The following is a 72,089-nucleotide window of genomic DNA, read 5'->3' as shown; positions in this document are numbered from 1 at the left end:
GTCTCCGAGACTGGTATATCCTGATAATTAATTAATTAATTAATTTGTTTATTGTAAAAGTTAGACTGTATGTTTATTTTTTTGTAGCTCAAATATTCCACAGAATGAGCAGGTTTTTAATCGTTTTAAACTTTTAAACCTGTGGAATGCCTTCATGCATACTAGCCTTATTTTTTGAGGTAAATAAACCCAACCCAACCCATCAGTCTAAAAAAAAAAAGTACAAGATATAGCATTTACTCACTTATAATGAGAAAGCAGCAGCAGCAACAAAAAAAGCCTCCGTGGTCAGTAAATGATTGACAGTTGTAAGTTTTGGGCTTCGTACCAATTGAAAAGCCTTTAATGATCACTGCCAAAAAAAGTAAAATTATAAAAATCAGCCTTAAAAGAGGTTGGAACCCATTTTGGAGCAAGTTATGTATTAACATGTATGTATTCACACCACACCAGTTGTCTTTATTGTTTTTGTAATGTTGAGGCAGAAACAAGATTTAATAATCCCCACTGTTTTCTCAGGTTTCATATCAGTGAACCTGCCTGATCATCTAATCCATGGATCCATGAATCCATTTATAACATATGATTTTTGGTGTCCTTTCACTAGAGTCAGAAACACAAGCACAGAGATGGGTGAATAAAACAAGCCCCGCCCACAGTTAATGTGGATGTCACAGTCCTTGACTTACGTTTAAGGCCAACCCACATCCTTCTTGGAAATACCCGAGAAATGCAACATTAGTTTTGTTTAAGCTCAGAAATTTATGAATAATGTTGAACATTATGTTTTGGTTACATTTTTTAATGAAATTACTCTTTACATTTATTGTGTCTTCAGGAAAAAAAAAACACTCATAGGCAACATTAAAGTGCAACATTAAAAGTTAATAATAGGGAACTTAAAAGAAACAATGGACTTGCTTTAAACAAGTGTACAGACATAAAATAGTATACTGAATTTAGGTAATTTTTTTTTCAGAATCTTTTTGTTATGAGATTTTTGTAAATGAATATTAGATCATTTCTAAACTTCGGTTGACATATAATTTAGCTTCCTGAAATAAATGTATCTGTCACCAAAGTAATGCAATTTAACAAAAAAAAATGTTGGTTTAAAAATCTTTTATTAGTTTCATCATAATCTCATGACAAAAATAGTATACATTTTCTTATAGTCAGAATATTTTACTAGGTAAAACATTTTCGCAGTTTTTTCAGTGGAATAGTACCATGTGCTATGAATCATTTATCTTACAGTTTTCTTCACATCGGAGTACACACACTCATCTAACAAGCCAGTTTTCCTTTTTTCAGCTTTGGCTTTCCTCTTGGAGAATTGCAAAGCTGCATAATTCAGTGTCTCAGCTTCAGATTCCTGAAAAAAAATGCAAAAACATAAAAAGAAATCAAGCTCAAAATAATAACCACACAATATGGGTAACTGCACTATACACACGAGCTACACAGAATGAGAGCAGCACTGCACATACATGAGTTGGATATTTAGTAGTGAGTCTCATGCATAACTAAAGGAGACATAGTGGTATCTACAGAAAAAAATTTACCCATGCAGCATGTAATAATATAAAATTAATACTATATATATTTTTTGTTGTTGTACATGTACCTGCCTTGTTCCTGAAGAATTTTCCATAGAAGTGTTTTCTATTAATACAGAAATACACTTAGTGATTTTTAATAGAAATAAATCTAACTGGAACTATTATCTGATGACAAAAGCACTTACTTTCTTCACATTTTCTTCTCCTCAGTATGAAATAAGTGAGACAGAAAATCAGAAGTGCACAAAAGCCCAAAGCCGTTCCCAAACCGAGCACTGTCGAATGTAGAGCTCTAGTAATTTCTGATATTGTTATTTCACCATGTTATCAGTACAAATGATTTTATAGGCAAAATATGCTTTATGAATTTAGGATAATTATTCAATGATGAATTATGAGACTCCTTACCTGTTTTCTCCTGTGTGTTCATGTTACTGCTGTTTCCATGCAGTGTTGGTTCACACACCACTGAATTATCACACAGAGCTGTTTTTTTTTTGTTGAAGAAAACACAGTTAGCATTTCACTACTTCACTATTATTTGTCTTCCAGGTTCAACATGCTAATGGTAATAAGGAAAAATATCACTACATTAAACCAGTAGCTTAATCAATTTAACTCAAAATCCTACCTTTAATTTTTAAATAAGTTCCTTCTCCAAACACAATGTTGGGGTATGTCAGTGCACAGTAGTACATGGCTTCATCAGACTGAATGGTGCTTAAAATGGTCATATTGAAGCAGTTTGAGGATCTTACAATTTGAAAACGAGACTCTTGGAATCCAATATAAAATATTTCTCCACCATCTTTAAAGAACTTAACTATATTCTGAGGTTTTTTCTGTTCGGTTGCTTAAATAAATATATCATTCTAAATGCTGTTTTATAAACACACCACTGCAGAGTAGCCGAGTCTCCAATATCCACACTGAGCTCTTTATCAGGCTGATAAACTGGTGACTCTGTGAGGGATTGTGCAGTAACCCAGCATCTACCAGGTTGGACTCTATCTAGAAAAGAAAATGCATTAATTAGGTAATGAATGTACTTCATATATTATCATACACAAAGTGCTATTAAAGATTGACCTTGAACCTTGAAAGAATAATATTCGAGTTAATTTTAAATACAACTGCATACAAAATAAGAGGTTTAAAGAAATAGATTCATATAGATTTTTATTGATCTATATAAATTACTTACAAATGGTGCTGAAAATCAAAATTAAGATCCAGAATCCAGTCATTTTTCATTTCTCAGGCATTTTGCAGTGTTTGTATCTCATTTAGCAACAGAATATGAATGTGGTTGAAGAATGAAGAATTTATATCTATACTATAGGCGGTCTGTACTGAGCACGCCCCAGAATATGACATGATGGGATGTAAGAAAAAAATAGACATGATAAGGAAGCACATGGTATTGTGATCTACCTACATCTACCCCACATATTTCTATATTTGTGTTTTGGTGTTGCACAGAGATATCATGACAAATGCCGAATGGAAAATGTGGTTTACTTTTACACTCATGTGTGCCTACACTAACATCTCATTGTTGTTTATTTTAATCCTCTCCGAATTCAATTTATGCATTCAAAAGCTTGCTTATTTGGTAACAAAAACAAATGGTTCAAAAAATATTGATTCTACGAATTTTCAAGTGTGAATCTCTGGCCTGCTGTATGTAGCCTGGAAGTAATTTAGGCCTCAATCATATCGTCTCATATTCACATTTTGATCTCAAACCCAGATGAATATTCAGTGTATAGCAAAAAAAACAAAAAAACAGGTGACCTTGCCATTCCAATACTTTTTGGCCTGGGCAGTATTTGAGTTTGACACTCTTAGTCAGCTTTGGACTTGAATTGATATGAACAGATTTGCTACAATGACTTAGGACTACAATTGTTCTGAAAACTGTAATGAATTTTTGTGGTTACACACTTATACTTTCTGAATCTATACTACACAGGCGTAGTAGGGATTTATTTATTGCACTATCTGGTGTCACCCACATGAAGATGGGCTCCTGTTTGAGTTTGGTTCCTCTCAAGATTTCTTCCTCATGTCGTCTCAGGGAGTTTTTCCTTGCCACTGTCGCCTCTGGCTTGCTCGTTAGGGATAAATTCATGAATTTAAAATGTATATCCTGAGTTTATATATTTCTGTAAATCTGCATTGTAACAATGCCCATTGCTAAAAGCGCTATACAAATAAAAAAATTGAATAAAATTGAATTTAATTGGTCTAAAGGCTGTGACAATAGCCTGCTTATTCTATCTGCTCTGGATGCTCAAGATGCAGAACATGACGATGGTTTATGCAGATGCTGTGCCTTTTCCTTGGTGGATCTTGAAGAGCTCCTTCTTTAACTTTTTTAATGAGTAACTCCAACAGCCCTTTTTCTATAGACTTTATTTATGTCACAGAAACACCAGGCTCTGTCACCAACAGTCAGTGCCCTCCCTCCCCAGAGTTCTAATCAGCACCACCTGTCTCCAATCACCACACTCATCAGGACTCCATATAAGCACACACCTCACATGCACTCTTTGTCTGGCCTCCACTAGAAATAGACCTCTTCTCTGTGAGTACCTGTGTTCATTTGAAGCTCCTCTATGTCTCCCTATGTTTTCTCCAGCATTCCCCTTCCAAGACATGTGAGGTGTGTGCTCCTTTCCCTCAATCATTTACCTAGTGTCTCTATCTGTGTTAACCACCAGCCTGCAGTACTTATCTTTGTGTTTACCCTGTCTTTGCATACCCATTGTTTTGCAAATCCTTTAATAGATTTGTGTTGGGTTCTCACCTTTGTCTCTGAGTCTGGCCTGACCTAGACAACATCATGAACCCAACCACATTAGATCCAGTTGCAGTGCTGGTGGATAATCTCCGACAAGTTCTCGCCGCTTCCAGATTCACACCAGTCACGCCCCCCAGCTCTTCCTCGTCACCAACTGTCATCACCAGTCCCATGGTCAATCCGGCGCCCTACTCTGGCCTGGCAGAGGACTGCAGCGGCTTTCTACTCCAGTGTTCCCTGGCAATTGAGAGGCAACCACACGGGTTCCTCACTGAACGATCTAAAATAGCATTCGTCCTATCTCTACTCACTGGCAGAGTGCTACAATGAGCTCTGTGGCACCTGATACCTGATACCCTGTGGCATCAAGCGGGACCAGCAACGCAATTTTTCCAGAGCTTCACGGATCACTTCCTGGAGGTGTTTGGACGTCCTGAAGGCGACTCATCTGTAAGTGAACAATTATATCACCTCAAACAAGGAAATAATTCTGTGTCTGACTATGCTTCGCAGTTCCGCACCCTAGCCGCTGCCAGTGGGTGGAATGAACGAGCCATCATAACCACCTACAGACAGGGACTCAACCCCTTCCTTCATCTACACTTATCCGTATTTGATGTCACCATGGGGCTCAAGCACTTCATACAACTATCCATCCGAGTGGCTCACCGCTTAGCCAGCTGCTCCCAGTACAGCAGCACCATGCTGTCTCCCTAGGTCCCTCCTCCGTCCTCAATTCCCTCTCTTCCAGAACGAGGAGTAGAACCCATGCACGTTAACTCCATGCGCCTCACTCCGGCGGAACGACATCATCAGCTGACCCAGAGGCTCTGCTTATACACTGCTTGGCCAAAAAAAGGTCACTGTTTGGCTTTAAATAAGCAAATACTTAAGAGCCTATGATTGGATCCTTACTGCAGTGATTAATATGTTTCAGCTGGCAACAATTTTTTAACTTTAACTGATGCAGTGTGTAGCTTCTCATTTCTTAAACAACCATGGCAGATTACGTATCCCATGGTCGTGAAAAAGATGTTACTGAAGGGGAAAATTGTTGGCCTGCATTAAGCAAAGAAAACAACTAAGGAGATTGCTGAAATCACTGAAACTGGATTATGAAATGTCCAGTGCATTATTATTTATTATTATTTTTATTATTATTATTATTTTCTTCCCTGATGGCACAGGCATATTCCAGGATGAAAATGCTAAGATTCATCAGGCTTAACTTGTGAAAGAGTCATTCAGGGAGCATGAGGAATCATTTTCACACATGAATTGGCGACCACAGAGTCCTGACCTTAACCCCAATAAAAGTCTTTGGGATGTGCTGGAGAAGACTTTACAGAGTGGTTAGACTCTCCTGTCCTCAATGCAAGATCTCAGCCAAAAAGTAATGCAACTCTGGATGGAAATAAATGTTGTGAAGTTGCATAAGGTTGTTGAAACAATGCCAGGAGGAATGTGTGCTGTAATCAAAGCTAAATGCAGTGCAACAAAATATTAGATTGTGCGACTTTTTTGTTGGCCAGGCAGTGAATTGTGCAGCCAGTGGGCACGTAATTACCAAGTGCCAAATTCACCCTCCTCAAGAGTTATATAACTTGTCCGCAAGCTTGTGTGTCACCTCTCACCACGGTTGTAACTCTGAGTACTTCTAATTACTCTGTTTCGGTTAGAGCCCTCATTGACTCTGGGTCAGCCAGCAATTTCATATCTGGAGAACTCTGCCGACAACTCCAGCTCAGGAAAAGCCCAAACCCGGCAAGCTATCAAGCACACTCCATAACGAGAACTCCCCTCAGTCACAGAGCCATCAGACACCGGGTCGGGCCAATACAATGCTGTTTGCACTCCGAATCCATTGAACTCCTGGTTCTGGAAAAAGCCACCTCTGATCTCCTGGTGGGACGGCCTTGATTAGTAAGACACAATCTTATAATTTCGTGGTCGACGGGCGAAGGCCTACGGTGGGGCGATCAATGCTTCCCTGAATGTTCCCCTCTCCCTCCTCAGCCCCTCCCAGTCTGTACCACATCCATAGAAAGCCCTATAGAGCAACAGTTGGTGGATATTCCTGCCTGTTATAACCAGTACAAGGAGCAACAACCCCATAGGCTATGGGACTGTGCCATAGACCTCATACCTGGCGATCCAGTGCCTAAAGGTAAAATTTACCCTTTGTCAATTCCGGAATAGAAGGTCATGGAGGAATACATCCAGGAGGCACTACAACAAGGCTATATCGTCCCATCTACTTCCTCTGCTTCTTCCAGCTTCTTTTTTGTGGCTGAAAAAAGATGGAGGTCTTGGGCCTTGCTTAGATTACCGGGCACTCAACAAGATCACCGTTACCCACTTGTCCCAGCAGCATTGGAACAACTCTGGGGTGCCCGGATATTCACCAAGTTGGACCTTCACAGTGCATACAACCTCATCCGGATACGAGAGGGGGATGAGTGGAAGACTGCATTCATTACCCCCACTGGCCACTACGAGTACCGAGATATGCCCTATGGTCTTGTCAACGCCCCCTCTGTGTTCCAGGGATTCATAAATTAGGTATTCTAGAAGTACATCAACCGCTTTGTCCTTGTGTATATTGACAACATCCTAGTCTACTCCCGGGGTATGGCCAAACATCTCCAGCACGTGTCAAAGGTCGTCCAGAGACTCCGGGACCATCAGTTCTACCTTAAGGCAGAGAAGTGCACATTCCACAACCCACAACTACCTTCCTTGGTTATAAGATTCGTGCCAGAGGCACCCGGATGGATGAGGGGAAGGTCCAAGCCATCAAGACCTGGCCAATACCCACAACTGTTAAAGAGCTACAGAGGTTCTTGGGCTTCTCTAATTTCTACCGTTGGTTTATGAAAAAATTACAGTTCTATCACCTCTCCACTTACCTCCCTCCTCAAGCAAAAGCCCAAATCCCTGTCCTGGACTCAAGTAGCCACCAAGGCCTTTAAAGCCCTGAAAGATGCCTTCATGCAGGTGTGCCACCCAGACCCCAGTAAGCCCTTCGTGGTAGAGGTTGATGCCTCTATTGTCTCAGCAGCAGGGGAATCCCTCACATCTCCACCCATGTGCCTATTTTTCCAAAAAACTCACCCCAGCGGAGCAGAACTATAACATCGGGAACCGTGAATTGCTGGCCATCAAGTTGGCATTGGAAAAGTGAAAGCACTGGTTGGAGAGGGCTCAGCATCCCTTCCTTGTCCTCACTGATCACCAAAACCTTGAGTACCTGCATGAGGCCAAGAGGCTGAATCCTAGACAAGCCAGGTGGGCCCTCTCCTTTACCCGATTAAACTTTGCTATTTCTTATCATCCAGGGACCAAGAACGTGAAAGCAGATGCCCTCTCTTGTCTTCATGCCCCAGAGGAACCTTCCCATGAACGAGAACGCATCTTGCCCCCAGAGGTATTGGTGAGTCCCATACACTGGTCCCTGGATGAGGAAATAGCCGAGGCAGCAGCCACAGAACCAGCTCCACCAGGGTGTCTCGAAAACCGCAGGTATGTCCCCAGTTCCTTACAAAATAAACTAATCAAATCCATGCACTACTCCCTAGGCACTGGCCAGAGATGACCCTCACGCTGCTTCAAGATCGATTCTGGTGGCCCAGGATGGCACAGGACATCAAGCGGTTTGTCCAGGGATGCCAGGAATGCACTATGTCCAAGACCCCACGACATCTGCCGTCAGGTAAACTCCTTCCCCTTCCTGTTCCGCATCGTCCATGGTCACATTTAGGAGTAGACTTTATAACTGACTTTATATCCTTCCAATGGTTATACCTGCATTCTGGTAGCTGTTGACCGATTCTCCAAAGCCTGTCAACTTCTTCCCTTAAAAGGCCTCCCTTCCGCCTTGGAGACAGCGGAGCTTTTGTTTAACCATGTTTTCAGGAACTTCGGCCTCCCTGAAGATATTGTTTCTGACCGAAGCCCCCAGTTTATCTCCAGGGTGTGGAGGGCCTTTTTCAATCTCTTAGGTGTGACCGCGAGCCTATCCTCTGGCTACCATCCACAGTGCAATGGCCAAACCGAGAGAAAGATCCAAGAAATCAGCCGCTTCCTCTGAACATTCTGCCACAGCCACCAGATCTCCTGGAGTCGGTTCCTTGCTTGGGCCGAGTATGCACAGAACTCCCTCCATCAACCTGCCATGGACCTAACCCCATTTCAATGCGTACTCACTTTTCAACCCCCTCTTTTCTCATGGACTGGGGAACCACCAGCAGTTGAACATTGGTTCCAGGAGAGCGAGAGGGTCTGGGAAGCAGCTCATCACCACCTGCAATGGGCAGTGCGCCATCAGAAAGTCCATGCTGATGCTCGGAGGAGTGAAACGCCCAACTTCCAACCCGGGCAGACGGTGTGGCTCTCCATGAGGGACATCCGACTGCACCTGCCCTGCAAAAAGCTAGGTCCCAGATTCATTGGTCCCTTCCCCATAGTGCAATAGATTAACCCTGTCACATAGCGGTTACAACTTCCCCCTCAATACAAAATTCATCCTGCTTTCCATGTCTGTCTTCTCAAACCATATCACCCTCCTGTTTCTGATTCCTCCACAGAGCCTGATCCTGTGAACGATCCTCCTCTCCCGATGATCCTGGATGACGAGCCAGTATATGCCATCAGAGAAATACTGAGCTCCTGACACCGCAGAGGTCACCTCGAATAGATAGATAGATAGCATTTATTGTCATTGTATTTCTACAACGAGATGAATGGAATGATGGGTCACATCTTCCCCCTATAAGGAGAGAAGAGGCCCTTAAAGCAGCCATGCAAGGTGCTAACGTCCTCTCTGATCCGCGATAGAAGAACATTAACAGAACAGTCAAAGCAATAAACAAAGTCACAAACAGATACGACATCATACAATGGAGCAGTTACGTGAGGGGTCTTTTTTGTTGGTTACAGTACGGGAGGGTGGAGGGGGCAAGAGATTAGAAAAAAGAGGAAAATGTGACACTGAGGCAGTCCTTGACTAGGGCAGAGTATTTACGAAAACAGTGTGTACTAGCCGAATTTGATATGGTGTGCTTTGGGGAGCTGTTGTTATCACAGCTGTGTGTCTTTGGACTGTCCGGTGCAGATCAGAGTCAAAACAAATCATATTCTGCGATGAAGGTCCTCTGGGAGAAAGAAAAATTAGCCGGGGAGGAAAATGCACAAATATAATCAAGCAAATCTAAGAACTCAGGAGATCGTACAATTTAGTCGGGCACCTAGTTCTGCATGGCCCCCAACTTTATGTCCCCTTGCAGGGCCGTGAGACCCCTAGTCATCTCCTCCTGGCGCGTGACCATGATTGCGGACTGGGTCGCTTTGGATTTACACAGTTCCGAAAACATATTCGTAATGGTATCCAAGCATCGGGGGATGTCCACAGATTGTAGATGGTACAGTTCCTCAATCCGTGTCACCTTCTGATGTAATGCCCTCACCTGGTCAGCAACGGCTCCACAATGGTGTGTGATGACAGCTGACAGCTTGGGGGATTCTTTATTGGCTGCCTGCTTTCCAATTTGTCGATAGATCAGGAACATCCCCAGGCCAATCATCAGGACACCTGCTATCAAAAATCCAAATATGTAGACATCTTCGACGTCTTTTAGGGACAGAGGTGCAAGACAGACGATGTTCCACTTGTTCCAAGAGTCCATTGTGTATCCAGCCGCAAAAGTCCCGTCCTGACATGTCGACTCTCCCGAACCAGCATTCCTTCGTGAAAGGATCGTATCAATTGCGTTGAGGGACCAGCTTATCAATTCCATAATTTAGGATTGGAGAAGTACCTCATAGACTGGGAAGGTTACAGGCTCGAAGAACAATCTTGGGTATCGAGAGAGGATATCTTAGACCCGGGGGGAAATAATGTCACGGGAACACCAGGCTCTGTCACCAACAGTCAGTGCCCTCTCTCCCCAGAGTTCTAATCAGCACCACCTGTCTCCAATCACCACACTCATCAGGACTCCATATAAGCACACACCTCACATGCACTCTTTGTCTGGCCTCAACTTGAAATAGACCTCTTCTCTGTGAGTACCTGTGTTCATTTGAAGCTCCTCTACGTCTCCCTACGTTTTCTCCAGCGTTCCCCTTCCACATGTGAGGAGTGTCCTCCTTTCCCTCAGTCATTTACCTAGTGTCTCTCTCTGTGTTACCCACCAGCCTGCAGTACTTATCTTTGTGTTTACCCTGTCTTTGCATACCCATCGTTTGGCAAATCCTTTAAAAAATTTGTGTTGGGTTCTCACCTTTGTCTCCAAGTTAGAGACTGTATGTTGTTCATTTTTTATAGCTCAAATATTCCACAGAATGAGCAGGTTTTTAATCCTTTAAAACTTTTAAACCTGCGGACTGCCTTCATGCATACTAGTCTTATTTTTTGAGGTAAATAAACCTGATTATCGACATTGGTAACACATTTATATAAGAACCCAACAGTCTAAAAAAAGGCGAGATATAGCATTTACTCACTTAAAGTGAGAAAGCAGCAGCAAGAACAACAACAAAAGCCTCCATGGTCAGTAAATGACTGAAAGTTGTAAATTTTGGGCAGTATCAATTGAAAAGCCTTTAATCATCACTGCCAAGAAAGTAAAATAATTATAAAAATCAGCCTTAAAAGAGGTTGGAACCCATTTTGGAACAAGTTATGAATTAACATGTATGTATTCACACCACATCAGTTGTCTTTATTGTTTTTGTAACACTGAGGCAGAAACAAGATTTAAAAATCCCCACTGTTTTCTCTGGTTTCATATCAGTGAACCTGCCTGATCATCTAATTCATGGATCCATTTACAACGTATGATTTTTGGTGTCCTTTCACTAGAGTCAGAAACACAAGTACAGAGATGGGTGAATAAAACAAGCCCCGCCCACAGTTAATGCGGATGTCACAGTCCTTGACTTATGTTTAAGGCCAACCCACATCCTTCTTGGAAATACACTAGCAATGGAACATTAGTTTTGTTTAAACTCAGAAATATATGAGTAATGTTGAACATTATGTTTTGGTTACATTTTTAATGAAATTACCTTTAGTCAAAGTTAATAATAGGGAACTTAAAAGAAACAATGGACTTGCTTTAAACAAGTGTACAGACATAAAATAATATATTGAATTTAGGTAATTTTTTTCAGAATATTTATTATAAGATTATTGTAAACAAATATTAGATCATTTTTAAACTTCAGTTGACATATAATTTTGCTTCCCGAAATAAAATCATAATCTCATGACAAAAAAATAGTATACATTTTCTTATAGTCAGAATATTTTACTAGTTAAAACATTTTCACAGTTTTTTCAGTGTAATAGTACCATGTGCTATGAATCATTTATCTTACAGTTTTCTTCACATCAGAGTACACACACTCGTCTAATGAGCCATTTTTCCTTTTTTCAGCTTTGGCTTTCCTCTTGGAGAATTGCAAAGCTGCATAATTCAGTGTCTCAGCTTCAGAATCCTGAAAAAAAATGCAAAAACATGAAAAGAAATCAAGCTCAAAGTAATAACCACACAATATGGGTAACTGCACTATACACACGAACTACACAGAACGAGAGCAGCACTGCACATCCATGAGTCGGATATTTAGTAGTGAGACTCATACATAACTAAAGGAGACATAGTGGTATCTACAGAAAAAAAAATTACCCATACGGTATATAATAATATAAAATTAATACTATATATATTTTTTTGTTGTTGTACACGTACCTGCCTTGTTCCTGAAGAATTTTCCATAGAAGTGTTTACTATTAATACAGAAATACACTTATTAGTGACTTTTAATAGAAATAAAATTAACTGGAATTATTATCTGATGACAAAAGCACTTACTTTCATCACATTTTCTTCTCCTCAGTATGAAATAAGTGAGACAGAAAATCAGAAGTGCACAAAAGCCCAAACCCATTCCCAAACCGAGCACTGTCGAATGTAGAGACATTGTTATTTCACTGTTATTTCACCATGTTATCAGTACAAATGATTTTATAGGCAAAATATGCTTTATGAATTTAGGATAATTATTCAATGATGAATGATGAGACTTCTTACCTGTTTTCTCTTGTGTGTTCATGTTAGTGCTGTTTCCATGCAGTGTTGGTTCACACACCACTGAATTATCACACAGAGCTGGTTTAGATATTTCTGATGCGATAGTAACATGCTCACCTGTAAACATTTATCATGATTCACTAAAAGTCTGTAACTCAGTGTTGTTGAAGAAAAGACAGTTAGCATTTTACTACTTCACTATTATTTGTCTTCCAGGTTGAACATGCTAATGGTAATAAGGAAAAATATCACTACATTAAACCAGGAGCTTAATCAATTTAACTCAAATTCTTACCTTTAATTTTTAAATAAGTTCCATCTCCAAACACAGGGTTGAGTTGCATCAGTGCACAGTAGTACATGGCTTCATCAGACTGAATGATGTTTAAAATGGTCATATTGAAGCAGTTTGAAGATCTTTGTATTTTAAAACGAGACTTTTGGAATCCATTATAAAATATTTCTCCCCCATTTTTAAAGAACCTGACTATAATATGAGGTTTTTTTCTGTTTGGTTGCTTAAGCAAAGATATCATGCTAAATGTTGTGTTATAAATACAACATCACAGAGTAGCCGAGTCTCCGATATCCACACTGAGCTCTTTATCAGGCTGATAAACTGGTGACTCTGTGAGGGATTGTGCAGTAACCCAGCGTCTACCAGGTTGGACTCTATCTAGAAAAGCAAATGCATTAATTAGGCAATGAATGTACTTCATATATTATCATACACGAAGTGCTATTAAAGACTGACCTTGAAACTTGAAGGAATAATATTGGAGTTAATTTTAAATACAAAATAAGTGGTTTAAAGAAATAGATTTATATTGATCTACATATATTACTTACACATTGTGCTGAAGATCAAAATTAAGATCCAGAATCCAGTCATTTTTCATTTCTCAGGAATTTTACTGTGTTTGTATCTCATTTAGCAACAGAATATGAATGTGCTTGAAGCATGGTTTCAATTTATATTTATACTATAGGCGGTCTGTACTGAGCACGCCCCGGAATATGACATGATGATTGGATGTAAGAAAAAAAATAGACATGATAAGGAAGTGCATGGTTTTGTGATCTGCCTACATTTACCCCACATATTTCCATATTTGTGTTTTGGTGTTGCTCAGAGATATCATGACAAAGATGTTATGACTGAATGGAAAATGTGGTTTACTGTTACACTCACATGTGCCTACACTAACATCTCATTGTTGTTTATTTTAATTGCTCTCTGAATTCAGCTTATGCATACAAAAGCTTGCTTATTTGGTAACAAAAACAAATGGTTTAAAAAATATTGATTCTACGAATTTGAAAGTGTCAATCTCTGGCCTGTTGTATGTAGCCTGGAAGTAATTTAGGCCTCAATCCTATCGTCTCATATTCACATTTTGATCTCAAACCCAGATGAATATTCAGTGTATAGCAAAAAAAAACAAAAAAACTGACCTTTCCATTCCAATGCTTTTTGCCCTGGGCAGTATTTGAGTTCGACACTCCTGGTCTAACCACCCGCAGCTGCTGAGCACGGCCCCACACAGACAGCCTGAAGTTACATGAGACTACTGTGGGTACTGCTTAGAAACAATGAAGACAGCTTTGGATTTCAATTGTCCGATCCAGTCTATAGTTTTTCTACAACGGCTTAGGACTACAATTGCTCTGATAGCTTTAGGACTGCAATTTCCATGAACAGTTTTGCACTCAAGTTTCTTTCAGTGAACAGTTGATAACTTCAACAAAATAGACCTCCTGTGAAAACTGTAATGAATTTTCATGGTTACACAATTACACTTTCTGAATCTATATTACACAGGCGTAGAAGGGATTTATTTATAGTTGCACTATCTGGTGTCACCCACATGAAGATGGGCTCCTGTTTGAGTCTGGTTCCTCTCAAGATTTCTTCCTCATGTCGTCTCAGGGAGTTTTTCCTTGCCATCGTCGCCTCTGGCTTGCTCATTAGGGATAAAGTCAGGAATTTAAATTTTTTTATCTTGAATTTATATGTTTCTGTAAAGCTTCTTTGTTACAATGTCCATTGCTAAAAGCGCTATACAAATAAAATTGAATAAAATTGAATTGAATTGGTCTAAAGGCTGTGACAATAGCCTGCTTATTGCTGATCGGCTCTGGATGCTCAAGATGCAGAACATGATGATGGGTTATTCAGATGCTGTGCCTTTTCCTTGGTGGATCTTGAAGAGCTCCTTCTTTAACTTTTTATTTGAACAGTTAATGCCTGTCTGTGCTTGTGTGTGTGTGTGTGTGTGTGTGTAAGTCATCCTTAAGTAGCACTAACCAGATGTAATATATCACTTTCGTTTCCCGCTTTAGGAAAAAAAAAGAAAAAAGTACTTGGATCTTAATATATCTTTTTTAATTTGGGTTCAACATTTTTTCTTTTTCCATTTTCTGTTAATGAGCAACTCCAATGGCCCTTTTTCTATTGTCTTTATTTATTTACTTATTTATTGTAAAAGTTAGAGATTGAGCCATAGAATGAACAGGTTTTTAATCCTTTTAAACTTTTAAACCTGTGGAATGCCTTCATGCATACTAGCCTTATTTTTTGAGGTAAATAAACCTGATTATCGACATTGGTAACACATTTGTATAATAACCCAACAGTCTAAAAAAAATTGCAAGATATAGCATTTACTCACTTATAGTGAGAAAGCAGCAGCAACAATAACAAAAAAAAGCCTCCATGGTCAGTAAATGACTGACAGTTGTAAGTTTTGGCTTCGTACCAATTGAAAAGCCTTTAATCATCACTGCCAAGAAAGTAAAATAATTATAAAAATCAGCCTTAAAAGAGGTTGGAACCCATTCTGGAGCAAGTCATGTATTAACATGTATGTATTCACACCACATCAGTTGTCTTTATTGTTTTTGTAATGTTGAGGCAGAAACAAGATTTAATAATCCCCACTGTTTTCTCTGGTTTCATATCAGTGAACCTGACTGATCATCTAATCCATGGATCCATGAATGTAGAGATCTAGTCATTTCTGATTCTGTTATTTCACCATGTTATCAGTACAAATGATTTTCTAGGCAAAATATGCTTTATGAATTTAGGATAATTATTCAATGATGAATTATGAGACTCCTTACCTGTTTTGTCTTGTGTGTTCATGTTAGTGCTGTTTCCATGCAGTGTTTGTTCACACACCACTGAATTATCACACAGAGCTGGTTTAGATGTTTCTGATGCAATAGTAACATGCTCACATATAAACATTTATCATGATTCACTAAAAGTCTGTAACTCAGTGTTGTTGAAGAAAACACAGTTAGCATTTCAATACTTCAATATTATTTGTCTTCCAGCTTGAACATGCTAATGGTAATAAGGAAAAATATCACTACATTAAAGCAGTAGCTTAATCAAATTAACTCAAAATCCTACCTTTAATTTTTAATTAAATTCCATCTCCAAACACAATGTTGGGGAATGTCAGTGCACAGTAGTACATGGCTTCATCAGACGGAGTGGTGTTTAAAATGGTCATATTGAAGCAGTTTGAAGATCTTGCAATTTGAAAACGAGACTTTTGCAATCCATTAGAAAATGTTTCTCCATCAGTTTTAAAGAACCTGACTATAATCTGAGGTTTTTTTCTGTTTGGTTGCTTAAACAAATATATCGTTCTAAATGTTGTTTTATAAATACAACACTGCAGAGTAGCCGAGTCTCCGATATCCACACTGAGCTCTTTATCAGGCTGATAAACTGGTGACTCTGTGAGGGATTGTGCAGTAACCCAGCGTCTACCAGGTTGGACTGTATCTAGAACAAAAATGCATTAATTAGGTAATGAATGTACTTCATATATTATCCTACACAAACTGCTATTAAAGATTGACCTTGAAACTTGAAGGAATAATATTGGAGTTATTTTAAAATACAATTGCATACAAAATAAGTGGTTTAAAGTAATAGATTTATGTAGATTTATATTGATCTCTATTAATTACTTACACATTGTGCTGAAGATCAAAATTAAGATCCAGAATCCAGTCATTTTTCATTTCTCAGGCATTCTGCAGTGTTTGTATCTCATTTAGCAACAGAATATGAATGCGCTTGGAGCATGGTTTGAATCGTACCTGGTTACTAATGTAACCTCGGTTCCCTGAGTTACGGGAACGAGTACTGCGTCGCTAGACGCTATGGGGAAAAACTCCTTTTCTCCGATGACTGAAGCCTTTACAATCACACAGTGAAACTGCATGGCCATTGGTTCGTGCAGTGCAATATAGCGAACCAATGGCTCGGCAGCGGAACTGCACGCGCCTATGGCAAGGAAGCCCGCCAGGATGGGAGGAGCCATCTGGCTATATAAGCGGGCATTGTGCCATAGGATCTCAGGTCAATTCGACTGAAGCGACGACTCTGAGAGTGCAACGTCATGGCACGGCCTGCAACGCAGTACTCGTTCCCGTATCTCAGGGAACCGAGGTTACGTTAGTAACCGAGTACGTTCCCTTTCGATACTACACTCGTACTACATCGCTAGACACTATGGGGAACCAATCAATCACGTCGTGCCAAGAAAGTAGAACGATTGGCATAAACTGGCCTTGAGCAATAAGACTCAGAGGGACCAGTAAGACGGGTGAAACCCGCAGGAGGCAGGAGGGCTTAGCTCGCTGAGGTCAGCCCAGCATAGGATAATCGTTCCTAAATAGTCCCATGTCGTTTCAGCACCTTTAGAAAGGGCCAAGAATGCACTAGGAATACGCCTGTCATAAACAGGTGTGTGCCCTTAGGCAGAAAGGATCCGAGCCTGTAAGGCCGGAACGTCCAGGCTATAAAACCTGGCGAACGCGGACGGTGAGGCCCAGCCCGCCGCCGCACAAATGTCTGCCATGGACACCCCGCTAGACCATGCCCAAGACGAGGCTACGCCCCGAGTGGAGTGGGCTCTAACTCCTATGGGGCTATGGAGGCCCAGGGAGAAGTATGCTAGCGCAATAGCGTCAACTAGCTATCGAGATATTGTCTGCTTTGTGACCGGAGACCCTTTGGTGCGTCCGCCAAAGCACACAAAAAGTTGTTCCGGCTGCCTGAATGGAGCGGAACGCTCGATGTAAATTTTCAGTGCCCTGACAGGGCAGAGAAGGCTCAACTCCGGGTCTTCCTCTGATGGAGGAAGCGCCGAAAGAGTGATAACCTGTGCTCTAAATGGGGTGTAGAGCACCTTAGGAACGTAACCATGCCTCGGCTTCAGGACGACCTTGGAGTCGTTAGGCCCAAACTCGAGGCAGGCAGGACTCACCGAGAGAGCCTGTAAGTCACCTACTCTGTAGATTTTAGGTCTGCAGACTGTAGCGGCTCGAAAGGGGACCCCTTGAGGGCCGTCAGTACCGTGGGTAGGTCCCACACAGGGACAGTAGGGGGCCGGGGCAGATTAAGCCTCCTGGAACCCCTCAGGAAATGAACAACTAGGTTGTTCCAACCCACAGACTGTCCTGCTATAGGAGCATGAGAAGCTGCTATAGCTGTCACATAGACCTTGAGCGTGGAAGGGGAGCGGCCCTTGTCCAACTGCTCTCGTAGGAAGGACAATATCACTGATATGTCGCAGGAAATAGAATCTTTGCCGCGGGTTGCGCACCAGGCAGAGAAGACCGACCATTTAAGGGCATAGAGGCGTCTCGTGGACGGGGCTCTAGCCTGTGATATAGTATTTTGGACACTTTCAGGGAGATCTACTGATTCCTGTCGAGAGCCCAAAGATGTAATGCCCACAACTCGGGTTGGGGGTGCCAAATTGTCCTGTTTGCCTGAGAGAGAAGATCCTGCCTCAGGGGAATGGGCCACGGGGCCGCCGTAAGCAGCTGAGATAGCTCTGAGAACCAGAGTTTGTTTCTCCAGAGCCGGGCCACTAGGTGGACTCTGTGTTTGTGGTCCCTGATTTGTCTGATTACCTGAGGGATCAGAGCGATCGGGGGGAAAGCATACAGGAGAAGGTTGGGCCGATCGTGGGCCAACGCATCCTCGCTCTTTGAAAAATATATTGGGCAATGAGAGTTGTCTTTTGAGGCGAAGAGGTCGACCTCTGCCCTGCCAAAGACCTCCCAAATTTTCTGAACCGTCTGCGGGTGGAGCATCCACTCCTCCGAGGGGACGTTGCTCTGAGATAGCATATCTGCTCATTGGTTCAGCACGCCAGGGACATGTGCTGCCCTCAACGACCACAGATTGAGATGTGCCCCCTTCCAAAGGCGTTTTACCATGTCGAAAAGGCGTTTCGAGGAGAGCCCGCCTTGGCGATTTATGTAGGCGACCACTGTCATGCTGTCCAAGCGGACTAGCACGTGGTGCCCCTTCACGTCTGGCAAAAAGGTCTGAAGAGCTTGACATACTGCCGTCATCTCGAGGCAGTTGATGTGTAGCCGACCTTCCGGGACCGACCATGAGCCGAAGGCCGGTTTGCCCTCGCACAGAGCTCCCCAACCCGTGTTGGAAGCGTCTGTCAAGACAACCTTCCTCCTGTGAACAATGCTCATGGTTACGCCCTGTTTGAACCACTGGGGGTCCTTCCAGGGAGCCAGAGCCGCAACGCAGGCCTGGGTCACCCTGATACGAAGGCAACCGTGACGCCACGCACTGGGCGGCACTTATGGTTTCAGCCAGTACTGGAGGGGTCTCATACGAAGCAGGCCCAACCGTAGTACTGGTGATGCAGAGGCCATGAGCCCTAGCATCCTTTGAAACGTTTTGAGAGGGCGAATGGCTCCAATTTTGAAGGAAGCCGCGAGCTGCTGAATAGCTAGCGCGCGTTCTGGTGCGACTGCTGCCCTCATGCGGGCTGAGTTGAAAACTGCCCCCAGGAACGAAGTTCGTTGGCTGGGGGACAGCAAGCTCTTGGCAAAGTTGACCCTGAGTCCTAGGCACTCCAAGTGGCTGAGGAGAAGGGCTCTGTGAGACACTAGCTCGGCCTCTGACTGGGCTAAGATGAGCCAGTCGTCGAGATAATTCAGAATGCGGATTCCTTTCTGTCTCAGAGGGGAAAGAGCCGCATCTATGCACTTCGTAAAAGTGCGAGTAGCCCGAAGGGCAGGACCGTGTATTGATAAGCCACTCCCTCAAAGGCGAATCTCAAGAATCGTCTGTGTTGGGGGGCTATCTGGATGTGAAAGTATGCGAAAGTATCTCTCATAACAGAGATTGTTTCGGGGGTGGTCCAGCGACAGCGAGACTTTGCCCCTTCCTCTTCCTGTCCAGTAAATCAGGACGATGCCCGAGGCGCAGGATCCAGTGTCAACTTGGGCTGGGGTCCTTGGTGTCTCAAAAATGAGTGGCGTCTGGCCGAGCGGGAGCGCTACGGAAGCTCAGGCTGTTGAGTAGCCTCGAAGGGCTAGGTCCCTTGCACTGCGCAGCTCCTTGAAGGCCGCAGGATCGGGCCTCGACTCATCCATAACTTGGAGGAGTTTTGCCTGAAAAACCTGGAGCACGGCCATTGAATGCAGAGCTGAGGCTGTCTGCCCAGCGGAAGAGTAAGCTCGTTGAGCAAGGGCAGACGTTGTTCTGCACGGTTTCGAGGGGTGCGCGACCTTCGCTTTCCATCCAATGGCAGTGGGCGGGCAGAGGTGTGTGGCCACTGACTCATCCAGCGGAGGTAGCCTCTCATAGCCCTTTTCGTCCGCGCCGTTGACCGTGGAGAACGCGGATGAAACGGATGTGTGAAGGCAAGCCAAATAAGGAGCGCACCACGACATAGTGAGCTCATCATGGACCTCTGGACAAAAAGGCGCAGCTCACTGATGAGGAGCCTGGCGGCACCCCGGCAGGAACCATTTATTGAGGCGGCTCCGAGTGGGCTCCTCCGGCGTGGACCACTCTAAATCCAGCTCTTCCACCGCTTTAAAGAGAACGCAGAAGAGCTCGGCGTCCGTACTCGTCTTAGTGACACTGGAATCCATAGACAGCAAAGGGGCGGGGTCGAAGGGAGAGCCCGAAGTATCCTCTGCGTCTGACGCCGCTAAAGACATGCTGTCATCTAGCGGGTCATCCTCTATCACGCCAAACGAAACCATGTCGCTCGCGTCAGCCAAGGGACACTGGTCCGGGCGCTCTAAAAAGACGGGAGAATCCTCTCTGCAAGGTGAGAGCGAGGCACGCGGGGTCTGAGCCGGCGTGAGCTCGCTCGCGGCCAGGGCGCTGTGCTTCTCTGCCTCGCCGTTTTTACCTCACAGGTCCCTGTGAGGAAGAAAACGGGGGGGCGCGAGAAGCGGCATCACTTTCTGAAAAGAAAGCGATCCGAGTGCGCAGAGAAGAGAGACTCATGCTCACACAATGCGAGCATTCCATCTCCGTCAGAGCGGCTTCCGTCATCAGCGTGCAGAGCGGAGCTGCACGAGCTGCAACGACGGCGTGGCATTATATCAACGCCGCTTGCTCTTTTAGAGGAAAATGCTCTTTAGAGAAAAAAGGCTCTTTTAGCTCTCTTTGCTCTTTTAGCTCTTTTCGCTCTTTTTTAGCTCGCCGAATGGCGGCAGGGGACGAGCTGGTATCGGCGCTGGACGCTGAACGGTGGCTCGAAGCTCGGCGAGAACAGCGGGACGTTGTCGACGAGTAGCTCTTGTCCGCAGCGAGGCGTGTCAATGGCGAGCGGCTTCAGTCTCGTAGCTCAGCGTAGAGAATGTTCTTCGTCGCTGAAGGAGAATTGATCTGAGATTCTATGGCACAATGCCCGCTTATATAGCCAGATGGCTCCTCCCATCCTGGCGGGCCTCCTTGCCATAGGTGCGTGCAGTTCCGCTGCCGAGCCATTGGTTCGCTTTATTGCAATGGACGTGCAGTTTCACTGCGTGATTGTAAAGGCTTCAGTCATTGGAGAAAAGGAGTTTTTCCCCATAGAGTCTAGCGACGCAGTACGAGTGTAGTATCGAAAGGGAATTATATTTATACTATAGGCGGTCTGTACTGAGCACGCCCCAGAATATGACATGATTGGATGTAATAAAAAAGGCTGGTGTATGTAGCCTGGAAGCAATTTAGGCCTCAATCCTATTGTCTCATATTAATATTTTGGTCTCAAACTCAGATGAACATTCAGTGTATAGCCAAAAAAAAAAAAAAAAAACTATTAAAAAAAAAGCTGATCTTGCCATTCCAATACTTTTTGCCGTGGGGAGTATTTGATTTCGACACTCCTGGTCTAACCACCCGCAGCTGCTGAGGATGGCCCCACACAGACAGCCTGAAGTTACATGAGATTACTGTGGGTACTGCTTAGAAACCATGAAGACGGCTTTGGACTTCAATTGATATCAAGAGTTTTGCTACAATGACTTAGGAGTACAATTGTTCTGATAGCTTTAGGACTACAATTCCCATGAACAGTTTTGCACTCAAGTTTCCATCAGTGAACAGTTGGTAACTTCAACAAAATAGACTTGATATGAAACCTATAATGAATTTTCCTGGTTACACAATTGCACTTTTTGACCATATAGTATACAGTTATAGAAGGGAATTATTTATAATCGGACTATCCTGTGTCACTCAGATAAAGATGGGCTCCTGTTTGAGTCTGGTTCCTCTCAAGATTTCTTCCTCATGTTGTCTCAGGGAGTTTTTCCTTGCCACTGGCGCCTCTGGTTTGCTCGTTAGGGATAAATTCATGAATTTAAAATGTATATCCTGAGTTTATATATTTCTGAAAAGCTGCATTGTAATAATGCCCATTGCTAAAAGCACTATCCAAATAAAATTGAATAAAATTGAATTGAATTGAATTGGTCTAAAGGCTGTGACAATAGCCTGCTTATTGCTGATCTGCTCTGCATGCTCAAGTTGCAGAACATGATGATGGTTGCAGATGCTGTGCCTTTTCTTTGGTGGATCTTGAACAGCTCCTTCTTTAACTTTTGTAACAATTAATGCATTATATTACAATTTACAATACATTTTTTCTTTTTCCATTTTCTGTTAATGAGCAACTCTTTTTTGTGGCTGAAAAAGATGGAGGTCTCCGGCCTTGCATAGATTACCGGGCACTCAACAAGATCACCGTTAAATACCATTACCCACTTCCCCTTGTCCCAGCAGCATTGGAACAACTCTGGGGTGCCCGGATATTCACCATGTTGGACCTTCGCAGTGCATACAACCTCATCCGGATACGAGAGGGGGATGAGTGGAAGACTGCGTTCATTACCCCCACTGGCCACTACAAGTACCGAGTTATGCCCTATGGTCTTGTCATTGCCCCCTCTGTGTTCCAGGGATTCATAAATGAGGTATTCCGAGAGTACATCAACCGCTTTGTCCTTGTGTATATCGACGACATCCTAGTCTACTCCCGGGATATGGCCGAACATCTCCAGCACGTGTCGAAGGTCGTCCAGACACTCCGGGACCATCAGTTCTACCTTAAGGCAGAGAAGTGCACATTACACCAACCCACAACTACCTTCCTTGGTTATAAGATTAGTGCCAGAGGCATCAAGATGGATGAGGGGAAGGTCCAAGCCATGAAGACCTGGCCAATACCCACAACTGTTAAAGAGCTCCAGACGTTCTTGGGCTTCTCTAATTTCTACTGTCGGTTTATCAAAAATTACAGTTCTATCACCTCTCCACTTACCTCCCTCCTCAAGCAAAAGCCCAAATCCCTGTCCTGGACCCAAGAAGCCACCAAGGCCTTTGAAGCCCTGAAAGAGGCCTTCACGATGGCACCCCTCCTTCGCCACCCAGACCCCAGTAAGCCCTTCGTGGTAGAGGTTGATGCCTCAACCTCTGGAGTGGGTGCCGTATTGTCTCAGCAGCAGGGGAATCCCTCACATCTCCACCCATGTGCCTATTTTTCCAAAAAACTCACCCCAGCAGAGCAGGACTACGACATCGGGAACCGTGAATTGCTGGCCATCTAGTTGGCATTGGAAGAGTGGAGGCACTGGTTGGAGGGCTCCCTTCCTTGTCCTCACTGACCACCGAAACCTTGAGTATCTGCATGAGGCCAAGAGGCTGAATCCTAGACAAGCCAGGTGGGCCCTCTTCTTTACCCGATTTAACTTTGGTATTTCTTATCGTCCAGGGACCAAGAACGTGAAAGCAGATGCCCTCTCTCATCTTCATGCCCCAGAGGAACCTTCCTGTGAACCAGAACTCATCTTGCCCCCAGAGGTATTGGTGAGTCCCATACATTGGTCCCTGGATGAGGAAATAGCCAAGGCAGCAGCCATAGAACCAGCTCCTCCAGGGTGTCCCGAAAACCGCAGGTATGTCCCTGGTTCCTTACAAAATAAACTAATCAAATCCGTGCACGACTACCTAGACACTGGCCACCCTCGGACTGAGATGACCCTCATGCTGCTTCAAGATCGATTCTGGTGGCCCGGGATGGCACAGGACGTCAAGCGGTTTGTCCAGGGATGCCAGGAATGCGCTATGTCCAAGACCCCACGACATCTGCCGTCAGATAAACTCCTTCCCCTTCTGGTTCTGCATCGTTCATGGTCACACTTAGGATTTGACTTTATAACTGACTTTATATCCTTCCAATGGTTATACCTGTATCCTGGTAGTTGTTGACCGATTCTCCAAACTCTGTCGACTTCTTCCCTTAAAAGGCCTCTCTTCCGCCTTGGAGACAGTGGAGCTCTTGTTTAACCATGTTTTCAGGAACTTCGGCCTCCCTGAAGGTATTGTTTCTGACCGAGGCCCCCAGTTTATCTCCAGGGTGTGGAGGGCCTTTTTCAATCTCTTAGGTTTGACCGTGAGCCTGTCCTCTGGCTACCATCCCCAGTGCAACGGCAAAACCGAGAGAAAGATCCAAGAAATCAGCCACTTCCTGTGAACATTCTGCCACAGCCACCAGACTTCCTGGAGTCGCGGTTCCTCGCTTGGGCTGAGTATGCACAGAACTCCCTCAATCAACCTGCCACGGACCTAACCCCATTACAATGCGTACTGTGTTAATGTAACAGGAAAACCAGGCTCTGTGACCAACAGTCAGTGCCCTCTCTGCCCAGAGTTCTAATCAGCACCTGTCTCCAAACACCACACTCATCAGGACTCCATATAAGCACACACCTCACATGCACTCTTTGTCTGGCCTCAACTAGGAATAGACCTCTTCTCTGTGAGTACCTGTGTTAATTTGAAGCTCCTCTACGTCTCCTTACATTTTCTCCAGCATTCCCCTTCCAAGACACGTGAGGTGTGTGCTCCTTTCCCTCAGTCATTTACCTAGTGTCTCTATCTGTTACCCACCAGCCTGCACTACTTATCTTTGTGTTTACCCTGTCTATGCATACCCATTGTTTGGCAAATCCTTTAATAAATTTGTGTTGGGTTCTCACCTTTGTCTCAGAGTCTGGTATATCCTCATATTTAATTAATTAATTAATTACTTTATTTGTTTATTGTAGAAGTTAGAGACTGTATGTTGTTCCTTTTTTTGGAGCTCAAATATTCCACAGAATGAGCAGGTTTTTAATTAATTTAAACTTTTAAACCTGTGGAACGCCTTCATGCATACTAGCCTTATTTTTTGAGGTAAATAAACCTGATTATCGACATTGGTAACACATTTATATAATAACCCAACAGTCTAAAAAAAAAAGTGCAAAATATAGCACTTACTCACTTATAATGAGAAAGCAGCAGCAACAACAAAAAAAACCTCCATGGTCAGTAAATGACTGACAGTTGTAAATTTTGGGCAGTATCATTTGAAAAGTCTTTAAACATCACTGCCAATAAAGTAAAATAATTACAACCCCTAGCAAAAATTATGGAATCACCACACTTAGAGGATGTTCACCCAGCTTTTTTACTTTATAGCAAACAAACAAATCACAGATATGACACAAAAAGGTTTTGTTCAATAGCTTGGAAAAAGACATGCCATTAATAAAAAATATGTCAGTAATTTTTTTTATGTATGTTCCACAAAGCCAGAATATTAAGCTATTGAACAAAACCTTTTTTGTGTCATATCAAATCACAGATTTGTATAAAAATCAGCCTTAAAAGAGGTTGGAACCCATTTTGGAACAAGTTATGTATTAACATGTTTTCATGTATTCACACCACATCAGTTGTCTTTATTGTTTTTGTAACGTTGAGGCAGAAACAAGATTTAATAATCCCCACTCTTTTCTCTGGTTTCATATTAGTGAACCTGCCTGATCATCTAATCCATGGATCCATGAATCCATTTATAACATATGATTTTTGGTGTCCTTTCACTAGAGTCAGAAACACAAGTACAGAGATTGGTGAATAAAACAAGCCTCTCCCACAGTTAATGCGGATGTCAGAGTCCTTGACTTATGTTTAAGGCCAACCCACATCCTTCTTGGAAATACACTAGCAATGCAACATTAGTTTTGTTTAAACTCAGAAATTTATGAATAATGTTGAACATTATGTTTTGGTTACATTTTTAATGAAATTGCATTTTACATTTATTGTGTCTTCAGAAAAAAAACAAACAAAAAAAAAAAAAAACAGACACATAGGCTACATTAAAAGTGCAACACTAAAAGTTCACCTTTAGTCAAAGTTAATAAAATGGCACTTAAAAGAAACTACCGACTTGCTTTAAACAAGTGTACAGACATAAAATAGTATACTGAATTCAGGTAATTTTTTTTTGAGAATCTTTTTGTTATGAGATTATTGTAAACGAATATTAGATCATTTCTAATCTTCGGTTCACATATAATTTTGCTTCCTGAAATAAATGTATCTGTCAGCAAAAATTGTTGGTTTAATAATCTTTTAGTAGTTTTATCATAATCTCATGACAAAAATAGTATACATTGTCTTATAGTCATAATATTTTACTAGTTAAAACATTTTCACAGTTTTTTCAGTGTAATAGTACCATATGCTTAGAATCATTTATCTTACAGTTTTCTTCACATCGGAGTACACACACTCATCTAATGAGCCAGTTTTCCTTTTTTCAGCTTTGGCTTTCCTCTTGGAGAATTGCAAAGCTGCATAATTCAGTGTCTCAGCTTCAGATTCCTGAAAAAAAATACAAAAACATGAAAAGAAATCAAGCTCAAAGTAATAACCACACAATATGGGTAACTGCACTATACACACGAACTACACAGAACAAGAGCAGCATTGCACATCCATGAGTCGGATATTTAGTAGTGAGACTCATGCATAATTAAAGAAGACATAATGGTATCTACAGAAAAGAAAAATTACCCATTCATTATATAATAATATAAAATCAATACTATATATATTTTTTGTTGTTGTACACGTACCTGCCTTGTTCTTGAAGAATTTTCTATAGAAGTGTTTACTATTAAAAAATAAATAGACTTATCAGTGATTTTTAATAGAAAAAATAAAATAACTTTAGTAGAAATAATAGAAATTAACTGGATTTATTATCTGATGACAAAAGCACTTACTTTTATCACATTTTCTTCTCCTCAGTATGAAATAAGTGAGGCAGAAAATCAGAAGTGCACACAAACCCAAAGCCGTTCCCAAACCGAGCACTGTCAAATGTAGAGATCTAGTCATTTCTGATTCTGTTATTTCACCATGTTATCAGTACAAATGATTTTATAGGCAAAATATGCTTTATGAATTTAGGATAATTATTCAGTGATGAATTATGAGACTCCCTTACCTGTTTTCTCCTGTGTGTTCATGTTAGTGCTGTTTCCATGCAGTGTTTGTTCACACACCACTGAATTATCACACAGAGCTGTTTTTTTTTTGTTGAAGAAAACACAGTTAGCATTTCACTACTTCACTATTGTTTGTCTTCCAGGTTGAACATGCCAATGGTAATAAAGAAAAATATCCCTACATTAAAGCATTAGCTTAATCAATTTAACTCAAAATCCTACCTTTAATTTTTAAATAAGTTCCATCTCCAAACACAATGTTGGGGGATGTCAGTACACAGTAGTACGTGGCTTCATCAGACTGAATGATGTTTAAAATGGTCATATTGAAGCAGTTTGAAGATCTTTCTATTTGAAAACGAGACTCTTGGAATCCATTAGAAAATGTTTCTCCACCATCTTTAAAGAACCTAACTATAATCTGAGGTTTTTTTCTGTTCGGTTGCTTAAACAAATATATCATTCTAAATGTTGTTTTATAAATACAACATCGCAGAGTAGCCGAGTCTCCGATATCCACACTGAGCTCTTTATCAGGCTGATAAACTGGTGACTCTGTGAGGGATTGTGCAGTAACCCAGCGTCTACCAGGTTGGACTGTATCTAGAAAAAAAATGCATTAATTAGGTAATGAATGTACTTCATATATTATCATACACAAAGTGCTATTAAAGATTGACCTTGAAATTTTAAGGAATAATATTAGAGTTAAATTTAATAGAACTGCATACAAAATAAGCATTTTAAAGAAATAGTTTTATATAGATTTTTATTGATCTATATAAATTACTTACATATGGTGCTGAAGATCAAAATTAAGATCCAGAATCCAGTCATTTTTCATTTCTCAGGCATTCTGCAGTGTTTGTTTCTCATTTAGCAACAGAATATGAATGCGCTTGAAGCATGGTTTGAATTTATATTTATACTATAGGCGGTCTGTACTGAGCACGCCCCAGAATATGACATGATTGGATGTAAGAAAAAAAAGAAAAGACATGATAAGGAAGCACATGGTATTCTGATCTGCCTACATCTACCCCACATATTTCCATATTTGTGTTTTGGTGTTGCACAGAGATATCATGACAAAGATGTTATGACAAAATGGAAAATGTGGTTTACTGTTACACTCACGTGTGCCTACACTAACATCTCATTGTTGTTTATTTTAATTGCTCTCTGAATTCAACTTATGTATACAAAAGCTTGCTAATGTAGTAACAAAAACAAATGGTTGAATAATTTTAATTCTACGAATTTTCAAGTGTGAATCTCTGGGCCGTGCTGTTGTCTGTAGCCTGGAAGTAATTTAGGCCTGAATCCTATCGTCTCATATTCACATTTTCATCTCAATCCCAGATGAACATTCAGTGTATAGCAAAATAAATAAATAAATAAATAAATAAATCAATAAATAAAAAAACAGCTGACCTTGCCATTCCAATACTTTTTGGCCTGGGCAGTATTTGAATTCGACACTCCTGGTCTAACCACCCGCAGCTGCTGAGGACGGCCCCACGCAGACAGCCTGAAGTTACATGAGATTACTGTGGGTATTGCTTATAAACCATGAAGATAGCTTTGAACTTGAATTGATATGAACAGTTTTGCTACAATGGCTTAGGACTACAATTGCTCTGACAGCTTTAGGACTACAATTCCCATTAACAGTTTTGCACTCAAGTCTAAATCAGTGAACAGTTGATAACTTCAACAAAATAGACTTCATGTCAAAAATTTAATGAATTTTCCTGGTTACACAATTGCACTTTGTGATTCTATATTACACAGGTGTAGTAGGGATTTACTTATAGTTGCACTGTCTGGTGTCACCCAGATGAGGATGGGCTCCTGTTTGAGTCTGGTTCCTCTCAAGATTTCTTCCTCATGTCGTCTCAGGGAGTTTCACCCTTTTCCTTGGTGGATCTTGAAGCTCCTTTTTTAACTTTTTTCTTTTTTGAGCATTTAATGCCTGTCTGTGCTTGTGTGTGTGTGTGTATATGTGTGTGTGTGTGAGTGATCCTTAAGTAGCACTAACCAGATGTAATACATCACTTTGATTTCCTGCTTTATGAAAGAAACAACAACAAAAAAGTACTTGGGTCTTAATATATCTTTTTTCATTTGGGTTCAACAACATTTTTTCTTTTTCCATTTTCTGTTAATGAGCAACTCCAACAGCCCTTTTTCTATTGTCTTTATTTATTTATTTATTTATTGTAAAAGTTAGAGATTGAGCCACAGAATGAGCAGGTTTTTAATCCTTTTAAACTTTTAAACCTGTGGAATGCCTTCATGCATACTAGCCTTATTTTTTGAGGTAAATAAACCTGATTATTGACATTGGTAACACATTTATATAATAACCCAACAGTCTAAAATAAAGTGCAAGATATAGCACTTACTCACTTATAGTGAGAAAGCAGCAGCAACAACAACAAAAAAAGCCTCCATGGTCAGTAAATGACTGACAGTTGTAAGTTTTGGGCTTCGTACCAATTGAAAAGCCTTTAATCATCACTGCCAATAAAGTAAAATAATTATAAAAATCAGCCTTAAAAGAGGTTGGAAGCCATTTGGGAGCAAGTTATGTATTAACATGTATGTATTCACACCACATCAGTTGTCTTTATTCTTTTTGTAATGTTGAGGCAGAAACAAGATTTAATAATCCCCACTGTATTCTCTGGTTTCATATCAGTGAACCTGCCTGATCATCTAATCCATGGATCCATGAATCCATTTATAACACTTGATTTTTGGTGACCTTTCACTAGAGTCAGAAACACAAGCACAGAGATGGGTGAATAAAACAAGCCCCGCCCACAGTTAATGCGGATGTCACAGTCCTTGACTTACGTTTAAGGCCAACCCACATCCTTCTTGGAAATACACTAGAAATGCAGCATTATTTTTGTTTAAACACAGAAATTTATGAATAATGTTGAACATTATGTTTTGCTTACATTTTTAATGAAATTACATTTTACATTTACTGTGTCTTCAGGAAAAAAAAACACTCATAGGCAACATTACAGTGCAACATTAAAAGTTCAGCTTTAGTCAAAGTTAATAATATGGAACTTAAAAGAAACAATGAACTTGCTTTAAACAAGTGTACAGTAATAAAATAATATACTGAATTTAGGTAATTTTTTTTCAGAATCTTGTTATGAGATTATTGTAAAAGAATATTAGATCATTTCCTGAAATAAATGTATCTGTCAGCAAAGTAATGCAATTTAAAAAAAAATGTTGGTTTAAAAATCTTTTAGTAGTTTCATCATAATCTCATGACAAAAATAGTATACATTTTCTTATAGTCAGAATATTTTACTAGTTAAAACATTTTCACAGTTTTTTCAGTGGAATAGTACCATGTGCTATGAATGATTTATCTTACAGTTTTCTTCACATCGGAGTACACACACTCATCTAATGAGCCAGTTTTCCTTTTTTCAGCTTTGGCTTTCCTCTTGGAGAATTGCAAAGCTGCATAATTCAGTGTCTCAGCTTCAGATTCCTGAAAAAAAATACAAAAACATGAAAAGAAATCAAGCTCAAGTAATCAAGTAATAACGACACAATATGAGTAACTGCACTATACACACTTTCTACACAGAACAAGAGCAGCACTGCACATCCATGAGTCGGATATTTAGTCGTGAGACTCACGCATAACTAAAGGAGACATATTGGTATCTACAGAAAAAAAAAATTACCCATAAAGTATATAATAATATAAAATCGATACTATATATATTTTTTGTTGTTGTACACGTACCTGCCTTGTTCCTGAAGAATTTTCTATAGAAGTGTTTACTAGTAATACAGAAATAGACTTATTAGTTATTTTTAATAGAAATAAATGTTACTGGACTTATTATTTTTATGACAAAAGCACTTACTTTCATCACATTTTCTTCTCCTCAGTATGAAATAAGTGAGACAGAAAATCAGAAGTGCACAAAAGCCCAAAGCCGTTCCCAAACCGAGCACTGTCGAATGTAGAGATCTAGTCATTTCTGATACTGTTATTTCACCATGTTATAAGTACAAATGATTTCATAGGCAAAATATGCTTTATGAATTTAGAATAATTATTTAATGACGAATTATGAGACAACATACCTGTTTTGTCTTGTTTGTTCACATTAGTGCTGTTTCCATGCAGTGTTGGTTTACACACCACTGAATTATCACACGGAGCTGGTTTAGATTTTTCTGATAAAATAGTAACATTATCACCTATAAACGTTAATCATTATTCACTAAAATTCTGTAACTCAGTGTTGTTGAAGAAAACACAGTTAGCATTTCACTACTTCACTATTATTTGTCTTCCAGGTTGAGCATGCTAATGGTAATAAGGAAAAATATCACTACATTAAACCAGTAGCTTAATCAATTTAACTCAAAATCCTACCTTTAATTTTTAAATAAGTTCCATCTCCAAACACAGGGTTGGGGAATGTCAGTGCACAGTAGTACATGGCTTCATCAGACTGAGTGATGTTTAAAATGGTCATATTGAAGCAGTTTGAAGATTTTTCTATTTGAAAACGAGACTTTTGGAATCCATTATAAAATGCTTCTCCATCAGTTTTAAAGATCTTAACTATAAGCTGAGGTTTTTTTCTGTTTGGTTGCTTCAACAAATATATCATGATAAATGTTGTTTCAGAAATACAACACCGGAGAGTAGCCGAGTCTCCGATATCCACACTGAGCTCTTTATCAGGCTGATAAACTGGTGATTCTGTGAGGGATTGTGCAGTAACCCAGCGTCTACCAGGTTGGACTGTATCTAGAAAAGCAAATGGATTAATTAGGAGTTCCTTCTACATACAACTACATACAAAAGCAATTTAAAGTAAAGTATATATAAAGTAATATATATATATATATATATATATATATATATATATATATATATATATATATATGTGTGTGTGTGTGTGTGTGTATGTATACATATATATATATATAATTTTTTAAACAAGATGGAAATAATTTGCTCATATTACTTACACATGGTGCTGAAGATCAAAATTAAAATCCAGAAACCAGTCATTTTTCATTTCTCAGAAATTCTACAGTGTTTGTATCTCATTTATCAACAGAGTATGAATGCACTTGAAGCATGGTTTGAATTTATATGTATACTACAGGCGGTCTGTACTGAGCACGCCCCAGAATATGACGTATGATTGGTTGTAATAAGTGAAAAAAAAAAAAATAGACATGATAAGCCACACAGTGTTATCCCCAACCCCATCTCACCCAATTCATTCAAAATGGTTTACATATACTCTCACGTGTAATGGAAAGCTTTCTGAAATTTATTTTAAGGCCCAACTCATAACCTGGTTTAAAGAAAATCTTGCTTGAGCACTTGATCAGCATTGTTTAAAATGTGAGAAAATTTTTTTTCATAGGAAGTCATTTACAAAAGAAGCAGATTACAGAGTACAAGTACAGAGCAGTTAAAGAAATAAATAAAAACATGAGAGTTTGAGTAAGAGCTCTTACTCCAGAGAGCTACACACACTACTTTCATAATATAATTGATGCATTTAAAATAATTCTATTACGATGTAATTAAAATAAATCCACTGAGTCTACACTGTTATACTTGTTATACAATTATAGCCTTTCATACTTCTGGTCTCTAAGTGACCTATCACTGAATACAGAGAACTCTTTTAATCAGTGAATATGTAAATGTGTTCATGAAAATATAAATATAGGATCTACTGAAATTATGAAGAGGATCAGTGTTATCTGAGGACTTAGATATAAATGAGTCTTAACTCTGACTGTTACAAAACACCGGCACTGAAGACTCCTTTCAAAAAAGTTAAATAAAATATCCAGATTATACCTTTAATTTTTAAATAAATACATGTTGATTAAAACAGATCAGTTATTAAAGGGACTGAGGACCGACGTTCTATGATGATGTCAATAAGCGAGGTCTGAATATGTAGAAAGATAAAAAAAATAGTATCAAATCCACAGGATTGTAAAACTTTCAGTAAATATAAGCACATGAAATGACAATAAATACATTATATTTTCTTCAACTGTATATCTAAATTTTGTTTAAGCCTAGATTCCACTCTCAGAGCTGAACACTGCCACCTAGTGGTTAAAACTGGTGTATATTTAAATCATCTTTCATTTGTGTAAACAGGTGCTTGGTTGCTTGCTGTAGAAAGTTGTGAGTTTAAATGTAATTTAACTTAATCCAACTTTCAGAACTCTGGTCTGGTGAACTGGATTATGGGATTATGTTGTCTGAGAAGAATACATGCCATGCTGCCTTCAAATCTCACCTTTTCTCAGGAGCATGCAAATGTCACTCAAAAAATGCTGTTTACATAAGACACAATGCTGGATTATTTATTTATTTATTTGTTTGTTTGTTTGTTTGGTTTGTTTGTTCATCTTTTTTAATGTCTTTCTACTATTCATTCAATTATTCAGCAGAAACGTTACTGAGGTGCATTAACACTATTTGTAGTGGACTGATCTTCTGTGGTTAATGTTGCTATGGTAACCAACTACATTTTTACCTCACAAGACTTTCAACACCAGGGACAGCAACAGACTTTCACTTTCACTCCTTACATGTAATAGGAAATCTAGTCTTTGAAAAAAAGATCATTAAATGAAGTGAAGTAATTATGTTAAAGAAAAACTAAAAGAAAATTCAGCAAAATTAATTCTTACTTTTTAGTGATATACATGGTGTTATTTTTATGTGATGCAACCAAGAAAATTAACTCACATTGTTACTTCACTTGAGTTTCAACACCATGGACAGCGACAAAATCCTGACCAGGAGCTAAAATAGAGGTCTGTAATCTAAAGGCTGAGTCCCAGACCACATACCAAATAGTGTACTAAGTAGTGCCTTAAAAAAAAAAAAAAAAAAAACGTACACCTTCTATGGTAGCAGGCATTTTGACATTGTATTTAGTGTGCAGGTATGTGGTCTAGAACTGATCCTAAGAAAGTACATACAATATAAATAAATAAGTAAATATGTAAGTGTGTGTGTGTGTGTGTGTGTGTGTGAGTGGACACCTGACAATCACACCCATATGTGGTTCTTCCCTAAACAGTTGCCACGAAGTTGCAAGCACACAACTGCCCAGAATGTCTTTGCATGCTGTAGCATTACAATTTCCCTTCCTAAGAGGCTCAAATCTGTTCCAGCATGATAATGTTCCTGCCCTCTTCTGACCGAATGAAAACAAATCCCCAAAGTCACACTCCAAAATCTAAATCTGGAAAGGAGCTGTTCAACACCCACACCACATATGGGTGTGATGGTCAGGTGTCCACATACTCTTGGCCATGTTGTTTGTGTGTATCTCTCTCTCTCTCTCTCTCTCTATACACACACACACACACACACACACACACATATATATATATATATATATATATATATATATATATAACAAATACTGTGTCAGTAGCTGGAGCCAGTGCAGTGTGAGACGGCTCACAGAGTAATGCTCTGACATTCAAAGGGTTAAAGAGAACTGAAGTGAGAACAATGTAAGAACTGAAGAGTTAGAGTAAAAGAAGAGAATTAGTGATGAAGAAGAAGAAGGCACTTATAGAAAGCTCTTACAAAAACGTCACCTCATATAAGAAGACGGCAGAAAAAACAGTCAGAGGTGTATTCTACCCACGTAGACCTCATGGTGATGGGGATAAATTAGGGGATTATTTAGCGTTACTCTGGCTTTGGTCTGTGGTTACAGGGCGGTGCTGTGGCCTTAAGTTTCGTCAAGACAAGTCCATTTTTACTGCCATAAGAAACTGTATTTTCAGTATTTCTGTAAGATGAATTGTCAGGCCTTCAGGACTACAGTACATGACAATACATGTGTTCTGTACATATAGATAACATTGTGAAAACAGTGTGACAAGTTTACGATATCAAGAAATATAGCTAAATACAGTACACAGTGATGAAGCAGAGTTACTGTTACCACACTGAAGTTGATTATTTTCCTTTAACAGCACATGCCAAAGTGTTTTATTCCTCTTATACCACAGCAAATTTCCAAGAAGAACAAACTTAATGATAGTCCAGTTCTCCTATTAATAGTTTTTTCAAAACATAAATAAAGAAGAGATGGAGGTCACAAGGTCAAGTGATCTTGAGAAATGGCACCTGAAGATGTTTAATGAGATCAGGACAAATGAAGAATGATCTTTGAGCCCTGCAGCGACTCGGCAGCTGATGAGTGAAAAAGTGAAAAGCTTTTGATCTGGTGGATTATAAGAAGCTCCTCCCACAAGCCTCTAATCAGGAAGTTCAGTGCAGGTTGTGTTGAGCTGCTGCTGGATCTCGGCCCGACATGTGAAGCGCGTGAAGACTTTTAGACTATTTTCAGTTGAACACAAAAGAATATACTTGTTGGGCATCAGCAGTGTAGCTAATATTAACACCGCCTCTCAGTATTACAACTGATTATGGCTGCTGGCTGGTGTTTTTGGCTGGTAATTTTATTTTTAATTTTGGAATTGATTTTTAATTATATTTTGGTATTTATTTTATTTTGAAATGTAATAATATACTGTCTTGTTGCATATTGTTGTTAAAACAGAGGAGTAGCAAACCTTTGCACTTGGTTATATACATAAGTGGGCCGTGAGACTTTTCACAGCTCTTGGTTTCATAAGAAGTTTGTTAACCGTCACTGCTCATTAGCAGATGCAGAATGCATGCACAGGTCTGGTCTGGAAAGTTAAAGCTGAGAGCGATGTGGAACATTCAGTGTGGTTTTTGCTCGCTGTACCTTCCTGTTTACCCGAGCAGAGAGCTTTGTGCTGCAGAGCAAAACAATTAAATTAGCAGGACTAAAGTAAACAAATGTTATTGCCTACAACCACACACACACACACCTTTAGTATATTGACAAAATCTTTAACAGTAAAACCAGTATCATAAAATTAATGTGGACTAAATAAACTTCATGTCTCTAAATATATGCTGAATAAACATCTTACCGAAAAATTCACCACATCAATGATTACACATTTTTAAAAAATCTGTTTATATGGAGCATACAACATAAAAGTCCCTGTATCACTACACTAAAAGTTATCACTACAGAGACAGTAACATATTCGAGCAAGCGCATTATTATAAACTTGTGATTTGCAGCTGCACTACTGTCTGAACTGCTGTTATAGAAAATTAATCAACACTTTCTGACCAATCACAATTAAGAATTAAGAACAGTGCTGTGCCATAAATGTACAGATTCACTGTGCGATTATTTTCACCGTCTAGTCAATTAAATGTGCTCCATATAGCTTCTACAAGGCCTAAACACACACACACACACACACACACACACACACACACACAGCTACATAATGTATAACTAGACAAGAGTGATGTAGAAAACTTCATTTTCTTGAGTATCTTCAGGATGAACTAAAGCTGAGAAACTGACTGTGTAAAAAAGTGAACATGCTGTTGTGTGTTTAGACCAGATTACAGTGCAGGGTGAAATCTGGTGCTTTAGAAGAGAGGAGTTACAATATTACACATCTATATGAAGTCTGGAGATGTTTCTAATTTTACATGGTGTCTGAAAAAGAAAAAAAAAAAACAATGGTGAGGCCTGAGACAAATAAAAATAGCCACACATCCTGTGGAAAGTTTGAGAGGTGAGAAACTGATGGTGTTTCTGATAAAAGCGACTTGGCGGTCAGAGCGGCCTGCAGAGATGAAACACTCAGAGCTGCAGCATGTGAAGGGGCAAAGAGACAAACAGAGCTACAAAACCACTCACACACACACACACACACACACACACACACACCTCACACACACACATTTTAATACACACTATTGAAATAAAGACCATTTTGCTAAGAAATATAAATGTAAAATATTCTGCATTCAGAGGAGTGTGTACATTTAGATTGATTAGCATAAATTTATAATAGCTAAAATATTAGGAAATATTATATTTGTGTATGAAACTCTATCGAATTAACTTAAATTACTATTTTTCCCTTCTCTGATCACGATTCATTAAAGCTCATTTCCAGAAAAAAAAGAAAAAAAAGTTTGACACCAGCATGTGTTGTAACTGATGACAAATCATTTTGATTTATCAGTTTTGAGTCTTTGGTATCACGGTGTTGCTTAGAGAGAGAGAGAGAGGGAGAGAGAGAGAGAGTGAGAGAGAGAGAGAGAGAGAAAGACAGATTGTGATTGGTTAGTGTTACACCCTGGTGAAGGAGGAGCCACATTAAGGCCTGAACAAAACTCCACCCATATCAACACAAAAATCTTGCACATGGTCATGATCATAATTCGGAAAACAAGTATTAGACATAACTAAAGCTTACATTTATTCATATTTAGTAATAATAATAAATTGTGTAAGCAGATTATACGTGTATTAATAGAAATTAATAAAGGTTACAGTGAAGTTATTTCACAAGTTATTTCAAAATATAAAATTTAACTCTGTATATAGATAATAATAACCATTTTAACATATGAACACTATAAAACAAATAATCGTATTGTTGTTGTAGAACAATATATTTTTTTCTATAATCTCTAAACACATACTAGCTTATGAAATATGACTTGACTCAGCTGGTTTGGTCTGAATGCTGTTAGTCACTGACACTGATTGAAGCCTAGTATTCTGTGCAAGTCATTTTTCTTTTAAGGAAAACTGAACTACTCCTAACACATGACTTTATGCTGTTTATTCGGTTTCCCTAATAAATATTATGAGTAATTTTTTAAACCACATACTGTATTTATTAAGAAACAATGTCCAGGGAGAATTATACTGTTGGTGAAGGAGAGAAGTTGGTCATAGTCAGCAATCACTCAAGGAAGAGGGAACTTGTAGGGGCTTGTAGTATAAGGGTTCTTTAAGGGTTCTTAGGAATATTAATGGCCCTTAACTTGCTAAAATGAGTGCTACTAAGAACCCTTTCTGATGAAACATTCAGTTGTACATTTCTGCAAGATATACTATATAGTCAAAAGTACTGTATGTGGACAGGTGTCCATCACACCCATATGTGGTTTTTCCCCAAACTGTTGTCACAAAGTTGGAAGCACACAATTGTCTAGAATGTCTTTGTATGCTGTAGCATGTAGATACATATGTAATTTCCCTCCACTGGAAATAAAAGGCCCAAACCTGTTCCAGCATGACAATGCCCCTGTGCACAAAGCGAGATCTATAAAGGCCAAGGTTAGAGTGGAAGAACTTGAGTCCTAAACACCTTTAGGATGAATTGGAGTGCTGACTGAACTCCAGGTCTTCTCACCTACCACCAATATCCAACCTCACTAATGCTCTTGTGGCTTAAGGGTTCTATATTTTACCTTCTTTCTAAGAGTGTAGGACAGCAGAAGGAGCTTGTGCATAGCAGGATGGCTGGTGTAGGATCTGGATGACTGCAGAAGCTTTTGCGCCTCATGTTGACCTCAAGGTCATACACCATATGAAAATATATGACTACTATAAAGTAATTTTCATATTCAGGGATGTGTTTAATTACCCAGGAAGTCCAATGAATTGTACCTTCAACTGAAAGAGTCAGAAGAGAAACAGAACTCTACACACTCTATATACTTATACATAAATATTATTATTATTATTATTATTATTAATAATAATAATAATAATAATAATAATAATAATAATAATAAATACTCATATATAAATAATAAATACAGTGTACACAAGCATGCTGTATTCATTTGATTTCCCTGTAGACATACTTGTGTCCTGAGGCTTGTTGTCTTGCTGCATGACCCACTTACGGTTAAGCTTCAGTTCATGGACACATACCCTGACATTTTCCTGTAGAATTTGCTGGTACAATCCAGAATTCATGGGTCATAAATAGTGGCAATTCGTCCTGGACCTGAGGCAGCAAAGCAGCCTCAAGCCATGATACTGCCACCCCCATGCTTCATGGTTGGATGGAGTTCTTATGTTGGAATGCAGTGTTTGGTTTTCCAAACATAAGTATTTTCATTTAAACCAAAATTGCTATTTTGGATTCATCTGTCCACAAAACATTCTTCCAATAGGCTTCTGGCTTATCCATGTGGTCTAGAGAAACTTCAGATGGACAGCATTGTTTTTTTTGGAGAGTAGTGGCCTCCTTCTTGCTATCCAACCATTGCAGTGTTTGCCTGATGGTGGACTCATGAACATTGACATTACTCAGTGCAAGAGTGGCCTGCAGGTCCTTAGTTGTTACCCTGGGGTTCTTTGTGACTTCCCGTCTTATTATTCACCACACCCTTGGATTTGATTTTTGCTGGACAGCCACTCCTTGGTAGAGTAACAGTGGTGCTGAATTTCCTCCATTTGTATATCATTTGCCTTGCAGTGGATTAGTGGAAAAAAAAACCTCTTTAGAAATGGTTTTGTAACCCTTTTCCCTCTGGGTGAGTATTGATAACTCTCGTTCTGAGGTCTTCAGGAATCTACTTTGATCAAAGCATGACACACTTCCAAAAACCTGTGTTGTGAAGAACATACTTTGATAGTGAAGATCCAAGTTTATGTTCTTGAAACAGGGGACTCACACCTGATTGCTGTCCCCTTGATTGCAACACCTGACTTCAATTACCCCTTTAAATTAACTTTACACATTAGTTACACATACTTTTTCAGGCAAATATATTTAGTGGTGAATAATTTTGCTCAATAAATATATGTAAAAACTCATTTGTTTAATTGGTTTCTCTTTATCTAGTTTTATGACTTAGATGAAGATCTGATCAAATTTCAGGTCAAATGTATGCAGAAATACAGAAAATTGTAAAGCGTTCACAAACTTTCTAGCAGCACTGTACATTCATTAATTTGGCTGATACTTTTATCCAAAACAGCTTACAGGAGGCAGAATGCAGAGAGCTCTTATAGGAGCTGGTAGCACCGAAAGTTCAAGTTTTCACCAGTGAAGCAGAAACAAATGTAAGACATCTACTGGAAAAAAAAACAGAGAGACTTAAAATGTACAAATACACCCACACACACCTACACACAACCTCACACACAGCCACAAGTTAACATGAGGTTTGGAGTAAGTTCTGGTACTCATCAGTGCTCACTGACATGTTATGGAGAATGGATCCGAATTACAAAGGAATTTGATTTACTCAAACCTTCCACTTATATTACTGGAACAACTTTTATAATAAAAAAAATGAAAACTTTTTCATGCAAAAAAAAAAAAAAAAGTGATTTGGACTTCTAATTTCTGAATGAGAACATCTATATGATGTGTCTACATTATTATTAGTGACAACACCTTCCTATTACAATTAAAATATTCATGTTATAGACCATGATGGAAATTCAGTAGTTCAGGAACTTGCTCTCCACTTTATTTGCTAAACTAATCCACTAAATAATAATGTGGAAACTGAATGTTCTTGTTGCAGAAACATTGTGACCAGGTTTCAAGCTGATTACTCAAATAATCTTTTATCATTTTTACTCAACACATTTTTAAAAAGATAATTAATATTAAATATACTTAAAAATTCATACCAAAATTTTACAACTTCATTATTCATCTCCAAAAGTATAAAATACTTGACCTTACCCATAATGTTAATCACTAGAGTCATTTGTTACAATTATTAATACAAGATCATTCAAAAATTGTGTGAGTAGAAAAGTAGCAAAGTATGCTAAACAAATTTGTATGTGGACAGTTCAGCTGAATGTTTATAATAATATTTGCTGAATTGACAGTTTATTAGCTGCATTAATCTAAAAAAAATACTCTCAAAATAGATTTGCTTGAATATTATTCACAGGATTGCAAAAAATTAAATGTTGGATAAAACAGGTCAGATATTACTTTGCTCAATAACCTGACAAGAAAAAAAAAAAATAAAATCAAAAAGGGGTTGTCCACATCATTTCCTTCTTTTTTGTTTTTGATGTCATTTTTGAAGAGTTTCTTCAATTCAATTTCTTCAATTTTCTACAATTCCTGTATGAAGAAAGGTTTAGAAAAGTGAAAGGAGGGACCACAGTCAGTTATCTACCGCTGCTAACTTGTTACTCTAGACTGTATGTGGGAAATTACATGTGATGTCAGAAGCTTGTGTCATAAATCTTTTGAACAAAGTGAGACATGCTCAGTTTGATCATCTGACACTTCAGCAAGAGGACACATGCTATACACAGACCTCAGAGAGAAGATGCTGATGATGATGTGGATTACAGTAATGCTTTTTAATAAAGATGGTAAGTGTCTATGGATTTGGTTGTTTCTAATCAAAGGCACTTAGTGCACTAATGACAATCTATGTGTATTATAGGTAGAATAAAATTTGTTCTTTAACTCCTAACAGCAGATTCTGCAGAGACAGATGATGTCAGTCAGCCGAACCCAATGATCACTGCTGATGTTGGTGATAATGTGACTCTGCACTGCTTTCGGCTGAGAGAGGACACAAGAGCCATCGTTTGGTACAAGCAAAAAGTAGGACACAAGCCTTGTGTAATGGTCACCGTTCATCAGCAGCCCAATTATGAAGATGAGTTCAAGTCACCAAAATTCAGCATCGAGAAAGAAAAAATGAGCTGCCATTTAAAAATAGCTAATGTAGAACCCTCAGATGAAGCCATGTATTACTGTGGACTTAGAAAATTTTTAACTACGTTTGGAAATGGAACATTTTTATCAGTGAAAGGTAAGAATTTAAGTGTACACAGTTAGTTTAATTCATTTTTAATGAATTCAAAATTTCCTTTTCTTAAACATGAAATTTATGATTAACTAATGAAAGCCCTGAACCTCAAGTTGTCAAGTGCTATCTCCTTATTTTGACTTATTGTGACATAATAATCTATTTCAATTCAAGAACTCATTATTTTGAGTTAATATCTTTATTATCGTTTAATATCGTTATTTTATCTTAATAACTCGCTTTAATCAAGATATAATTATTTTGACACATCCATAATGGTCACAGCAGGAAAACAATGAAATTTCTAATGCTGGAATTGATCCGGTCAGTGAAGTGTCAGGGTTGTACTATAAAACAGTATTTGCAGGAGAAAAATTGTATATTGATGCATTGTCACAACAATTCCATTTATATGAATATGAATATATATATATATATATATATATATATATATATATATATATATATATATATATATATATATATATACAGTACTCTGCAAAAGTCTTAGGCACCTTATTTTTTTTAGTACAAACTTTGTTTTAGATTTTTATTTTATGACTTCTACATTATTGATTCAGTACAAAAACATTTCAGATTTCCAAGCATTAGTTTTCCAGCACAAAATTAAATGTTCTAGAAAAATGTTTGTATGTCAGTAAAGAAGGCAGCATATTACATAAGAGACACTTTTCAGAGAAAAAGCATAATGAAGGCTGCTGGGTTTTGCTGAAAAATAAGAAGCGAGTCGACAGTCAAAGTCTCCAGAAGAACTGTGGCTGCTTCTGCAAGATGCTCAGTAACACTTACAGCTCATTTCCTTAAAAAACTGCACACACTGCACCTGAGAATACTGTTTTTTTTTTTAACCGAAGGATCGTCACACCAATTCATTTATTACTGTTTACTGCTCTTTATAGTATTTTTTTTACCGTAAAAACACTTAGTTTCATTATATATAGAAAATATATCTGCTCTCTAGAGTGCCATATTGGATTGGTTCTTCCACCAGAGTCACTGTCTCTCAGTACATATGCTATAATTGACTGCACCTGTTTTGTGGACTGTATTTATTATAAAGGTCTAAGTATGAAAATAATGAAACTATAATCTTACACCTTATATATTTCGCACTGAACAGGAGATGGAGATGTAAAAGTGTCAGTGTTGCAGAGCAGCGTGTTGGACTCGGTTCCTGCAGGAGCGTCAGTGACTCTGCAGTGCTCGGTTCTTTTTGAGAGCAGAGCAGCAGATCTCCAAGTGCTCTGGTTCAGAGCTGCTCCACCACAATCCCATCATCAAATCATTTACACTCATCACAACAGCAGCCATCAGTGTGAGAGCAGCTCTTCTACACACACCTGTGTGTACAGCTTCTCCAAGAACATCCTCAGCCTCAGTGATACTGGCACTTACTACTGCGCTGTGGCCGTGTGTGGGAAGATCATTTTTGGGAACGGGACACGAGTACAATTAAAAACACCTTCACTCAGTAAGAATATAATATTTTATTAATAAGCAAAATGTAGTTTACTTAATGTCTAACAAAATATTAATGGTTTTAAATAGTTAAGCATTGCTATGATCACAGGGGGATATAGTTATTTTACATCTACAAAGAATTTTATTTATTTATATTAAAATAATATACATCTTCATTGTTATTATTATTTATGTGCTACAGTACAATCTGTGGATCCTGTAGTGATCTTTCTCGCTGTAGCTTTGGGAGTGTGTGTGGTTGTGATCTTTACTCATGTCGTAAGCTATAAAGGGAGAAACTGTGATTACTGCAGTGGTGAGTCTTCATTAAGTTTATGTATCTAAATATTGTATCAAATATGTACACTTATATAATATGTATTACATTCTGATGGAATCATATATTTTTTCCTCTACAGTGAGATCTCATCAATGTTCTGTTGTAGAGAAAACACTGAATCAGGTAAATAACTTTAAATGTACACATTTCTTATTATCATTACTGCATTAATGCACAATGCTATCAGGGATCACAATGACAATTATAACACTAATAGTGATTTAATTCTGATAGCTGTCATTTTCAATGCACGCTTTATGTTGATTCCCACAGGGCCGTTCTGCTGTTGAGGTCAATTTCTCTGCTTTACATTTCAAAGACAGGAAACTCAAACCTCAAGATAATGTGTTTTCAGAAGTGATATACTCCTCTTTTCCTTAGAATATATTTCAGTAACACTTTATATTGAGCACGATATTACTGCACCCGTCGCTCACTGTTTCATGAATGCATTGATCAATAGTAAATCTAGAGCAAGCCTTACATGTATTATTTTTATTAACCTTTCTGTAGCTGTAAGTAGAAGAATTCAGTGGTTTGAAGTAAAAGTAAGAGGAAAGATCAGATGAAAGCTCATAACATCTGAAATCACTTTAAACTATTAGGATTGTTACAGTCCCATGCCGAATGTAGGTGCACTCTACAGAATTTCTGTCATTTCTACAATAAAATGTTGTGTATAAACAAGTGTGATCATTTTACTGTATTTTACTTATTTCAATACAGCAACCTGGAAAAGTACTGTCGGTATCAAAGCACTGTACTGGATATGTACTGTAATATTTCTGTGATTGTATTGTAATAATAGAGTAAAACATACATTAACATTAAATTTGCTGCAAAACTATGACCCAAAAGCATTTACATGAAGAAGCAAAGGCCTTCATCTTTTCCTGCCTGTTAGTAAACAGTACGGCTTCAATAACATCGCCTTTGTGCAACAGGTTCAAAGGCACATTTTTTCATTCTTGCAAGTGTAAATAACAGAAAATATGTAGAATATGCTAAAAAAAATGTTTAAGAAACAGCATTAAAAGCTTTAAATGGTCTGACCTTGGACTGAATTTGCTGGGACGGCCACTCCTGGGAAGATTGGCAACTGTCTAGAGTTGAGGCTATTGTCTCATATTCATAAGAATATTCATTAATCTCAAACCCAGATGAACATTCAGTGTATAGCAAAAAAATAAATAAACAAAACAAAAACCTGACCTTGCCATTCCAATACTTTTTGCCCTGGGCAGTATTTGAGTTCGACACTCCTAGTCTAACCACCCGCAGCTGCTGAGGACGGCCCCACACAGACAGCCTGAAGTTACATGAGATTACTGTGGGTACTGCTTAGAAACCATGAAGATGGCTTTTGACTTCAATTGATATGAACAGTTTTGCTGCAATGGCTTAGGACTACAATTGCTCTGATAGCTTTAGGACTGCAATTGCCATGAACAGTTTTGCACTCAAGTTTCCATCAGTGAACAGTTGGTAACTTCAACAAAATAGACCTCCTGTGAAAACTGTAATGAATTTTTGTGGTTACACACTTATACTTTCTGAATCTATATTACACAGGTGTAGTAGGGATTTATTTATAGTTGCACTATCTGGTGTTACCCAGATGAGGATGGGCTCCTGTTTGCGTTTGGTTCCTCTCAAGATTTCTTCCTCATGTCGTCTCAGGGAGTTTTTCCTTGCCATCGTCGCCTCTCGCTTTCTCATTAGGGATAAATTAATACATTTAAAATTTACATCCTGAGTTTATATATTTCTGTAAAGTTGCTTTGTAACAATGTCCATTGCTAAATGTACTATACAAATAAAATCGAACTGAATTGAACTGAATTTGTCTAAAGGCTGTGACAATAGCCTGCTTATTGCTGATCTGCTCTGGATGCTCAAGATGCAGAACATGAAGATGGTTTATGCAGATGCTGTGCCTTTTCCTTGGTGGATCTTGAAGTGCTCCTTCTTTAACTTTTTTTTTTTTTTTTTTGAACAGTGCCTGTCTGTGCTTGTGTGTGTGTGTGTGTGTGAGTCATCCTTAAGTAGCACTAACCAGATGTAATATATCACTTTCGTTTCCTGCTTTATGAAAGAAACAACAAAAAAGTATTTGGGTCTTAATACATCTTTTTTTATTTGGGTTCAACAACATTTTTTCCATACTCCATTTTTTGTTAATAAGCAGCTCCAACAACTCTTTTTCTATTGTCTTAATTAATTAATTAATTAAATTATTTATTGTAAAAGTTAGAGATTGAGCCACAGAATGAGCAGGTTTTTAATCCTTTTAAACTTTTAAATCTGTGGAATGCCTTCATGCGAACTAGCCTTATTTTCTGAGGTAAATAAACCTGATTATCGACATTGGTAACACATTTATATAATAACCCAACAGTCTAAAATAAAGTGCAAGATATAGCATTTACTCACTTATAGTGAGAAAGCAGCAGCAACAACAACAAAAAAAGCCTCCATGGTTTTGGGCTTCGTACCAATTGAAAAGCCTTTAATCATCACTGCCAAGAAAGTAAAATAATTGTAAAAATCAGCCTTCAAAGAGGTTGGAACCCATTTGGGAGCAAGTTATGTATTAACATGTATGTATTGACACCACATCACTTGCCTTTATTGTTTTTGTAATGTTGAGGAAGAAACAAGATTTAATAATCCCCACTGTTTTCTCAGGTTTCATATCAGTGAACCTGCCTGATCATCTAATCCATGGATCCATGAATCCATTTATAACATATGATTTTTGGTGTCCTTTCACTAGAGTCAGAAACACAAGTACAGAGATGGGTGAATAAAACAAGCCCCGTCCACAGTTAATGCGGATGTCACAGTCCTTGACTTATGGTTAAGGCCAACCCACATCCTTCTTGGAAATACACTAGAAATGCAACATTAGTTTTGTTTGAACTCAGAAATTTATGAAGAATGTTAAACATTATGTTTTGGTTACATTTTTAATGAAATTACTCTTTACATTTATTGTGTCTTCAGAAAAAAAAAACACTCATAGGCAACATTAAAAGTGCAACACTAAAAGTTCACCTTTAGTCAAAGTTAATTATAGGGAACTTAAAAGAAACAATGGACTTGCTTTAAACAAGTGTACAGACATAAAATAATATACTGAATTTAGGTAATTTTTTATCATAATATTTATTATGAGATTATTGTAAACGAATATTAGATCATTTTTAAACTTCAGTTGACATAAATTTGAAATAAATGTATCTGTCAGCAAAGTAATGCAGTTTAATCTTTTTATTGTTTTATCATAATTTCATGGCAAAAAAATAGTATACATTTTTTTATAGCCAGAATATTTTACTAGGTAAAACATTTTCATAGTTTTTTCAGTGGAATAGTACCATGTGCTATGAATCGTTTATCTTACAGTTTTCTTCACATCGGAGTACACACACTCATCTAATGAGCCAGTTTTCCTTTTTTCAGCTTTGGCTTTCCTCTTGGAGAATTGCAAAGCTGCATAATTCAGTGTCTCAGCTTCAGAATCCTGAAAAAAAATGCAAAAACATGAAAAGAAATCAAGCTCAAAGTAATAACCACACAATATGGGAAACTGCACTATACACACGAACTATACAGATTAAGAGCAGCACTGCACATCCATGAGTCGGATATTTAGTAGTGAGACTCATGCATAACTGAAGGAGACATAGTGGTATCTACAGAAAAAAAAATACCCATAAAGTATATAATAATATAAAATCAATACTATATATATTTTTTTGTTGTTGTACACGTACCTGCCTTGTTCCTGAAGAATTTTCCATAGAAGTGTTTTCTATTAATACAGAAATACACTTAGTGATTTTTAATGGAAATAAAAGTAACTGGAATTATTATCTGATCACAAAAGCACTTACTTTCATCACATTTTCTTCTCCTCAGTATGAAATAAGTGAGACAGAAAATCAGAAGTGCACAAAAGCCCAAAGCCGTTCCCAAACCGAGCACTGTCGAATGTAGAGATCTAGTCATTTCTAATACTGTTATTTCACCATGTTATCAGTACAAATGATTTTATGGGCAAAATATGCTTTATGAATTTAGGATAATTATTGAATGATGAATTATGAGACTCCTTACCTGTTTTCTCTTGTGTGTTCATGTTACCTTTAATTTTTAAATAAGTTCCATCTCCAAACACAGGGTTGGGGTATGTCAGTGCACAGTAGTACATGGCTTCATCAGACTGAGTGATGTTTATAATGGTCATATTGAAGCAGTTTGAAGATCTTTGTATTTGAAAACGAGACTTTTGGAATTCATTATAAAATATTTCTCCAGCAGTTTTAAAGAACCTGACTATAATCTGAGGTTTTTTTCTGTTTGGTTGCTTAAACAAAGATATCGTGCTAAATGTTGTTTTATAAATACAACATCGCAGAGTAGCCGAGTCTCCGATATCCACACTGAGCTCTTTATCAGGCTGATAAACTGGTGACTCTGTGAGGGATTGTGCAGTAACCCAGCGTCTACCAGGTTGGACTGTATATGTAGCAAAAAAATGCATTAATTAGGTAATGAATGTACTTCATATATTATCATACACAAAGTGCTATCAAAGATTGACCTTTAAACTTGAAGGAATAATATTGGAGTTAATTTTAAATACAATTGCATACAAAATAAGTGGTTTAAAGTAATAGATTTATATTGATCTATATAAATTACTTACACGTGGTGCTGAAGATCAAAATTAAGATCCAGAATCCAGTCATTTTTCATTTCTCAGGAATTTTACTATGTTTGTATCTCATTTAGCAACAGAATATGAATGCGCTTGAATGTGCTTGAATTTATATTTAAACTATAGGCGGTCTGTACTTAGCACGCCCCGGAATATGACATGATTGGATGTAAGAAAAAAAATAGACATGATAAGGAAGCACATGGTATTGTGATCTGCCTACATCTACCCCACATATTTCCATATTTGTGTTTTGGTGTTGCTCAGAGATATCATGACAAAGATGTTAAGACCGAATGGAAAATGTGGTTTACTTTTATACTCACATGTACCTACACTAACATCTCATTGTATATTTTAATTGCTTTCTGAATTCCACTTATGTATACAAAAGCTTGCTTATTAGGTAACAAAAACAAATGGTTGAAAAAATATTGATTCTATGAATTTTCAAGTGTGAATCAATGGCCTGCTGTATGTAGCCTGGATGTAATTTCGGCCTGAATCCTATCATCTCATATTCACATTTTCATCTCAAACCCAGATGAACATTCAGTGTATAGCAAAATAAATAAATAAATAAATAAACAAACAGCTGACCTTGCCATTCCAATACCTTTTGGCCTGGGCAGTATTTGAGTTCGACACTCCTGGTCTAACCACCCGCAGCTGCTGAGGACGGCCCCACACAGACAGCCTGAAGTTACATGAGATTACTGTGGGTACTGCTTAGAAACCATGAAGACGGCTTTGGACTTGAATTGATATGAACAGTTTTGCTACAATGACTTAGGACTACAATTGCTCTGATAGCTTTAGGACTACAATTCCCACAAACAGTTTTGCACTCAAGTCTCCATTAGTGAACAGTTGGTAACTTCAACAAAATAGACCTCCTGTGAAAACTGTAATGAATTTTTGTGGTTACACACTTATACTTTCTGAATCTATATTACACAGGTGTAGTAGGGATTTATTTATAGTTGCACTATCTGGTGTCACCCAGATGATGATAGGCTCCTGTTTGAGTCTGGTTCCTCTCAAGATTTCTTCCTCATGTCGTCTCAGGGAGTTTTTCCTTGCCACTGGCGCCTCTGGTTTGCTCGTTATGGATAAATTCATGAATTTAAAATGTATATCCTGAGTTTATATATTTCTGTAAATCTGCATTGTAACAATGCCCATTGCAAAATGCACTATACAAATAAAATTTAATAAAATTGAATTGAATTGGTCTAAAGGCTGTGACAATAGCATGCTTATTCTATCTGCTCTGGATGCTCAAGATGCAGAACATGACGATGGTTTATGCAGATGCTGTGCCTTTTCCTTGGTGAATCTTGAAGAGCTCCTTCTTTAACTTTTTTTTAATGAGCAACTCCAACAGCCCTTTTTCTATAGTCTTTATTTATGTCACAGGAACACCAGGTTCTGTCACCAACAGTCAGCGCCTCTCTCCCCAGAGTTCTAATCAGCACCACCTGTCTCCAATCACCACACTCATCAGGACTCCATATAAGCACACACCGCACATGCACTCTTTGTCTGGCCTCAACCAGGAATAGACCTCTTCTCTGTGAGTACCTGTGTTCATTTGAAGCTCCTCTACGTCTCCTTACGCTTTCTCCAGCGTTCCCCTTCCACATGTGAGGAGTGTCCTCCTTTCCCTCGGTCATTTACCTAGTGTCACTATCTGTGTTACCCACCAGCCTGCAGTACTTATCTTTGTGTTTACTGTCTTTGCATACCCACTGTTTGGCAAATCCTATAATAAATTTGTGTTGGGTTCTCACCTTTGTCTCCAAGTGTGGTATATCCTGACAGAAGGCCAGACCTAGACAACATCATGAGCCCAACCACATCAGATCCATCTGCAGTGCTGGTGGATAATCTCCGCCAAGTTCTCGCAGCTTCCGGATCCACACCAGTCACGCCCCCCAGCTCGTTCTTATCACCAGCCATCATCACCAGTCCCATGGTCAATCCGGCGCCTTACTCTGGCCTGGCAGAGTACTGCAGCGGCTTTCTACTCCAGTGTTCCCTTGCGATTGAGATGCAACCACACGGGTTCCCCACTTAACAATCTAAAATGGCATTCATCCTGTCTCTACTCACTGGCAGAGCGCTGCAATGGGCAGATACCCTGTGGCATCAAGCAGGACCAGCAACGCAATCCTTCCAGAGCTTCACGGATCACTTCCGGGAGGTGTTTGGACATCCTGAATGCGACTCCTCTGTAAGTGACCAATTATATCACCTCAAACAAAGAAATAATTCTGTGTCTGACTATGCGTTGCAGTTCCACACCCTAGCCACTGCCAGTGGGTGGAATGAACGAGCCCTCATAACCACCTACAAAGACTCGACCCCTTCCTTCGTCTACACCTATCTGCGTTTGATGACACCATGGGGCTTGAGCACTTCATACAACTATCCATCCGAGTGGCTCGCCGCTTAGCCAGCTGCTCCCAGGAGAGCAGCACCATGCTGTCTCCCAAGGTCCCTCCTCCGTCCTCAACTCCCTCTCTTCCAGAACCAGGAGTAGAACCCATGCAAGTTGACTCAACACGTCTCACTCCGGCAGAACAACATCGTCGGCTGACCCAGAGGTTCTGCTAATATTGTGCAGCCAGTGGGCATGTAATTACCAAGTGCCCCATTCGCCCTCCTTGACCACTAGTGAGTTATATAACTTCTCCACAAGTTTGTGTCACCTCTCACCACGGTTGTAACTCTGAGTACTGCTAATTACTCAGTTTCGGTTACAGCCCTCATCAACTCTGGGTCATCCGGCAATTTCGTATCCGGAGAACTTTGCCATCAACTCCAGCTCAGGAAAAGCCCAAACCCGGCAAGCTATCAAGCACACTCCATAATAGGAACTCCCCTCAGTCAGAGAGCCATCAGACACCGGGTCGGGCCAATACAATTACAAGTGGGCTGTTTTCACTCCAAATCCATTGAACTCCTGGTTCTGGAAAAAGCCACCTCTGATCTCCTGGTGGGATGGCCATGGTTAGTAAGACACAATCCTATAATTTCGTGGTCCACGGGTGAAGTCCTTCGGTGGAGCGATCAATGATTTCCTGAATGTTTCCTTCTCCGTCCTCAGCCCCTCCACACATCCAGGAGGCGCTACTACAAGGCTATATCGTCCCATCTACTTCCCCTGCTGCTTCCAGCTTCTTTTTTGTGGCTAAAAAAGATGGAGGTCTCCGGCCTTACATAACATTACTTACTCAACGTTACTCAACAAGATCACCGTTAAATACCGTTACCCACTTCCCCTTGTCCCAGCAGCACTGGAACAACTCTTTCTAATCAGCACCACCTGTTTCCAATCACCACACTCATCAGGACTCCATATAAGCACACACCTCACATGCACTCTTTGTCTGGCCTCAACCAGGAATAGACCTCTTCTCTGTGAGTACCTGTGTTCATTTGAAGCTCCTCTACGTCTCCCTACGTTTTCTCCAGCGTTCCCCTTCCAAGACATGAGGTGTGTGCTCCTGTCCCTCAGTCATTTACCTAGTGTCTTTAACTGTTACCCACCAGCCTGCAGTACTTATCTTTGTGTTTACCCTGTCTTTGCATACCCATTGTTTGGCAAATCCAATTTAATAAATTTGTGTTGGGTTCTCGCCTTTGTCTCCGAGTCTGGTATATCCTGACAATTTTTTTATTAATTAATTTTTTTATTGTAAAAGTTAGACTGTATGTTTATTTTTTTGTAGCTCAAATATTCCACAGAATGAGTAGGTTTTTAATCGTTTTAAACTTTTAAACCTGTGGAATGCCTTCATGCATACTAGCCTTATTTTTTGAGGTAAATAAACCCAACCCAACCCATCAGTCTAAAAAAAAAAAAAGTACAAGATATAGCATTTACTCACTTATAATGAGAAAGCAGCAGCAGCAACAAAAAAAGCCTCCGTGGTCAGTAAATGACTGACAGTTGTAAGTTTTGGGCTTCGTACCAATTGAAAAGCCTTTAATGATCACTGCCAAAAAAAGTAAAATTATAAAAATCAGCCTTAAAAGAGGTTGGAACCCATTTTGGAGCAAGTTATGTATTAACATGTATGTATTCACACCACACCAGTTGTCTTTATTGTTTTTGTAATGTTGAGGCAGAAACAAGATTTAATAATCCCCACTGTTTTCTCAGGTTTCATATCAGTGAACCTGCCTGATCATCTAATCCATGGATCCATGAATCCATTTATAACGCATGATTTTTGGTGTCCTTTCACTAGAGTCAGAAACACAAGCACAGAGATGGGTGAATAAAACAAGCCCCGCCCACAGTTAATGTGGATGTCACAGTCCTTGACTTACGTTTAAGGCCAACCCACATCCTTCTTGGAAATACACTAGAAATGCAACATTAGTTTTGTTTAAGCTCAGAAATTTATGAAGAATGTTGAACATTATGTTTTGGTTACATTTTTTAATGAAATTACTCTTTACATTTATTGTGTCTTCAGGAAAAAAAAAAAACACTCATAGGCAACATTAAAGTGCAACATTAAAAGTTAATAATAGGGAACTTAAAAGAAACAATGGACTTGCTTTAAACAAGTGTACAGACATAAAATAGTATACTGAATTTAGGTAATTTTTTTTTCAGAATCTTTTTGTTATGAGATTATTGTAAATGAATATTAGATCATTTCTAAACTTTGGTTGACATACATTTATTTCAGGAAGCTAAATTATATCTGTCACCAAAGTAATGCAATTTAACAAAAAAAATGTTGGTTTAAAAATCTTTTAGTAGTTTCATCATAATCTCATGACAAAAATAGTATACATTTTCTTATAGTTAGAATATTTTACTAGGTAAAACATTTTTGCAGTTTTTTCAGTGTAACAGTACCATGCGCTATGAATCATTTATCTTACGGTTTTCTTCACATCGGAGTACACACACTCATCTAACGAGCCAGTTTTCCTTTTTTCAGCTTTGGCTTTCCTCTTGGAGAATTGCAAAGCTGCATAATTCAGTGTCTCAGCTTCAGATTCCTGAAAAAAAAATGCAAAAATATAAAAAGAAATCAAGCTCAAAGTAATAACCACACAATATGGGTAACTGCACTATACACACGAGCTACACAGAATGAGAGCAGCACTGCACATATATGAGTTGGATATTTAGTAGTGAGTCTCATGCATAACTAAAGGAGACATATTGGTATCTACAGAAAAAAATTTACCCATACAGCATGTAATAATATAAAATTAATACTATATATATTTTTTGTTGTTGTACACGTACCTGCCTTGTTCCTGAAGAATTTTCCATAGAAGTGTTTTCTATTAATACAGAAATACACTTAGTGATTTTTAATAGAAATAAATCTATCTGGAACTATCATCTGATGACAAAAGCACTTACTTTCGTCACATTTTCTTGTCCTCAGTATGAAATAAGTAAGACAGAAAATCAGAAGTGCACAAAAGCCCAAAGCCGTTCCCAAACCGAGCACTGTCGAATGTAGAGATCTAGTCATTTCTGATTCTGTTATTTCACCATGTTATCAGTACAAATGATTTTATAGGCAAAATATGCTTTATGAATTTAGGATAATTATTGAATGATGAATTATGAGACTCCTTACCTGTTTTCTCTTGTGTGTTCATGTTAGTGCTGTTTCCATGCAGTGTTGGTTCACACACCACTGAATTATCACACAGAGCTGGTGTAGATGTTTCTGATGCAATAGTAACATGCTCACCTATAAACATTTATGATGATTCATTAAAAGTCTGTAGCTCAGTGTTGTTGAAGAAAACACAGTTAGCATTTCACTACTTCACTATTATTTGTCTTCCAGGTTGAACATGCTAATGGTAATGAGGAAAAATATCACTACATTAAACCAGGAGCTTAATCAATTTAACTCAAAATCCTACCTTTAATTTTTAAATAAGTTCCATCTCCAAACACAAAGTTGGGGTATGTCAGTGCACAGTAGTACATGGCTTCATCAGACTGAGTGATGTTTAAAATGGTCATATTGAAGCAGTTTGAAGATCTTACAATTAGAAAACGAGACTTTTGGAATCCATTGTAAAAGGTTTCTCCAGCAGTTTTAAAGAAGCTCACTATAAGCTGAGGTTTTTTTCTGTTCGGTTGCTTAAATAAAGATATCCTGCTAAATGTTGTTTCAGAAATACAACATCGCAGAGTAGCCGAGTCTCCGATATCCACACTGAGCTCTTTATCAGGCTGATAAACTGGTGACTCTGTGAGGGATTGTGCAGTAACCCAGCGTCTACCAGGTTGGACTGTATCTAGAAAAAAAATGCATTAATTAGGTAATAATGTACTTCATATATTATCCTACACAAAGTGCTATTAAAGATTGACCTTGAAACTTGAAGGAATAATATTAGAGTTAATTTTAAATACAATTGCATACAAAATAAGTGGTTTAAAGTAATAGATTTATATAGATTTATATTGATCTCTATATATTACTTACACATGGTGCTGAAGATCAAAATTAAGATCCAGAATCCAGTCATTTTTAATTTCTCAGGCATTCTGCAGTGATTGTATCTCATTTAGTAACAGAATATGAATGCGCTTGAAGCGTGGTTTGAATTTATATTTATACTATAGGCGGTCTGTACTGAGCACGCCCCAGAAAATGACATGATTGGATGTAATAAAAAAATAGACATGATAAGGAAGCACATGGTATTGTGATCTGCCTACATCTACCCCACATATTTCCATATTTGTGTTTTGGTGTTGCACAGAGACATCATGACAAAGATGTTAAGACCAAATGGAAAATGTGGGTTACTTTTACACTCACGTGTGCCTACACTAACATCTCATTGTTGTTTATTTTAATTGCTCTCTGAATTCCACTTATGCATACAAAGCTTGCTTATATAGTAACAAAAACAAATGGTTGAAAAAATATTGATTCAATGAATTTTCAAGTGTGAATCTCTGGGCCGTGCTGTTGTATGTAGCCTGGAAGTAATTTAGGCCTGAAGCCTTGGCTATATTTTCCTAACATTTATGGAAAGAGTTTTAAATGTAGACACTTCGTAAAAGTCAGCAGGTTTTCCTTCAAGAAAATTAGTTCCTGTTACAGATTACATTATATGGGCTTTAGCTTATAGAGTCATTCCCTGACCAGCTTCTCCTTTTTCTCTCTGTCTACAAGTTAATGAGACAAAAATGCAGCTTGTCTCGTTACTGAGGAACCAGAAAGCGTAAACTCCTCTGTCCTGAAGACTCGAGTCTCATGTACCATCCATAAAGACAAACAGTTAAAAAGCTTGATGTGTTCTTCATTTAAATAAATAAATATTTTTTTTTATTTATTGAAGATATTGTTATTATTCCAATGGGGAATTGAAAAACTGCATAATTCAACATTTCAGCTTCAAATTCCTGGATTAATGAAAAAATAAAATCAAATAATAAGTCCAGATCAGAATGCACTCTACACACTAACTTCACACAAAAAAAATAAGCATCAAAATAAATTCTGATGAAACTGACTGCATAAATTATATCTAGTACATTATAATGAGCAGCGTATGAATGTAGCAACATGTAAAGTACACAGATAAACCAGTAATAAGGCTTAGTGTGACTAAAGGAGACCTAGAGGTATGTAGAGAAAAACAGAATCACCCATACAGTATATAATACATACTGTACTTTGGGGAAACTATGTTTTGGTGTTGTACAGAGATATCATGACAAACGTGACACAGTGGAAATGTGGTTTACTTCTACACTCACAATTCTTTCTTAATTCACCTTCTTACAGATTCTTGACTAAATACTAATGGAAAGCTCAATCAAAGGAGAAGATAATGCATCTGTATTTATAAGCACTTTATCCAGAAGAGATTTTACAATCAAAGCATGCTGAAAAGGAAACAGGAACACTATCACGTGGCTTATCATTACACATACAGCAGTTTTGCTAATAGCTGTGTCTGCATGTATACAGTGAGGTCTAAAAGTCTAAGATAACTAGTGAAAAATCTTCATTTTGTAGGATTTTCTAATTTAATACAAAGTTTTTCATTACAAATGATATTTTCAGCCATAACTTGAGCAAAACGTAAAATCTTAGAAATATTTACATAGGTTTCAGAATGTCTTTCTTTTTTTGCATCCCCCTTTTGCTTTAATGACAGCGTGCACTCTCACCTGATGATCCATGTTATTTCAAATCAGTGTGCTGTCAAGATATTAAACATTTCCTTTCTTTTTTTTACATTTTTCAGAATTCTAAAACACTTTATATTTTGAGTTTTAAATAAAAAAATAAAAAATCCCCAGATTTTCACTGACTCTCATTTGTAGAATATGGCGTATAATAGCACATAATAACATACAGTACAAGACAAGTTAGCATCAGTCATGTGACGTCTGAGTATCAGTCATGTGACATCAATCTAAACGTTATAAACGTACTGTGATAATCACTGTGTTGTACAAAAGGGGCAAAAGCACTAGAGGCAAGAATAAAAAAGAAGTAAATTTATTGTCAGAAAATAATTCCCTCATCAAAAATAGACATTTTTTAATTTTACTTTTAATTAAAATTTTAATGTCTCTCATATTTTTTGTGAGAGGTTAGGCAAATTAAGCACAAATATCAATATTTTTTCATAGCCCTTTTTACCCTTCTTCGGTGAGGGTGTTGCCCTATCTGTCAAGCAATTATTATTATTATTATTGTATCATTTAATAATAATAATAATAATAATAATAATAATAATAATAATAATGCATAAGTAACCGGGTAAAAGAAAAAAAAGAAAAAAAGAAACTAAGTGTGAATGGTGTCAAAATGCTCGTTTTGGTAATAAAATGTTCTTTCTAGTTAAAAAATAATCTTATGTTCATTGTTCATTTGTATAATGCATCTTGGAAAAAGGGGAGACACCTACAGGTAAGAAGGGTGTATAATGTGTGAAGTCGGCCATCTCCTCCGTTCACTCGAGCTGTTGAGAAGGATGGTAAGTGAAAATGTCTCTGGTCAATCGGCCAAAAAAAAATGTCGGGAGATATTGTTTTATTTTTGTCTAAAGTCAGTTGTATTTGTCTAGAAATGTGTTTAAGATAACTTTACTATGTATTATTGTGTTAAGAAGGGTAAAGCGGTGTGTGGCAGAGCTTTATGTGTTTTCCAGGTGGTTGTGCACACCACATGCTAATGACGTCTGCTCTGTTTTTTTTATTTTGTATATTTGTTTGATTTATCCTTATGTGTATTATTTTTCGACAGTTGTGTGACCAGATTAGCAGTATTTATTGTCTGTTTGGTACTTCCCATGTCTTTTCCAGATTTTCTCCAGCTCACAGTAAACGCTAACGTGAGTGTGCTCAACAAAACTGTTTTCCTGTGGTCTTTATTGAGAGGATAGAAAGCACGAACCGAGAGGGGTTACACATACTTTAATGATGGGTTGATATTCCACCATTCATCCTGTAAACATATCTACAGCATTAAAACCTGTAGCACGGCAGTGGTTTAGTTGATAATAATGTGTTCTGGATTTTTATTACAGTTTCACATACATCACATCAGTATACACCACAGAGTCCCTTCCTCCAGGTTTGACTTTCCTCTTGAACAGTTGCAAAGCTTCATAAGTCAAGCTGTCAGCATGAGATTCTCCTCAGTACGAAATAAGTGAGACAGAAAATCAGAAGTGCGCACAAGCCCAAAGCCGTTCCCAAACCGAGCACTGTCGAATGTAGAGATCTAGTCATTTCTGATTCTATTATTTCACCATGTTATCAGTACAAATGATTTTATAGTCAAAATATGCTTTATGAATTTAGGATAATTATTGAATGATGAATTATGAGACTCCTTACCTGTTTTGTCTTGTGTGTTCATGTTAGTGCTGTTTCCATGCAGTGTTTGTTCACACACCACTGAATTACCACACAGAGCTGGTTTAGATGTTTCTGATGCAATAGTAACATGCTCACATATAAACATTTATTATGATTCACTAAAAGTCTGTAACTCAGTGTTGTTGAAGAAAACACAGTTAGCATTTCACTACTTCACTATTATTTGTCTTCCAGGTTGAACATGCTAATGGTAATAAGGAAAAATATCACTACATTAAAGCTTATCAAATTAACTCAAAATCCTTAATCAAATTAACTCAAAATCCTACCTTTAATTTTTAAATAAATTCCATCTCCAAACACAATGTTGGGGAATGTCAGTGCACAGCAGTACAAGGCTTCATCAGACGGAGTGGTGTTTAAAATGGTCATATTGAAGCAGTTTGAAGATCTTCCTATTAGAAAACGAGACTTTTGGAATCCATTGTAAAATGTTTCTCCATCAGTTTTAAAGAACCTGACTATAAGCTGAGGTTTTTTTCTGTTCGATTGCTTAAACAAATATATCATGCTAAATGTTGTTTTATAAATACAACACTGCAGAGTAGCCGAGTCTCCGATATCCACACTGAGCTCTTTATCAGGCTGATAAACTGTTGACTCTGTGAGGGATTGTGCAGTAACCCAGCGTCTACCAGGCTGGACTGTATCTAGAACAAAAATACATTAATTAGGTAATGAATGTACTTCATATATTATCATACACAAAGTGCTATTAAAGATTGACCTTGAAACTTGAAGGAATAATATTGGAGTTAATTTAAAATACAATTGCATACAAAATAAGTTGTTTAAAGTAATAGATTTATATAGATTTATATTGATCTCTATTAATTACTTACACATTGTGCTGAAGATCAAAATTAAGATCCAGAATCCAGTCATTTTTCATTTCTCAGGCATTCTGCAGTGTTTGTATCTCATTTAGCAACAGAATATGAATGCGCTTGAAGCATGGTCTGAATCGTACTCGGTTACTAACGTAATCTCGGTTCCCTGAGTTTCGGGAACGAGTACTGTGTCGCTAGACGCTATGGGGAAAAACTCCTTTTCTCCGATGACTGAAGCCTTTACAATCACGCAGTGAAACTGCACGGCCATTGGTTCGTGCAGTGCAATATAGCGAACCAATGGCTCGGCAGCGGAACTGCACGCGCCTATGACAAGGAAGCCCGCCAGGATGGGAGGTGCCATCTGGCTATATAAGCGGGCATTGTGCCATAGGATCTCAGGTCAATTCGACTGAAGCGACGACTCTGAGAGTGCAACGTCATGGCACGGCCTGCAACGCAGTACTCGTTCCCGTATCTCAGGGAACCGAGGTTACGTTAGTAACCGAGTACGTTCCCTTTCGATACTACACTCGTACTACGTCGCTAGACGCTACGGGGAACCAATACAATCACGTCGTGCCAAGAAAATAGAACGATTGGCATAAACCGGCCTTGAGCAATAAGACTCAGAGGGACCAGTAAGACGGGTGAAACCCGCAGGAGGCAGGAGGGCTGAGCTCGCTGAGGTCCGCCCAGCCTAGGATAATCGTTCCTAAATAGTCCCATGTCGTTTCAGCACCTTTAGAAAGGGCCAAGAACGCACTAGGCATACGCCTGTCATAAACAGGCGTGTGCCCTTAGGCAGAAAGGATCCGAGCCTGTAAGGCCGGAACGTCCAGGCTATAAAACCTGGCGAACGTGGACGGCAAGGCCCAGCCCGCTGCCGCACAAATGTCTGCCATGGACACCCCGCTAGACCATGCCCAAGACGAGGCCACGCCCTGAGTGGAGTGGGCTCTAACTCCTATGGGGCTATGGAGGCCCAGGGAGGAGTATGCTAGCGCAATAGCGTCAACTAGCCATCGAGAAATTCTCTGCTTTGCGACCGGAGACCCTTTGGTGCGGCCGCCAAAGCACACAAAAAGTTGTTCTGGCTGCCTGAATGGAGCGGAACGCTCGATGTAAATTTTCAGTGCCCTGACAGGGCAGAGAAGGCTCAACTCCGGGTCTTCCTCTGATGGAGGAAGCGCCGAAAGAGTGATAACCTGTGCTCTAAACGGGGTGTAGAGCACCTTAGGAACGTAACCATGCCTCGGCTTCAGGACGACCTTGGAGTCGTTAGGCCCAAACTCGAGGCAGGCAGGACTCACCGAGAGAGCCTGTAAGTCACCTACTCATTTGACCGATACTAACGCCAGTAACAGGGCGGTCTTTAACGATAAGGATTTTAGGTCTACAGACTGTAGCGGCTCGAAAGGGGACCCCTTGAGGGCCCTCAGTACTGTGGGTAGGTCCCACACAGGGACGGTAGGGGGCCGGGGCAGATTAATAGATAAATAGAATCTTTGCCACGGGTTGCGCACCAGGCAGAGAAGACCGACCATTTAAGGGCATAGAGGCGTCTCATGGACGGGGCTCTAGCCTGTGATATAGTATTTTGGACACTTTCAGGGAGATCTACTGATTCCTGTCGAGAGCCCAAAGATGTAATGCCCACAACTCGGGTTGGGGGTGCCAAATTGTCCTGTTTGCCTGAGAGAGAAGATCCTGCCTCAGGGGAATGGGCCACGGGGCCGCCGTAAGCAGCTGAGATAGCTCTGAGAACCAGAGTTTGTTTCTCCAGAGCCGGGCCACTAGGTGGACACTGTGTTTGTGGTCCCTGATTTGTCTGATTACCTGAGGGATCAGAGCGATCGGGGGGAAAGCATACAGGAGAAGGTTGGGCCGATCGTGGGCCAACGCATCCTCGCTCTTTGAAAAATATATTATATTATATATATTATATATCCCCAACCCGTGTTGGAAGCGTCTGTTGAGACAACCTTCCTCCTGTGAACAATGCCCATGGTTACGCCCTGTTTGAACCACTGGGGGTTCTTCCAGGGAGCCAGAGCCGCAACGCAGGCCTGGGTCACCCTGATACGAAGGCAACCGTGACGCCACGCACTGGGCGGCACTTATGGTTTCAGCCAGTACTGGAGGGGTCTCATACGAAGCAGGCCCAACCGTAGTACTGGTGATGCAGAGGCCATGAGCCCTAGCATCCTTTGAAACGTTTTGAGAGGGCGAATGGCTCCAATTTTGAAGGAAGCCGCAAGCTGCTGTATAGCTAGCGCACGTTCTGGTGTGACTGCTGCCCTCATGCCGGCTGAGTTGAAAACTGCCCCCAGGAATGAAGTTTGTTGGCTGGGGGACAGCAAGCTCTTGGCAAAGTTGACCCTGAGTCCTAGGCACTCCAAGTGGCTGAGGAAGAGGGCTCTGTGAGACACTAGCTCGGCCTCTGACTGGGCTAAGATGAGCCAGTCGTCGAGATAATTCAGAATGCGGATTCCTTTCTGTCTCAGAGGGGAAAGAGCTGCATCTATGCACTTCGTAAAAGTGCGAGGAGCCAGGGACAGCCCGAAGGGCATGACCGTGTATTGATAGGCCACTCCCTTGAAGGCGAAACTCAAGAATCGTCTGTGATGGGGGGCTATCTGGATGTGAAAGTATGCGAAAGTATCTCTCATAACAGAGATCGTTTCGGGGGTGGTCCAGCGACAGCGAGACTTTGCCCCTTCCTCTTCCTGTCCAGTAAATCAGGACGACGCCCGAGGCGCAGAATCCAGCGTCAACTTGGGCTGGGGTCCTTGGCGTCTCAAAAATGAGTGGCGTCTGGCCAAGCGGGAGCGCTGCGGAAGCTCAGGCTGTTGAGTAGGCTCGAAAGGGCTAGGTCCGTCGCACTGCACAGCTCCTTGAAGGCCGCAGGATCGGGCCCCGACTCATCCATAACTTGGAGGAGTTTTGCCTGAAAAACCTGGAGCACGGCCATTGAATGCAGAGCTGAGGCTGTCTGCCCAGTGGAAGAGTAAGCTCGTCCAGCAAGGGCAGACGTTGTTCTGCACGGTTTCGAGGGGTGTGCAACCTTCGCTTTCCATCCGATGGAAGTGGGCGGGCAGAGGTGTGTGGCCACTGACTCATCCAGCAGAGGTAGCCTCTCATAGCCCTTTTTGTCCGCGCCGTTGATCGTGGAGAACGCGGATGAAACGGACGTGCGAAGGCGAGCCAAATAAGGAGCGCGCCACGACTTAGTGAGCTCATCATGGACCTCTGGACAAAAAGGCGCGGCTCACTGATGAGGAGCCTGGCGGCACCCCGGCAGGAACCATTTATCGAGGCGGCTCCAAGTGGGCTTCTCCGGCGTGGTTTAAAGAGAACGCAGAAGAGCTCGGCGTCCGTACTCGTCTTGGTGACGCTGGAATCCATAGACGGCAAAGGGACGGGGTTGAAGGGAGAGCCCGAAGTATCCTCTGCGTCTGACACCGCTAAAGACATGCTGTCATCTCGCGTCAGCCAAGGGACGCTGGTCCGGGCGCTCAAAAATGACGGGAGAATCCTCTCTGCAAGGCGAGAGCGAGGCACGCGGGGTCTGAGCCGACGTGAGCTCGCTCGCGGCCGGGGCGCTGTGCTTCTCTGCCTCGTCATTTTTACCTCGCAGGTCCCTGTGAGGAAGAAAACGGGGGGGCGCGAGAAGCGGCATCGCTTTCTGAAAAGAAAGCGATCCGAGTGCGCAGAGAAGAGAGACTCATGCTCACAGAATGCGAGCATTCCATCTCCGTCAGAGCGGCTTCCGCATGGGGACGGCCCAGGCAGGAAACGCACTCTGAGTGGCCGTCATCAGCGTGCAGAGCGGAGCTGCATGAGCTGCAATGACGGCGTGGCATTATATCAACGCCGCTTGCTCTTTTAGAGGAAAATGCTCTTTAGAGAAAAAAGGCTCTTTTAGCTCTCTTTGCTCTTTTAGCTCTTTTCGCTCTTTTCGCTCCTTTTTAGCTCGCCGAATGGCGGCAGGGGACGAGCTGGTATCGGCGCTGGACGCTGAACGGTGGCTCGAAGCTCGGCGAGAACAGCGGGATGGTGTCGACGAGTAGCTCTTGTCCGCAGCGAGGCGTGTCAACGGCGAGCGGCTTCAGTCTCGTAGCTCAGCGTAGAGAATGCTCTTCGTCGCTGAAGGAGAATTGATCTGAGATCCTATGGCACAATGCCCGCTTATATAGCCAGATGGTCCTCCCATCCTGGCGGGCTTCCTTGCCATAGGTGCGTGCAGTTCCGCTGCCGAGCCATTGGTTCGCTTTATTGCACTGCACGAACCAATGGCCGTGCAGTTTCACTGTGTGATTGTAAAGGCTTCAGTCATCGGAGAAAAGGAGTTTTTCCCCATAGAGTCTAGCGACGCAGTACGAGTGTAGTATCGAAAGGGAATTATATTTATACTATAGGCGGTCTGTACTGAGCATGCCCCAGAATATGACATGATTGGATGTAATAAAAAAGGCTGGTGTATGTAGCCTGGAAGCAATTTAGGCCTCAATCCTATTGTCTCATATTAATATTTTGGTCTCAAACCCAGATGAACATTCAGTGTATAGCCAAAAAAAAAAACCTATTAAAAAAAGCTGATCTTGCCATTCCAATACTTTTTGCCGTGGGGAGTATTTGAGTTCAACACTCCTGGTCTAACCACCCGCAGCTGCTGAGGATGGCCCCACACAGACAGCCTGAAGTTACATGAGATTACTGTGGGTACTGCTTAGAAACCATGAAGACGGCTTTGGACTTGAATTGATATCAAGAGTTTTGCTACAACGACTTAGGACTACAATTGTTCTGATAGCTTTAGGACTACAATTCCCATGAACAGTTTTGCACTCAAGTTTCCATCAGTGAACAGTTGGTAACTTCAACAAAATAGACTTGATATGAAACCTATAATGAATTTTCCTGGTTACACAATTGCACTTTTTGACCATATAGTATACAGTTCTAGAAGGGAATTATTTATAGTCGGACTATCCGGTGTCACCCAGATGAGGATGTGCTCCTGTTTGAGTCTGGTTCCTCTCAAGATTTCTTCCTCATGTCGTCTCAGGGAGTTTTTCCATGCTATCGTTGCCTCTGGCTTTCTCATTAGGGATAAATTCATAAATTTAAAATTTACATCCTGAATGTATATATTTCTATAAATCTGATTTGTGACAATGCTCACTGCTAAAAGCACTATACAAATAAAATTGAACTGAATTGAATAAAACTGAATTGAACTGAATTGGTCTAAAGGCTGTGGCAATAGCCTGCTTATTGCTGATCTGCTCTGGATGCTCAAGATGCAGAACATGATGGTTTATGCAGATGCTGTGCCTTTTCCTTGGTGGATCTTGAAGAGCTCCTTCTTTAACGTTTTTTTTTTTGAACAGTTAATGCCTGTCTGTTGTAGGGAAATTTTAGCTCATTTAGATTAAGCTGATGTATTCTCCACCAATATGTAAGGAAATTAGCTGTTTAGGTTAAGCTGTTGTATTCTCCACCAAAATATGTAGGGGCATAGCAGATCAGCTCAAAAGGGGAAATTTGTAAACTTAATATTTTAACAGCTGATCAACTATTCGTCCAGCGATAAGTTGAAATGAGTTTATTTATTAATTGTATATGGGATATTACCTCCGTGGCCACCGGCAATAATATCCTAAATATAGTGAAACACTATATTAAGAGCACAGTAACAAGATCGGCAGTTTAAGGCAATAAATTTGAAGCACAGAGACACAAGACACTGGCCTTTATAAAATCAGACGAGACTTTATTACTATTCTAACAACACAGAAACTAATCTAACACAAACACACACACACACACATAAACAGGGGTGAAAATTGCTTTGAAGAGAGAGTGAATGAAATTCCAAGTTACTAGCAGTTTCTCAGACCATGACCTGAACGAACCATCAACTTATCAGTTATTTTAACATTCGCTTTGTTTAGAAGGGCTTTAAACTTGTATTAAATGCACCAGTTCAGTGAGAATCTGGAGGTACTATACTTGCGTTTGTGTTGCCAGGGATTCCATCGTTGCGTTGTTGTTTGGAAGGGGTTTCCGGTGATGTTGATTGGTCGGCGGTCTGGTTGGCCTTATGTAGCGTCTCGAAAGACCAATGAGGAAGATAAACAGAGTGAGGCACGAACCCGGCGGAGTCTTGTAGGCGGGTTGCAAAACTTTGAAGAATGGTTCACAGAGGTGTGAAGGCGAGAGATGGAGGCTTTGCAAGAACCAGTCTGGATGCAGAGTCTCGGAGCAAGCGTGATCTCCTCGTGATGAACTTCTAAAGCTCTTGGTTGATGAGACTTCCTTCAGATGTGGATGGAGACTCTTGCAGAGATGTAGTGGATGAGACTCTTGGAAGATGGATTGGATGAGACTCCTTGAAAGATGTTGGACTCTCTCAAGGATGGATAGGATGAGACTCAGAGTTTCCTTTGTGTCAGGGGGTTTTAACCCTTTCCAGTTGGGCTGACCCCAAAGTGTTTGCTCCAATCAGCAGGATTTTGGGGCAGGGTGTAAACTGTATTCTCCTCCTCTGACACTAATTAACATTCTGGTCTCTGAGTTATGTGCTTTGCAAACTTTGCATAAGGTTAAGTTAGAACTTTGTTAAGGAATTTGGTAACATGCATGTAATACATCATACTCAACTTTACATTATACCAACCCTTAGGAAATTCAATAGTGATCACACACATACCAAACATGACATACCTGCTGTTATTGATACACACACGAACACTATGGTCCCTGTTAAATGATCAAAAAGCATCATAATGATCTGGTGGCTATAAGCATGACCCACATATGGAATGACATTAAAAGAGGCAACAAGTTTTCAAACTATGGTGCATCATCTTAAAAGTCATTGTCCTTATAGGAGATGTAAAGAAGCCTTATGCAGTCTGTTAAAGCTGGGTTCTGTGGAATGTGTGAAGGGTGGTGAACTTTGTGTTCCTGGGGAGAACAAAGGTCTCATTCCATGAGGGTCCTTGGGTGAGTTCCCCCCCCCTTTTCTGTAGTTATTAGTTTTAGCATCGTGTTGGGTGAGCCATCTGGTCTTGGCCAGCGATCTAGATCAACAAGTTTGACAGAGGTTCCTCTTGGCTAAGAGGGTTCATCCTCTGGTCAGGGATGTCCTATCAGTTGCTGATTGTTCACAGGGCAGTTGAAATCCAGCAATCAGTAAACAAGTGGTAATTAACTTGGGTCTGCAAAGTCTGGGAGCAGGATTCCTAGCTTTATGGCTTCTTTGCTTTCCTTGCCTGTTCACTTCAGATCCTACACTGTGCTTGTGTGTGTGTGTGTGTGAGTGTGAGTCATCCTTAAGTAGTACTAACCAGATGTAATATATCACTTTTCGTTTCCTGCTTTAAGAAAGAAACAACAACAAAAAAGTATTTGGGTCTTAATATATCTTTTTTTTTTTTTGGGGTTCAACAACATTTTTTCTTTTTTTATTTTGTGTTAATGAGCAACTCCAACAGCCCTTTTTCTATAGTCTTTATTTATTTATTTATTTATTTATTGTAAAAGTTAGAGATTCAGCCACATAATGAGCAGGTTTTTAATCCTTATAAATTTTTAAATCTGTGGAATGCCTTCATGCATACTAGCCTAATTTTTCGAGGTAAATAAACCTGATTATCGACATTGATAACACATTCGTATAATAACCCAACAGTCTAAAAAAATTGCAAGATATGGCATTTACTCACTTATAGTGAGAAAGCAGCAGCAACAACAACAAAAAAAGCCTCCATGGTCAGTAAATGACTGACAGTTGTAAGTTTTGGGCGTCGTATCAATTGAAAAGCCTTTAATCATCACTGCCAAAAAAGTAAAATAATTATAAAAATCAGCCTTACAAAGTAAAAAAGCTGGGTGAACATCCTCTAAGTGTGGTGATTCCATAATTTTTGCCAGGGGTTATATAAAAATCAGCCTTAAAAGAGGTTGGAACCCATTTTGGAACAAGTTATGTATTAACATGTTTTCAAGTATTCACACCACATCAGTTGTCTTTATTGTTTTGTAACGTTGAGGCAGAAACAAGATTTAATAATCCCCACTGTTTTCTCTGGTTTCATATCAGTGAACCTGACTGATCATCTAATCCATGGATCCATGAATCCATTTATAACACATGATTTTTGGTGTCCTTTCACTAGAGTCTGAAACACAAGTACAGAGATGGGTGAATAAAACAAGCCCCGCCCACAGTTAATGCGGATGTAAGAGTCCTTGACTTATGTTTAAGGCCAACCCACATCCTTCTTGGAAATACACTAGCAATGCAACATTAGTTTTGTTTAAACACAGAAATTTATGAATAATGTTAAACATTATATTTTGGTAACATTTTTAATGAAATTACTCTTTATATTTATTGTGTCTTCAGAAAAAAAAAACAACAGACACATAGGCAACATTAAAAGTGCAACACTAAAAGTTCACCTTTAGTCAAAGTTAATAATAGGGAACTTAAAAGAAACAATGGACTTGCTTTAAACAAGTGTACAGACATAAAATAATATACTGAATTTAGGTATTTTTTTTTCATACTATTCATTATGAGATTATTGTAAACGAATATTAGATCATTTCTAAACTTCGGTTGACATATAATTTTGCTATGCTAATGTATCTGTCAGCAAAGTAATACAATTTAAAAAAAATGTTGGTTTAATAAACTTTTAGTTGTTTTATCATAATTTCATGGCAAAAAAATAGTATACATTTTCTTATAGTCAGAATATTTTACTAGTTAAAACATTTTCACAGTTTTTTAAGTGTAATAGTAGCATGTGCTATGAATGATTTATCTTACAGTTTTCTTCACATCGGAGTACACACACTCATCTAATGAGCCAGTTTTCCTTTTTTCAGCTTTGGCGTTCCTCTTCGAGAATTGCAAAGCTGAATAATTCAGTGTCTCAGCTTCAGATTCCTGAAAAAAAATGCAAAAACATGAAAAGAAATCGAGCTGAAAGTAATAACCATACAATATGGGTAACTGCACTATACACACGAACTACACAGAACAAGAGCAGCATTGCACATCCATGAGTCGGATATTTGGTAGTGAGACTCATACATAACTAAAGGAGACATAGTGGTATCTACCGGAAAAAAAATATTACCCATACAATATATAATAATATAAAATCGATACTATATATATTTTTTGTTGTTGTACACGTACCTGCCTTGTTCCTGAAGAATTTTCCATAGAAGTGTTTACTATTAAAACAGAAATACACTCATCAGTGATTTTTAATAGAAATAATAGAAATTAACTGGAATTATTATCTGATGATAAAAGCACTTACTTTTATCGCACTTTGTTCTCCTCAGTATGAAATAAGTGAGACAGAAAATCAGAAGTGCACACAAGCCCAAAGCCGTTCCCAAACCGAGCACTGTCGAATGTAGAGATCTAGTCATTTCTGATACTGTAATTTCACAATGTTATCAATAAAAATGATTTCATATGCAAAATATGCTTTATAAATTTAGGATAATTATTTAATCTTGAATTATGAGGCATTTTACCTGTCTTTTCTTGTGTGATCATGTTAGTGCTGTTTCCATGCAGTGTTGGTTCACACACCACTGAATTATCACACAGAGCTGGTTTAGATGTTTATGATGAAATAGTAACATGCTCACATATAAACATTTATCATGATTCACTAAAAGTCTGTAACTCAGTGTTGTTGAAGAAAACACAGTTAGCATTTCACTACTTCACAATTATTTGTCTTCCAGGTTGAACATGCTAATGGTAATAAGGGAAAATATCACTACATTAAACCAGGAGCTTAATCAATTTAACTCAAAATCCTACCTTTAATTTTTAAATAAGTTCCATCTCCAAACACAATGTTGGGGAATGTCAGTGCACAGTAGTACATGGCTTCATCAGACAGAGTGATGTTTAAAATGATCATATTGAAGCAGTTTGAAGATCTTACAATTTGAAAACGAGACTTTTGGAATCCATTATAAAATGCTTCTCCACCATCTTTAATGAACCTGACTATAATCTGAGGTTTTTTTCTGTTCGGTTGCTTAAACAAAGATATCATGCTAAATGTTCTGTTATAAATACAACATCGCAGAGTAGCCGAGTCTCCGATATCCACACTGAGCTCTTTATCAGGCTGATAAACTAGTGACTCTGTGAGGGATTGTGCAGTAACCCAGCGTCTACCAGGTTGGACTGTATCTAGAACAAAAATGCATTAATTAGGTAATGAATGTACTTCATATATTATCATACACAAAGTGCTATTAAAGATTGACTTTGAAACTTGAAGGAATAACATTGGAGTTAATTTAAAATACAATTGCACACAAAATAAGTGGTTTAAAGAAATAGATTTATATAGATTTATATTGATCTCTATAAATTACTTACACATGGTGCTGAAGATCAAAATTAAGATACAGAATCCAGTCATTTTTCATTTCTCAGGGATTCTGCAGTGTTTGTATCTCATTTAGCAACAGAATATGAATGCGCTTGAAGCATGGTTTGAATTTATATTTATACTATAGGCGGTCTGTACTGAGCACGCCCCAGAATATGACATGATTGGATGTAAGAAAAAAAAAGGCATGATAAGGAAGCACATGGTATTCTGATCTGCCTACATCTACCCCACATATTTCCATAGTTGTGTTTTGGTGTTGCACAGAGATATCATGACAAAGATGTTATGATCAAATGGAAAGTGTGGTTTACTGTTTACTCACGTGTGCCTACACTAACATCTCATTGTTGTTTATTTTAATTGCTCTCTGAATTCAACTTATGTATACAAAAGCTTGCTTATGTGGTAACAAAAACAAATAGTTGAATAATTTTTATTCTACGAATTTTCAAGTGTGAATCTCTGGCCTATGCTGTTGTATGTAGCCTGGGTGTAATTTAGGCCTCAATCCTGTCGTCTCATATTCATATTTTGATCTCAATCCCATATGAACATTCAGTGTATAGCAAGAAAAAAAAAAAAAGCTGATCTTGCCATTCCAATACTTTTCGGCCTGGGCAGTATTTGAGTTTGACACTCCTGGTCTAACCACCCGCAGCTGCTGAGGATGGCCCTACACAGACAGCCTGAAGTTACATGAGATTACTGTGGGTACTACTTAGAAACCATGAAGACGGCTTTGGACTTGAATTGATATGAACAGTTTTGCTACAGTGGCTTAGGACTACAATTGCTCTGATAGATTTAGGACTACAATTCCCATGAACAGTTTTGCACTCAAGTTTCCATCAGTGAACATTTGGTAACTTCAACAAATAAACTTTATCTGAAAATTATAATGAATTTCCCTGGTTACACAATTGCACTTTTTGACCATATAGTATACAGTTATAGAAGGGAATTATTTATAATTGGACTATCCTATGTCACCCAGATAAAGATGGGCTGGAGTCTGGTTCCTCTCAAGTTTTCTTCCTCATGTTGTCTCAGGGAGTTTTTCCTTGCCACTGGCGCCTCTGGTTTGCTCGTTAGGGATAAATTTATAAATTTAAAATGTATATCCTGAGTTTATATATTTCTGAAAATCTGCATTGTAATAATGCCCATTGCTAAAAGCACTATCCAAATAAAATTGAATTGAATTGAATTGGTCTAAAGGCTGTGACAATAGCCTGCTTATTGCTGATCTACTCTTCATGCTCAAGATGCAGAACATCATGATGGTTGCAGATGCTGTGCCTTTTCTTTGGTGGATCTTGAACAGCTCCTTCTTTAACTTTTTTTATTTTGTAACAATTAATGCATTACATTACAATTTACAATACATTTTTTCTTTTTCCATTTTCTGTTAATGAGCAACTCCAACAGGGGACTCTAGTGCTTCATACTACTATCCATCCGAGTGGCTCACCGCTTAGCCAGCTGCTCCCAGGAGAGCAGCACCATGCTGTCTCCCAAGGTCCCTCCTCTGTCCTCAACTCCCTCTATTCCAGAACCAGGAGTGGAACCCATGCACATTGACTCCACGTGCCTCACTACGGTGGAACGACATCGTCGGCTGACCCAGAGGTTCTGCTTATATTGTGCAGCCAGTGGGCACGTAATTACCAAGAGCCCCATTCACCCTCCTCGACTTCTGGTGAGTTATATAACTTCTCCGCAAGTTTGTGTGTCACCTCTCACCACAGTCATAACTCTGAGTACTGCTAATTACTCAGTTTCGGTTACAGCCCTCATCGACTCAGCCGGCAATTTCATATCCGGAGAACTCTGCCATCAACTCCAGCTCAGGAAAAGCCCAAACCCTGCAAGCTATCAAGCACACTCCATAACGGGAACTCCCCTCAGTCAGAGAGCCATCAGACAGCCATCAGATGGGGCAATACAATTACAAGTGGGCTGTTTGCACTCAGAATCCATTGAACTCCAGCTTCTGGAAAAAGCCACCTCTGATCTCCTGGTGGGACGGCCTTAGTTAGTAAGACAGAATCCTATAATTTCATGGTCCACGGGCGAAGTCCTACGGTGTGGCGATCAATGCTTCCCTGAATGTTTCCCTCTCTGTCCTCAGCCCCTCCCGGTCTGTACCCCATCCATAGAAAGCCCTATAGAGCCACAGCCGGTGGATATTCTTGCCTGTTATAACCAGTACAAGGATGTCTTCTGCACTAAACAAGCCTCCCAGCTACCACCCCATAGGCCATGGGACTGTGCCATAGACCTCATACTGGGTGAGCCAGTGCCTGAAGGTAAAATTTACCCTTTGTCAATTCTGGAACAAAAGGCCATAGAGGAATACATCCAGGAGGTGCTACAACAAGGCTATATCGTCCCATCTACTTCCCCTGCTGCTTCCAGCTTCTTTTTTCTGGCTGAAAAAGATGGAGGTCTCCGGCCTTGCATAGATTACCGGGCACTCATCAAGATCACC

At 39.4% G+C, this 72,089-nt stretch overlaps 3 protein-coding genes and 3 pseudogenes across 3 annotated transcripts; 1 reads left to right on the top strand and 5 right to left on the bottom strand.

Annotated features, from left to right (window-relative positions):
* Positions 1-11,702: 11,702 nt before the first annotated feature.
* LOC113547198 (uncharacterized) lies at positions 11,703-13,356 on the bottom strand (annotated as a pseudogene).
* Positions 13,357-26,343: 12,987 nt separating this feature from the next.
* LOC128318612 (uncharacterized) lies at positions 26,344-27,938 on the bottom strand. Its single transcript, XM_053235580.1, has 6 exons — positions 27,896-27,938; positions 27,312-27,704; positions 27,101-27,178; positions 26,886-26,966; positions 26,721-26,764; positions 26,344-26,472 (listed from the first exon to the last, which is right to left on the bottom strand). The coding sequence occupies exons 1-6, from the start codon at positions 27,936-27,938 to the stop codon at positions 26,344-26,346; spliced, it is 768 nt and encodes a 255-aa protein (XP_053091555.1).
* A 2,467-nt stretch (positions 27,939-30,405) lies between these two features.
* LOC117597670 (uncharacterized) lies at positions 30,406-32,178 on the bottom strand. Its single transcript, XM_053235293.1, has 6 exons — positions 32,136-32,178; positions 31,531-31,911; positions 31,236-31,352; positions 31,022-31,102; positions 30,883-30,926; positions 30,406-30,627 (listed from the first exon to the last, which is right to left on the bottom strand). Exons 1-6 carry the CDS (start codon positions 32,176-32,178, stop codon positions 30,499-30,501), a joined length of 795 nt encoding a protein of 264 aa, XP_053091268.1. The 3' UTR covers positions 30,406-30,498.
* A 9,761-nt stretch (positions 32,179-41,939) lies between these two features.
* Positions 41,940-44,087, top strand: LOC117597648 (uncharacterized). Its single transcript, XM_034305717.2, has 5 exons — positions 41,940-41,967; positions 42,989-43,339; positions 43,532-43,645; positions 43,749-43,792; positions 43,943-44,087. Exons 1-5 carry the CDS (start codon positions 41,940-41,942, stop codon positions 44,048-44,050), a joined length of 645 nt encoding a protein of 214 aa, XP_034161608.2. The 3' UTR covers positions 44,051-44,087.
* A 9,207-nt stretch (positions 44,088-53,294) lies between these two features.
* Positions 53,295-54,929, bottom strand: LOC117597660 (uncharacterized; annotated as a pseudogene).
* Positions 54,930-67,682: 12,753 nt separating this feature from the next.
* On the bottom strand, positions 67,683-69,625 carry LOC113547187 (uncharacterized; annotated as a pseudogene).
* Between the last annotated feature and the right edge of the window lie 2,464 nt (positions 69,626-72,089).

The sequence above is a fragment of the Pangasianodon hypophthalmus genome, chromosome 7, assembly GCF_027358585.1.
Source record: "Pangasianodon hypophthalmus isolate fPanHyp1 chromosome 7, fPanHyp1.pri, whole genome shotgun sequence".
In the NCBI taxonomy this organism is placed as follows: Eukaryota; Metazoa; Chordata; class Actinopteri; order Siluriformes; family Pangasiidae; genus Pangasianodon; species Pangasianodon hypophthalmus.
Note: the sequence above shows the minus strand (reverse complement) of the source record. Positions and strands in the feature narration are given on the sequence as shown.

Excerpts from the sequence above, each read along its gene's own strand:
- LOC128318612 (XM_053235580.1), bottom strand. The coding sequence starts at position 27,938 with ATGACTGGATTCTGGATCTTAATTTTGATCTTCAGCACCATAT. Across the intron at positions 27,705-27,895 it reads TTTGATCTTCAGCACCATAT|ATACAGTCCAACCTGGTAGA; the intron begins GTAAGTAATTTA and ends TTTTTTTTCTAG. Across the intron at positions 26,967-27,100 it reads GAACACACAGGAGAAAACAG|TGCTCGGTTTGGGAACGGCT; the intron begins GTAAGGGAGTCT and ends TACATTTGACAG.
- LOC117597670 (XM_053235293.1), bottom strand. The coding sequence starts at position 32,178 with ATGACTGGTTTCTGGATTTTAATTTTGATCTTCAGCACCATGT. Across the intron at positions 31,912-32,135 it reads TTTGATCTTCAGCACCATGT|ATACAGTCCAACCTGGTAGA; the intron begins GTAAGTAATATG and ends TTGCTTTTCTAG. Across the intron at positions 30,628-30,882 it reads CAGGAACAAGGCAGGTACGT|GAATCTGAAGCTGAGACACT; the intron begins GTACAACAACAA and ends ATTTTTTTTCAG.
- LOC117597648 (XM_034305717.2), top strand. The coding sequence starts at position 41,940 with ATGAAAGCCCTGAACCTCAAGTTGTCAA. Across the intron at positions 41,968-42,988 it reads CCTGAACCTCAAGTTGTCAA|GAGATGGAGATGTAAAAGTG; the intron begins GTGCTATCTCCT and ends CGCACTGAACAG. Across the intron at positions 43,646-43,748 it reads AAACTGTGATTACTGCAGTG|TGAGATCTCATCAATGTTCT; the intron begins GTGAGTCTTCAT and ends TTTCCTCTACAG.